Raw genomic sequence first — 57,954 nt, forward strand, 5'->3', positions numbered from 1 at the left:
TTTCTATTTTGGTGTAGTTGATCACTTTCACCCGTTAATATTGTTTGTTTATTTTACACATTGAAAATTTAAACTACTCTAATTTAGATAGAAAGGGATCAAAATTTTTAAGTGTAAAAAGATGATCACATTGCTCTAACCAATTGACGTAACCCACATTGCATTGCTTTTTTTTTTTTTTGGGTTGGATGTGTTCATTTCGTTATGAATGAGAGGGGTATTGATGTCTTGAAAGGGATTTAACAAAAAATTTGAAAAGTCGTTTTTATTTGACTTGATTCCTTTTAGCAATTTCTATCAGCTACCTACTTCTTCGGTCCTCGCCTAATCGGAGCTTTCCTTTTTTTAACAACGATGTGACATCATTTTATCATGTGAACGTCTTAGTCTTAATTTTTTTTTTATCATTTAAAGATTATCTTTAGAAAATTCATTTGATTTTGAGATTATTTTTTCATCCATATGAATCAAACAAATTGACGATACACAGTTGCGGAGCCAGATATTTTTCAATGGGGGGTCAATTTTACATGAGTATAAGATCCATTTTTTTATACAACAATATTTTATTTTACACAACGAGATGAGGAATTTGACTAAGTCACACAATGAGAGTCTCACTTTCAACTAAAAATGATCAATGCTAAAACAATTGAACTAAAAAAAAGTACACATCCACAAACACTATATATCTTAAATACTAATATATAATCTCTGATTCATTCTAATTGTAAAATATCTCAATTTTTTTAGTGTTGCACTATTTCTCATAACTGTTTATAATAAATTCAATATATATGTGTAGTAGGATAATTATCATTCCAAAAGTTATTATATATAGACTTTTCTTGACCTACTTTAACTAAAAGCCAAAACAGTATTAGTAAGGAATTCAATAATTATCAGCACCAGAAGGGTCAAAGCTGAACAAACTTAGCAAAATGTTAGAAGAATAACTACATTACTACAGTGATGCAAAAATGCAGAAGGGTCAGCTACACTTAATTGGTTCTGCTTCTTACGGTACATCATGAAGATGTTACTTGTTATCATAACAGTCGATTTGTTCGACATATATTGATGACTAAAATGTCTCAAAATTAAATAAATTTTTGTAAAGATGATTAAATAATGATACAAAGAATGAATGATTTCAATTATAACATTTATACGAAGAAATTATGTGAAGAAAGAATAACTCTTTACATATAAACATCAAAGTTTGTCATATTTTTCATAAGCAAAGAAGTAGGCCACATATCCAAGTAAGTCTCACCTTTCATGAAAGGATTTTCCATTTTATACTCTTGGCCACTTATGTTGTATCTTTAAAATTGGACTTTTAAATAGGATAATGTTATGAAGACTAAAATTCTAAACTAAATGATGTGTCATTAATAAGAAATAAGCATGTTAATTAACACTGAAGTAATAATTTAATCATCAACAACAACATCATTTAATTTGCAAAATTTAATTTAAAAATTTAATTGCATTACCCTTTTAAGGGTAAAAATATTCAATGCAAGATTATCATAATGGACACCCATGTTTGATTTCTATTACTGCAAAAACCAAATGTAGGATGCATGTCATAGCGCGTCCCGAAACATTTAGTTTCGACGGTGTGAAATGATGATTTTACCCTTAGATGTCAAGATTGTGATGTGTGTGACATGCAATTGGGATGTAGACTATTATGTTGAGTTCCTAAGTTTTGGGCTCAAGTAAAAATTTAACTTTTGGGTTGTTTTGGTGGATGACCAAGTGATGACACACACACACACACACACACACAAAAGCACCTCGTGCTCTCTCTCTCTCTCTCTCTTTCTCTCTCTCTCTCCTTCTCTCGGCCTTCCTACCATTTCCGTACAAAACGTACAGACGAACACCAAACTCACCTTACACACATAGATCGAGGGTTCAAAGGGCACCATTGTGTTCCTGAGGTTCATACGAGTTGAATGGTACCATTTTTAGGTAAGAACTTATTCGAAAACTCGTGAAAACCCTAACCCGATTTTTGTCACTATTCATGCAAACGTAAAATCGTGTGTTTTTAGGGATTTCAAGCTCACATGAAGCTTTAGGAGGTTTTCACGAAGCTCGGAGTGGTTTGTTGGAAGAAATTGGACGTCAAATCATCGAGAACGGCAGGTTTTAAGATTTTCCAAAATATCAAGGCTTTTTTTTACGGGTTTCTGGTGGTTTCAGGGCTCAACTCAGGTATGGTTTTGTTCGTCTTGGTGAGATCTTCAAAATGGTTCAAGTTTCATGAAGTTTGGTGTTAAAATGAGAGAGAAATTAGGGTTAAAAGCTTTTCCAAAAACCGACGAACAGTCGCCGGCGTTCGGTGACTCGTCAAGGAAGAAGAAACATATTTTGTCAGTTTTGATGGAATATGCTAACGGCGTAAGGTAACACCGTTATTTTTAGATGGAATATCCTAGATTTTAATGAAATATTCCTGACGGCATTAACTACCGCCGTCAGTGTGCCAGGCACGTGCCTGTGCGTGGGCAGCGCGTTTGGCCGTGCCTTGGCAGGAGCGTGAGGGGTCGAAAAAAATTTCTAAAAATATGGAGATGTTCGTGAGGTTGTGTAGATCACGTTGGTATATTCAAACATCCCATTTGAGCAATGTACGAGAAATTATTAGCTAGTTTTGGTTATGTGCTTTAAATTAATGTTTTTATAGTTGTTTCATATATAGGGGAGACTTATCCTGAGGATGAGCGCAATCAACGGCAACTCGGGGGCTATGACCCTTCAACATACCAGTGAGTGGGCTTTTGGTTTTCAGTATATACTTATATACTTGATATTTTCCTAGAAAATGCGTTTAAATGAAATTATGCCTTGAAATGCCATGCATATAAATTTATGTTCAGTATATGAATTAGTATATGATGCATAATATATCATTGTGGTGATGTGGACGCTCAGTAAGCCCAGGTGAGTTCATAAATTGTGAATGTGAATAACGGTTGTGATTAATTAAGAAGCATATAGCTCATAAACATGCACCCTGGTGTTAGTGATTTAGCCAAAGATATGGCACATGCCTGTTTTATAATGTCACCTCATGCACCATATGCTCACATTGGATCCAATTTAGGTGCACAGTCTTGTCGTACAGACCATCATAGATGGTTCCAACTCGTAGGTGACTAGCGATTTATCGCCCAGCTATCATGAGAGCGTACTATTGAGCATAATTATATTACACCCAATCTTGTCGTACAGACCCTTTTAGTGGTTCCGACTTGTGTGTAGTGTAGTGTCATATAGGTAATTGTAGTGACTCCGGCTAGATTGACTAATAAGCTATGAATTCAGCCGTACAGATTTCTACAGGGGTTCCGGCTAATATGTTATTTTCCATGAATTTATTCTTACCTGAGTTACTTATTCTATTTTATGTTTTGGCATGGCATATTTATGATTATAGTGATGTGAAACATGATTCGAATATATATAGATATATAGATGTATATATTTATATTCTATTTCAGGGAAAAATTATACATGTTTTACGGCAAGAGGTTATAGCATTTGAAAGTTAAATGTGTTTTCAAAACCTTTGTTTTTGCCCATTCACGTTTTCTGTTTTGCGCTCCTCCAGGTTTTAGGTAGACTTGCTGTTGGTGGCATTCGAGGATCTCGGCGGTTCTGACAAATTATATATTTAGTAGGACATCTTCTGGTACTATATAACTAGTACTTGTCATACTGGACTGCACCTAGACTTCCTATGCTCTGATTAGGAATATTTACTCTTATATTTTACTCCTAACACTTTCTGTTTATTAGTGCACATTATTTAGCTTTCGGTTTTTATTAATTCGTATATTTCTTATCCTTATCGCTTCCGCACTATGCACATGGCTACGTCACTCTCATATGACGGCCAGCACGCCTTGATCTTTGGTTGGGTGTGTCAATGCATCTCCTTGTTTACATGTCCCATCATTGTCAAATACTACATTGAATGTTTTCCATTCACATGCCCTATCCATGTGTTGAGAGTGAATGTTCTAAAGAGCTTATTCAACGAACCAAAATGGACCATTGTTGGCCACTATTTCCTTTCCTTTGTCCCATTTTCCTTTTAATGTACTATGTTTTCATTTTCTATATAGTTTCTCTTTTGCTGTGGTTGACCATTGTCGCATGTTAATATTGTTCGGTTATTTTACATTTCGAAATTTTTGTTTTGAACAAATGATATTTACACTAAGGGGAGTGAACTTAGCTTCACAATGGGCTAGCAATAATGTGGTTCAAATTCATCTTTAACGAAAATCGAACCTACGACCTCTCACTTACAAGTGAAAAAGAATATTATTAGACCGTAATACTAAGGTCATCTCTAACCGAGGGCTGGCCAGAGGGCTCGTTTTAGCCCTCTGGCCCTCCAAGATTCCCCAAGATATTAATATTTTAATGAACAGTACATGGACATATTTGCCTCCGTCTCCAACTGAGGGCCAGATGGCTTGTTTTAGTCATGTCACAAAAAACCGTCTCCAACCAAGAGCTAAAGGGCTATAGGGCCAAACATAATTTATTATGCAAAAGTACAAATTTTGTGAAATAGAAGTTATAGGAAAAAAAATGGAATTTAAAAAAAATATGAAACAAATTTTGAAAAATATGAAATAAATTTTGTGAAATAGAAGTTATAGGAAAAAATCGAAGTTATATGAAAATTTTTGTAAATAAAAAAAAATAATAATAATGTAAAAAAAAAATCAAATAAAATGCAACGGCTAGTAGCCGTTTCATTTGAATTTTTAACCGACAAGAATAACAAAACTATAAAAAAAAATAGCCAGCCCTTTGGCCCTTTGAAATTCCGTGGGGCCCTCCCAGATTCCCGAGTCCTTTGGCCTAGCTTTCGGTTGGAGACGGTTTTAGAGCTATTTTCGACCCTCTGGCCCTCTGGACCATTCGGTTGGAGATGGCCTAAGTATCCACATTTCAAAACTTTAAACTACTCTAATTTAAACAAAAAGAAATCAAAACTTCACAGTAAAAGGGTGGGCACATTCCTCTCACTAATTGGGCAGGCCACGGCATTGCTTTTTGTAGTTAGATACATGATGTGTTCATTTCGTTACGAAAGAGAGGGGTATTGATGTCTTTAACAAACAAATTTAAAATTTTAAAATGACTTTATTGCTTTTAGCAATTTCTATCAACTATTGGGCATACTTCGTGGGTCGTTGCCTAATTGGAGCTTTCCTTAATAACGATGTGACATATAAACATCGTAATCGAATATTTATTATTTTTATTATTTGAAGATCATTTTTACAAAATTCACAAAATATGGTGACTATTTATTCATTTATATAGATCAAACAAATTAACAGTACGTCATGTTATTTGTTAACATGATCATTGATTTGTTAGACAAATATGAATGACTAAAACGTATCACAATTAAATGAGTTTTTTAAAATAATTAGATAATGATAAATAATGAATTATTTTGATTATAACATTTGTACGAAGAAATGATGTGAAAAAAGAACAACTCTTTACTTGTAAACAACAAAGTATAGTCATATTTTTCATAAGCAGAGTAGGCTACCATACATTTGCAGTGTACGTGACAACCATGCAGTTCGGCAGAATAGGCCACATCCCTATAGGGTTCGGCAGCATAAAAATTCCATGTCAACGTCGTGCTAAGAAACCAGAGCTCTGCGGGTCTTAGTGAAAGAAAGCTCTGCCATTGTCCCAATTCCAATTATCCTCCCTTTTTCTTTTCTTTTTTCTTCGTTTTTTTAACACCAGCACTTTGTAGTTTCTACCACGACAAGCAACTTCTTTGTGTCTATGACCGGTTCATCTATTCGGCCTCTTCACCCTCTATGTCGATATTGGTCAATGGGCCAAGTTACATCCTTCTCTTGTTTGGTCTTTTGATTCGGGAACCTTCTTGGACTGATTGAGTCGCCTACGTTCTTAGACGATGGTTTACACACGTTATTTTACGAAGAATATGTTAAAAAGGGTATCAAATACTTTATCATTCATGTCACATGAACGCACACTTAATGTCATCATGTCTACACCAAAAAAATTAAGTGTTTAAATCTTAGGATTGTGATTCATGTTACACAGAAGGTCAGTGGAAAGATATATTCAAAGTAAAAGTGTAGAAGTGTTGAACGAAGCATATACTCCTCAGGAACTAGTACCGGTTGGAAATTTTGAGCAAAATTTCATTGTCCAACATTGCTTACCACCAAAAGGTCATCTCATTTTATAAGGCTTTATCCCTTATAGAAAGTAATTGGAGTGATAGACCATGAAGAATAAAATTAGGCTCACCCTTTGGGTTGGGCTGTTATAATTATCAAAATATGGACCTTGGGGCTCGGGCTCTAATAATTAAATTATTTAATTAATTATTTTTGGATTTAATTAATTATTGTTTACCAACAAACTCATCATTTCAGACGAAGTCTGAAGTGTGGTGAAAGAACGCAGAAAGCAAACACCCATCTAAGAAGATGTCTCCCAATAGATGCATCCCTTCTCCATACTTGTTGCGAACAGGCATAATCATATTATATATACATCAATCTGCATGGCATTTAGAATACAGAAAAACATAATTCTTCTTCTACAATCCACAGCATTCTTCCTGAAAGAACACAAAGAAATTCGCCAGAAGTTAAATTTTCCGGTGCTGGAATTTTAACTTGATCGTTGAATCCTAGTGAAGCAGACATCCGTAGAACTACAAGTACTGAGTAGGGGCGAAATATCTGTTTCAAGAACATTGCGGTACACAAGCCTCGATCTTTAGTTTTTTCTATTTAATATTATTTCGTGTTCATACTCTGTTACGTTAGTTGTTCGCATTCATCATTTATTAGCATATATGAAATTATCATTGATTGTTGATATCTATCCAACAGTACCCATATGGAAAACCAGTTTACAGCAATTCTTGCCGTTATTGCAATATGACTTTAACTTGTTCTCACGAAAGTCCATGACTTCATTGGTCCATCTAGGGATGGGCAAAATACCCGTAGGTTTGGGTAACTGCGGTTATTCTCTCATTTAAAGTTCACGGTTACGGTTATGGGTAGCTGTTTAGACGAACAAACGGTTATGGGTATAACCGTTTATCTGTGAAATTTAAATGGGCGTTTATGGGTATTACCCATAGTTATAAACGGGTATTCATCAGTTATGAGTATTACCCGTGGTTATAACGAGTATCCATTTACCCATTTAATTTAATATATGTAAAATTACCCATTATTTTTCAAAATCTTATTATTATTATTTTTAATGAAAAGAATTGTTGGAGGGATCGATTTTTGACAATGATAAAGTGTCTATTTATACGTTTAGGGTTGATGAATTCATATGTTTTTTAAATGTTAAACAGTTTCGTGGTCATAACTGATTAACTATATGTTAAATTAATTTATTCAATCAGTTATGGGTATTACCCGCGGTTATAATGGGTATCCATGTACCCATTTAATTTAATATAACTATTATATCGGTTATGGGTATTACTATGTGATCACTTACCTCTGTTGAATTCATGCTAATTGGTGTCAATGTTCCTAAATAGGATACTAATTCAATTTATACATTTCTTTTGTAGGCCTCTTTTGGTGACAACGAGTCGATGAGACTTTGTGATTGAATGTGTTAAAGCATAAGTGTTCGAAAGTGTTTAGTTTCAGAATGTTTTGAAGCTTTGAATCATTTAGTATTCAAGATAATAACTACTTTGTATTTTTAGAAGCTTTACTTTGTAATCATATGGATTATAATTAAAGACATGCTTGTGTGTGGCAAAAAAATATTGTTCGTAAATTATTATTTCAATTATTAGAATTGTATGAGGATTTAAATGATTAAAATAGGGAAATACATGCTAAAATGTAACTATAACGGTGTTTAATTGTCAGAAAATGAAAATTATGACAAATTTTTCTTTTGTAATTTTCAAGTTGTTAAAAAACACGTAGATGAGTGAAAAAAAGGTAAATGGGTAAAAAAAAGGATAAACAGGTTCAAAAATGGGTAAACGAGTAAACGGTTATGATTAAATGGGTAAACGGTTATGGTTAAATGGTTACACGATTATGGGTATAGTTAATCGTTTATAAACGGTTATAGGTATGGGTATAACCGTTTATAAACAGTTATGCGGGTATGAACATAAATGGTTATTGGTAAATAACTGCAGTTACTCGTCCACCATAACCATTGCCCATCCCTAAGTCAATCACTCAAATTCGGTAGGCATCAAAAAACCATATTTCAAGATGCCTTCTAAGATATGGACGTTGCTACAAAATTTGGCTTATAATTTTGATGCCCTTTTGGAATTCAATTGCCCTTAAATACACATTTGTTTATTAGCAGCATCTTCAAGAGATGTTGTAAAATAACTAAAACTCTCTTCCAAAGAGCCAGATCTAAAAAATTCATCTTCAAGAGATGCGGTAAAAGAATCTCTGTTATAGCAAAATAAACAATCACTTTTTAAAGTGCAACTATTCATTTGCTAAATATTAAAAAAAAAATTGCTGAGAAAGGAGAAAAGGAAGAGATAAGAATGTTGTTTTAGAAAAGAGTTAGTTGAATTTGAATTGTTACTAATAAAATACTTTAAGTTTGTTAAAATAGAGAGCATTATTGAAGATAAAAAGTTTCACTGAGTAGCTAAAACAGTTTTTCAGTACTGTTTACTTGATAATTTAACAAAATTTAGAGTTCCTCTCAAAGATGCTTTAAAATTTTAAGAAATCATATTCACTTTACCAATGGAGAAATGTTAAAGAGTCTTTTAAAGTGAGATTCTCTATAAACTTTTTGATACTTCATAATTTAACGTTAATTTTCATACCAACATTATATAAGATAGTACTAAAAATATGAGGGGGCATATATTCCATGGAATATCTTGCAATGATCGTGATAATGGAATATCTGCCACGCAGTCATACTTGTCGTCAATTAATCATGTTATTAAATGAAAAAAAAGTTTCACAAAATATAAAAGGCGTGATAAGTGGCCAATTGAATGTCTTGCGATGATCGTGATTAATGGGTTCCATTGAAGTTTGGAACCTGAATCTAGGCAAAGCTAAATTTTAAGGTGGGGTTTTAAACGAAAGAATACTTTCACTTTTTCAAAAGATATCCTTGCTGCTTCACACTTCTTTATGAAATTATGAGAGACCATGCAGAGAAAGGAGATCGCTACGCCAAATCATCTTACGATTTCAAAGCACCATTAAACAGTAGATCTAACATACCAAACCATCTCGCCCTCTAGTGAACCACTCACTATTAAAAGTCTCGATTAGCCAAGTCACCTTACGATTTCAAAGTACCATTAATGATACCTCCCAAGCTGCTTTTGTTCTTAGAAATGAAGAGGGGCAACCTGTTGGTGCTGGGGCGTTGAACCTTAATGGCGCCAACATTTCGGTTGCAGAGGCTGTTGCTTAAAAGGAAGGGTTTTTGTTTGCCAGGCACGAAGGTGTGGAGAAGCTGATGGTGGAAGGTGAAGGAAAATTTGTGAAAAACATGTTCATTTGAGCAACATCTATAGCATGCAATTAACAAATTAAAGGCGGAATCATGCTTGCATGCACTCAAAACAAAACATTACCCATGAAATTCAAAGCCTAGTAGTTAGGTGAACCAAGACTCAACTAAAAACAAAGTGAGTTGAGAAATTTATACCTTTGTTGATTCCTCTTTGCATAAGCAAAGGATAATCACCCAAGAGATAGGGCCTTCATTCCTTGCTTCTTAGCTCCATAGATTTGGATGGAAGAATTGGTTTCTCCAAGTTCTCAAAGTTGAGAACTTCTAAGTCTCCACACTAAGAAAAGATTGATGAAGAAATGAGTGACCTAGAGGAAGTAAGATTGCTAGCTATTTTCCTCTAGGGTGGCCGGCCTCTTTAGAGAGAAAAGAGAGTTTGTGTTCTCATATTTTCTCCAAAAGAAACCCTAAATGAATTTTGGCTATAAAGTCATATTTATACCTTCCTTCATTGAAATGGCAAACTTGTAATTAAAGCAAGTTCACTACCCTCCTCTAAATGGCCGGCCTTAAGGGTTTATTGGGCTTTCAAGCCCTTTGTTTATTCAAGTTGTCATACAACTTGAGTTAATGGGCTTGACATTCAAATCCCATTGGGCCTTGCGGCCCAAAACTAACCCTAGGTCTATAACGAACTTATTCGTTTGATTAATTAACATATTAATTAATTCTAGCCATAAATAAATAATTAAACCATTTAATTATCCTTACTCATCTCCGTTGTTTCTTCAATCTCTATCTTACACGGTGTACGATCCATTAGGTTCCTTTTAGCGAGGCATTGAGCGATTAGAACTCTTTCAAATCGATTGTGAATTGAAACTTACTTTCAATTCTCCCTTTAGTGATTATACACGTTTAGGGCTTCCACAAACGATGAGTGACACCTAACAGTATGTCATGGTTACCCAAGCTAATCAGAAGAGGTGGAGAACCTATTCAGTTTAGGATTACAATGCAATACGGTCTTTCTCTAATACAATACTCTTGACCACATTGTTTGGATTGATAGTTTATTCATGTATACTATCCAATGTGATTCATTTACTTATATGATTACCTTGAATGTGATTTGGAATGACTTCCTAAATCTCATTCATACTCTGGCCAGAGATTCTTAATCATATCATAGAGTATTCTCCCTCAAACGGTTTGAAGGTTATAGATCCCTTGTTGCGCATTCACTTACCTCCATGGCTAAGTGGCTTAACCCCAACTATGCCGTGGACACCCGCGAATGGAGTGACTTTGACATAATCAAAGATCAAGGACCTAACCACAAGACAACTATGATGCCTCAGGTCAAATGACTACTTTGCATTATCCCAACCATGAGTTCTCATGTGACATGAGTATGAGAACTCTTCGTTGATCGTGTTCAGTGAACTCATTCCTTATTGAGCACCTACGTACTTGTCTTGGTGTCAGTCACACCAATGACTCGAGACCAGTCACTCTCCCTGAGAGAAGACACAGCACGTACTGATCTTAACGGACTGTCAATGCCCAATTGGCAATCCTATGATCAGGAACGTTTAGGATATGTATACGAAAGAGAATGGTCTCATAAATCTAACTTGTTTAAATTACATTCTCCTAATTATATATTCCTTGGACTTATCGTTTAAGCATATAACATTTATATGAGACGGCTTAAAACAATAATATTTGCCCTTGATATTAAACTAGATTAGTTTAACATGTGAAATGTCCGTAAAGTATCATCATATGATTGGTTTTAGGGCACATTTCCAACAATTTCCCACTTGCACTAGAGCTAATCAGCTTGGTCATCAGTGATGATACCTCTTCTGTAGTCATTTCAAAAATGGCTGAGTAGTAGGCCTCAACAATGGATATCTATATGTTATCCATAGAAGCAACCTTGAGAATAACGACGTCACCATTATACATGATTCTCAATCATGTGGTTCAGTCTCTCATTTGAGTTCGGATCGTGATGAGACCGTGATTCCCTGGCTTGAGCTATCGCCCCATTAGTGTCGTAGTGTCGGTACACTAGAGACACTTTCTGGTTGGAACCGAATAGAGAGTTCATGAATGAACTTTCTCATCCAAACAACATTGTTGTAAGCTTCTATATGTCAATATATTTTGCATTCACAAATGGAACACACTAAAGTCATTACTTTTAATGTTTCCATCCAAATATCTCTTTAGTCATAATAAAGAGATATCTGATTATCTCTTCATTCATAATGAAGAAACATCCAATGATGGATTAGATTCATAATCTAATAAATTTACGCTTCCATTTCGTTACTCTAATTCTTCCTCATTCTTTGAGGAATCTATCCTTTAGTATTTCTTAAATACTCAAGGACTCACTTGACAGTTGCCATGGTTCTGATCCTGGGCTTGCACTGATATCGTCTTGTACCTTTCTAGGTACAACTCATATCAATGTTTTCATACAATATGAAATACATAAATCACCTTTCTACGTATGCATAAAGGATTCTATTTACGCATTATTTCTTTAGGAGTCAAAGGGTACGTTCCCTTTGAGAAGGGCAACTTGCTAGTCTCACTAGAGTCGTCCTTCTAATTGAAGTTTATCATCTTATGAGAAACTTCCTAGCATCTTTTGTCTATTATTAGGGATTGATATAATCCAATTATATCTTGAAATATATCATTATAGATTTATATCCCATGTATTTAGACTATATCTCCCATATACATTCTATCGTTATAGAATGTTTAAAGTCATAACTTTAATGAAGAAGTATTCTTTTCATTTCCAAAATTAATATATCATATATTTGTATATATATATATATTCAAATTTAGGAACATGATTAACTCTCACTAATCTTTTGTAAACCTAGTAAACAAAAGATTCATTTACATCTTTATGAGAAATCAAACGATTCGATCTTTCTCTCATAAGACGCTTATAACTCCCACTAGCTTGCTAAGATCCATGATGGTTGGATCTCTACAACTTACATGTCTTGTGATTCATAGTTTAGACATATATTATCAAGACTATCTTAATAATGGTTTCGGAAACCCATATTATGTCCAAACATTGAATCACCATTTAGTTGTAGCTAGCAATCTTCGAATTAATTGAAACCAAGACTACGTCAAAGATGGTTTCTTCCAAGTCAACCAATCTCTTTAATTGTAGTCACCTTAACCTACCAATTAGCTATGGAGGTTTCATTATTTCGGGTCAAATGGTACTTTACCATTTCCTTGAGTATATATCGTATATACACTCAATGTAGTCATAAGGATTTTCATTCTTATTTCTTTCGAATTAAGAGGTGTAACTCTATGACATAGTCATAAAGTTCAAACCATTCAACTGAGACAGTTTATAAATCCTTCTCGACTACCTTGGAGCTTGTTGTGTAGGAACTAGGTTGTTATATTTGTTGATTATCATCTTGTCTCTCAAAGAAACCATTCTTTGAGTTCTATCTCTCGTTCATTTGCGCTATCTTAGGCAAATCCTAGTGTAGGATTACAATGAACTACCCAACAAAACAACATTTGTTAGTTGGTTTATAGAAGTGATATCCAAAGGTTAATTTAAGGATATCCACAAGATAATTCTCAAACAAATATTGCTTATTAGCACACAACTCCAAATCTTAACATGATTAAGATTTGTCTTTCTTTCCAACTACATCTTATGGAGTCATGAAAATTTTGGAAGATCTTCTAATTGACAATCATATTGTCTTAGAAGTATATATCCTATATATGGGCAATTGATAACATCCAACGAACTAAACCTTATTTCGAGTTCGTTCTTCTCTTAATGGAGAAATCCATTATCATATTATGCTTCTTTCCTTGATATCTTTCAAGGAAACTGTTCTAAAGTGTTACCTTTCCTTGGATCAAATCTAAGGAGGTAAATACTTTAGACATCTTACTCATCAACTTACATTTATTGAATTCTTTGAAACCTTTTGCAAAGTATTCGGACTTGTGTTTATTCAAAATAAATGATAGTCCAACCGAGAGCGATCTTCGGTGAATGTCATAAACATGAGTAGTATTATGTTGTGGACAAGTGCCACTAACATCTAAGTGAATTAACCTCAACAACTTTGTGATTCTTTCTTCCTTTCCAAAAGAATAAAGATTCGAACATTTCGCCTCTATACAATTTTAATAAGAAGGTATTGGATCCGGATCTAACGATCCAAAGCATCCATCTATGACCAACTCGTAATTTATGTTTTAGAGGTATCACAACTCAGTTGGGATTAGTCACTACCTTACAACCTTTTTGGGTTTTAAGCATCGTTATATTCTAAACAGGTAACACTACCATATCATCCCTACTATAGAGACAATCAATTAGATTACAATAATCTAATCATTCATTAATAAAGAACAATGTTTTGTCAAACAAAACATTCATCCATCTCTTATAGTGACGGAATTAAGTTCCTTAAAATTGGAATGTAAAGACAATCTTTAGTTTTTCCAATTTCTTTGGTAGTTCATATGAGGAAGTAAGTACCATCTGCTTTCGCAAAGATCTACATTTGATTCACGTTCCGAATGTGAAGTACTTTCTCTTCTCTCATTAATCTTCTACTTTTTATTAGCCACACTTTTACAACGATTGTAAAACATAGTTACTAATACGGAATCAAGTATTCAAGTGGAAGAACCAACTGTTTTGAACTTTTCAAGAACAATTTACAACACCTCCGAAAGGTGTGTTCTTGACACTTGCAAGACATTTCTTGCAAATACCCCTTCCAATGTCCATCCTTTCATAAAGAAAGTTTGTTCCCTTGGAGTTTATTTCGCTTTCTTCATTTGACTTCTCCTTTGACTACAATAGTCATGGTCCCTAAACTCCCACTATCTCTCTTGAAACTTATTTCAATTGTGTTATACACATCAAACGATTTGGAGAGTTTATGGTTATTGTTCACTATATAGTTTACAATAAACTTAGTGAACCATTTGGATAGGGACACAAAGGTGAAGTCCTTGCCTAGTTTCCTTTTCTAGAAGTGGCTTAACACTTCAACACTCTATGATTCAAAATCATCATAAGTCCATGTTGATGGACTATTTTTGTCAACCAACCATTATGTTCTAAACATAATTACAAACTTTCAAGAGTTGTTCAAGGCAACTCTCATTTCTTCATACAACAATTTGTAAGTGAAGAATCATGGCACACAAAGTGTCCATGCCCTTGTGCTTTCTTCTCAAGTTCTTTGTTCATTTAACAAAGAAACAAGCACTAGTGTTTGCATTAGCTAAGGGTTGTTCAAAGCAACTCTTATTTCTTCATACAACGATTTGTAAGTGAAGAACTATGACATTAAAAGTGTTGTCCTCTTTATGATAGACTTATCTAACATGTTCTTCCAATGATGCATTATCAATAGGAAGATTGTGAGGATTAGACTACTTAGGTACATATACAATCCATTTAAGACAATCTTTGGGATTGTGGTACCAAGTCCAGAAACTAAAGCATTCGGCTTTTCTTTGTCAAGTTTTGGATAGCGTTTGCAAATATATTGGTAAACAAATACATAACAAATATAAATTGATTGATTTTAAGCCATTTGATTCGGGTCTTTAAATCAAATAGCACCACCCACTATTTTTCGCAAATTCCATATCCCTCATCGGAATTCGAGAGTTTTGGAGGAAACTCTTAGTAGGGTATGGGAGACTCATCATTACCAAGCCCACCTCACAATGATATGATGTTGGCTAGCATCAATAATAATGAGAGAGTACGCTCACTCATTTGCATCTCTTGCAAGTACCCATCTTATTTGGCCTCTAGAGAATGAAGCCTCACAATGATATGATGTTGGCTCCATTGCACTTAGTTAAGTCATTCCCACCATGCAAGTTCGGGTAGGGGTTCAAGAACAACCTTACAATGATATGATGTTGATCATTCTCGTTGCCTACCTTCACAACATCATGTATGCGTATAGGATTCATCCTGAGTGTAAGCACGCACTTTGTACTCCCCCATGATAGGGTGAAGTCGGTGTACGAGTCACAAACGATCGGAGCCTATCACGGTGGAAGGCCACGAAAAAGTGTTCAAAGCACTCTCACGCTTATCAACTTAATAATGTTTTGGTTGAGGGTTTTAGGTCTCATCACATATAAACATACATTTTAATCTTATTAAAACAATTTGGTCCTATTACAACTATTGGTCCATGTGATTGATTTAGTTGTACATGATACTCCCACTATGCTTGTAAAACGGTTTTTAAAGCAAGAGGATATGGTACTACTAACATAAGGTTTGCATTCATTGATGGACTATATAGTTGCCTTAGGGCCTTAGGATGATTATGAACCTTTGATTAGATCCAACACGAGCCTAGTGTTGAATCTCGGTCTAGGAATGATGATTGATTTTAGTTACGCGTTTAATCACATTAAGGCGTGTTGTCTTATTGGGCGTTGGACCCGCTACTCCATTTTCATGCATATCAAATAAAACAAGAAAGGAGTACTTCAAAGTAAAGATGAGTTTATACTCTTTACAACATTTGAATAATACAAATTACTTTAAAGTAAAGAAGAGCTTATGCTTTTTTAAAACATTTGATCAAATCAAATTACAGCCAAAATCTAATCTACACATTCCTATGGTTCAAACAAATTTGAAACGGCCTTTCACATAGCTCAATTATCGTAGGTTTAGGTTCATAATCACCCTTTAATTAATTAACGCTTTAACTAATTAAACTTGAATGCAACATTTTTTCATTTGGTTTTTGTATCCATAGAATTGATTTAAATGGAGTTAAATGAAATGAAAATCCAATTCTCATTTAAAGAGACAAAACCATTTTGTTCTCAACCTAATTTGGGCTAAAATGCAATAACCTCAACTTTTTGGGCTATATTGCAAAACTTAAACTTTTGAGCTCATTTTGTAAAAACACAAAAGTCCATTACTTCATGTAATTACAACTAGAACCCAAAAATTTCAACAAATTCAAAAACTTCATTAAAGGAACAAAACAATTTGTCCTTTAATGATTTTGGGCCTTTACGTAAATACGTAAACTTTTGGGTTAAAGTGCAAATACACAAAAGTATCAAAACTTTATGTAATTGCATAAAAGCCCCAAAACTACCCCACTTGTAGGGTGGCCGATTTTGGAGAGTGTATGGAATGATGTGTGTGTTGATTTGTAGGTTTGACATAAAGTCATGCAAGTGGTGCAAGTGGTGCAAGTCATAAAGTCATGCAAGTGGTGTGTGTGAAAGAGAAGTACTTCTTACACACCCATTACCATTTCTATCACCTTTCAAAATATCAATCACATTAAAACATTTGATAAAGCACAAAACAAAGATTTTATGAAATAAATCAAAACTTTGAATCAAAACACCAAACTTTTTGTTCTTGGCTAAATCATCAAGAACAATGAAGAACATTCATAAAAAACCCATAAAAGCTCCATGAACATTTTTCACCCAAAGACATCCCAAAAACACTCAAACTTAAGGGAAATAACATATAACCATACTAGGGTACATAGGGGTTCCAAAAGTCACTTGAAAACACTTTTAACAAGACAAACAAGAACCCAAAAATCTACCATTTGGATTTGGCCGAATTTCCCAAAACCATGGCACCAAATTTTTAGCTCTAAAATTCATGCTCATATGAACTACATCTATAACATTTGAGATGGCAAATTTTCTAACAAAATTTACATTCAAAGAAGCAAGAATAAAGCTTGTAACAATTACAACATTCAAATCAAAGACTATGAACTACAAAACCCAAAATGATTCACCAACTACTAGACCTAGGCTCTGATACCACTTGAAGGAAAATTTGTGAAAAACATGTTCATTTGAGCAACATCTATAACATGCAATTAAAAAATTAAAGGCGGAATCATGCTTGCATGCACTCAAAACAAAACATTACCCATGAAATTCAAAGCCTAGTAGTTAGGTGAACCAAGACCCAACTCAAAACAAAGTGAGTTGAGAAATTTATACCTTTGTTGATTCCTCTTTGCATAAGCAAAGGATAATCACCCAAGAGATAGGGCATTCATTCCTTGCTTCTTAGCTCCATGGATTTGGATGGAAGAATTGGTTTCTACAAGTTCTCAAAGTTGAGAACCTCTAAGTCTCCACACCAAGGAAAGATTGATGAAGAAATGAGTGACCTAGAGGAAGTAAGATTGCTAGCTATTTTCCTCTAGGGTGGCCAGCCTCTTTAGAGAGAAGAGAGTTTGTGTTCTCATCTTTTCTCCAAAAGAAACCCTAAATGAATTTTGGCTATAAAGTCATATTTATACCTTCCTTCATTGGAATGGCAAACTTGTAATTAAAGCAAGTTCACTACCCTCCTCTAAATGGCCGGCCTTAAGGGTTTATTGGGCTTTCAAGCCCTTTGTTTATTCAAGTTGTCACACAACTTGAGTTAATGGGCTTGACATTCAAATCCCATTGGGCCTTGCGGCCCAAAACTAACCATAGGTCTATAATGAACTTATTCGTTTGATTAATTAACATATTAATTAATTCTAGCCATAAATAAATAATTAAACCATTTAATTATCCTTACTCATCTCCGTTGTTTCTTCAATCTCTACCTTACACGGTGTACGATCCATTAGGTTCATTTTAGCGAGGCAGTGGGCGATTAGAACTCTTTCAAATCGATTGTGAATTGAAACTTACTTTCAATTCTCCCTTTAGTGATTATACACGTTTAGAGCTTCCACAAATCATGAGTGACACCTAGCAGTATGTCATGGTTACCCAAGCTAATCAGAAGAGGTGGAGAACCTATTCAGTTTAGGATTACAATGCAATACGGTCTTTCTCTAATACAATACTCTTGACCACATTGTTTGGATTGATAGTTTATTCATGTCTACTATCCAATGTGATTCATTTACTTATATGATTACCTTGAATGTGATTTGGAATGACTTCCTAAATCTCATTCATACTCTGGCCAGAGATTCTTAATCATATCATAGAGTATTCTCTCTCAAACGGTTTAAAGGTTATAGATCCCTTGTTGCGCATTCACTTGCCTCTATGGCTAAGTGGCTTAACCCCAACTATGCCGTGGACACCCGTGAATGGAGTGACTTTGACATAATCAAAGATCAAGGACCTAACCACAAGACAACTATGATGCCTCAGGTCAAATGACTACTTTGCATTATCCCAACCATGAGTTCTCATGTGACATGAGTATGAGAACTCTTCGTTGATCGTGTTCAGTGAATTCATTCCTTATTGAGCACCTACGTACTTGTCTTGGTGTCAGTCACACCAATGACTCGAGACCAGTCACTCTTCCTGAGAGAAGACACAGCACGTACTGATCTTAACGGACTGTCAATGCCCAATTGGCAATCCTATGATCAGGAACGTTTAGGATATGTATACGAAGGAGAATGGTCTCATAAATCTAACTTGTTTAAATTACATTCTCCTAATTACATATTCCTTGGACTTATCGTTTAAGCATATAACATTTATATGAGACGGCTTAAAACAATAATCTTTGCCTTTGATATTAAACTAGATTAGTTTAACATGTGAAATGTCCGTAAAGTATCATCATATGATTGGTTTTAGGGCACATTTCCAACAGAAGGAGATACCAAGCTAGTCATCCAGATGGTGCAAGATATTTGGATGCCCCCTTGGCATCTTAAACCTATCATAGAGGATATCAAATGGTTGGCTTCTGGGTTTCAACATATCAGTTTGAAACATATTTATAAAGAGGCAAATTTCGAGGTGGACGCATTAGCCCATATGGACCTCCAACCCTCATTTTGGGATTATTGTCTTCTGTTTTCGGCTATGGAGGACTTTAGTTTTGATTGTATTGGAAACAGTTGTATTAGAGGTTTCAAGCTTTAATAAATTTCTTCTTCATAAAAAAAAATAATAAAATAAAAAAAACTTCAATTTGCGTTGCCAAGGCTTCGTCTAGGTAGTAGGCTAATCACCGTTACGATTAATCATTAGGCAATTGAAAATTAAAAAAAGGTGCTTAGACCTACTTAGGCACCACCTAACCCGCTTATGTCACGATTTTCACTTATACAGAATATAGATAACTTTCATTTTTTGCATTTTATTTATTTTTTCACCAAATTGTAAGAGACTTGTTGAATACTTGGATGATCACTCATTATATGTTTGTTCTCAATGTTTTCAATATGTTCTAGTACTTTATAATTTATATGTTATTCTACTTTGCAATTCATGTATCTCCATACAATTATGTATTTTTTAAGTATAAACAAACACTTATTTATACAATATAAATAAACATTACGGTGTTACCTGACTAGTGCCTTACGTCTTTTAGAATCTTGGAACCACCAGATCGACCTCCATTTGATTCTTTAATTATCATGACTTGCATCCCATAGTAGAATATTCGAGATCCTGTTGTTGTCTAAAGTTTATAAATAAGTTTGTTAGCCTAGTTGTCATTCTAAACTTCTCAAGGTCCGATTCTCCTTTTTCCACCCTTTTAATTATATGCAAGGATTAACAACTTTGATATTTAGTGTAACATACAACAAGAAATTTGGTAGAAGAATCAATGGTGTGTTTGCTAATTCATAACATAGTTAATATAAGGAGTTAAATCCCGATTTCTGATTTTGAAAGTATTCATTTACGTACTAACCATGAATGAAGCCTGCACGAAATAAGAAATCCAACTACTCATGTTGGAGGAGTTGGATTCTTTGTGAAGCAAATTGTTCATTGCAATTGATATTGTCTCAACTTAATCACATATAACTAGGTACTAAGTTTTATTACAAAAAGGCATTGGTGATATTAGGGATGGAAACTCTCATATATTAATTGTGTATTATATTGTCATATGCTTGATGTGGGCCTCTATTCTCCAACGCATCGCCTCATTGGTCAAGTCACTATATTGGTGCCAATGCCAATCTTTTCAAAGGCCTAATCTTCTCAGTCGATATTCAATAACTGGAGCCAACACCAATTTTTTTGAAGGCCCAATCGTTCATTTAATACCCTTAAGTTGGAGCTAGGACAACTTTTCGAAATTCCAACTTAAGGAAGCAGATTGCTAACCAGTAATTCGGCCATGCAAAGTGTTGAGAGAATAGCTTGCTCTGATACTACGAAGAAAGTTGAGGTTCCATCATAAAATCAATTGACAATATGAGAAGAACCCAATTTACTTATAGGCCTATGTAAGATCTCTTATCCCATCAACATAAGATTCATTTTCAACACTTTGCAAGATATGATATTTCAAATGCTAGAGAAAAAAAAAAATTAGGATTGTAAAATCGTTTTCCCACTATGCACCCACATAAGTATAAAAAGGAAAACTAATGAAAAATGTTTGAAAACTTTGAGTTTTAATGATAAGGACAAAATAAAGAGTAAAATAAATAGTACCATGTTTGACTTTTAGTGTAAAAATATGATTTTTCATTAAAGTAAACAGTACCGTGGATTTTCGTTAAAACTTCCTTATAAAAATTCCAAATCACCGTTGATTAACATATATAAAGTTATTCGTTAAAAGGAGGACACAAAAAACAGCGGAATCAAAGAGATCGAATGGAAGTAGAACACAACAAGGCGCGCATGTGGCGCTGGAACTTTTGAATTCCAAGATGCACCCGCCAAAGTTTGCAGTAAAAGCTTCCCTTCTTGACCACCGTGCCACCACTCACGAGTCACGACCGTGTTTTTTTCTTTCTATCCTTTTTTGTTGTTTTCTTCCTCTGTTTTTGCCTTTTATTATTTATATATTTCACTCTTTAATTTCATAACATATCTTCTACGAAAAATAAAATAAAAAAAATTTGGTATTCCGCGGCGTCTGCACGTTTCGTCAAAGCCCTTTTTTTTTTTTTTTTTTTTTTTTGCCTGTTTAGTATAAAATTGTAATCATATATTTTTTACAAATTTAATAGAGTTTAAATAGAAACCGGATCTCCTCTTGAGCATAAGGTGGCGATCCTCTTTACCGGATCATCTGAACCATTGAAATTTGATAAAACGACTATAAATATGAGGATCCTCTAAAAATTATAATTATTATAACCGTTGGATCAAATTTCAATTACTCAAATAATCTGATTAGAAGGATCCCTACCCTATACTCATGAGAGAATCCGGTTCCGTTTAAATAATACGCACCTATAACAAAATTTTGATTTGTCAAATGTTACTTGAGTTAAGTTGGTTGGCAGTTTGGCACGTTTACCGGTTTTGGTCTAATCATTTTCTTTTTTTATTGTTTAGGAGTTTGAAGTGGTCTTATGATATGACTATTATTAAGATAACGGTTTAAGATTTTCTAATTTATTGGGTTAAGATTCTTTGACAGTCCACTGACAGGAAACGTAAATATTATTACTATGTTAATTCCCTTATTAGACGTGTTCTTTTGCTTTTTTTTTTTTTTGAGCTTGTCTCGTTCTCAAATTCATTGATACAGTGACAATTTGTGTGATTAAGTTGATATTTTATATTTTCTTAAAATTTTCTTGGATGGAAAACCTCTTAAATATTATCTCAAATGTTTTTTTTGGTATATATTGATTTCTTAGTATTACAATAAAACAGCTATGGTTTTGCTTCAATTCCTTTTCTATGAGGTAATCTTCCTTGCTTAACCCTATAAAGTGCTCCATTCAAAAAAAAAAAAAAAACCCCTATAAAGTGTTTGAAGATCATAAAATGACTTGTAATTTTCCAGTCAAAGTATCACAGTTTGACAAAGAGAAACGCTAATCAAACTCTTTTAAAGTGAGATTTTTTATAAACTTTCTACAATTTCATAATTTAACGTTAATTCTTATATTTACATTATAAAATATTATACTAAAATATGAAATGACATAAAATCCATAAAAATGAACTTTTGAAAAAATCTCCTTCACATTTCTCGTTTGACAAGTAAAAGCTGCCTCTTCTAAAATAATCAAGAATTATTTTGACCAACTAGCAATTGGTCTGATATTTTACTCCACTTTCATGCCCGATGTTTTTGTGGGCTTCAACTTTGTTACTTTTTCTTTTCAAAAACTTCACAAATGGTAATTTGAGATAAGTTTGCAGACCAATGACTATTTTCCTTTCTTTTTTGGTAAACAAGTTCAATTACGTTTAACTGCACGTTTTCGGTTGCGTTGCTTTCACTGGTGGATTAACAGTTTTGACAAGGTTTTTTGAAAAAAAAAAAAAACTAGAAGAAATATTATCAGTTTAGAAAGTTGGGAAATTAAAATTAGAAACCAAAATTAATTTTAAACGGATCATTTGATAACCATTGTAGTTTTAATTTTTTTTTCAGTTTTAAAATTTTATTTTTAGTTTTTAGCTTTCAGTTTTCGATCGAAAACTAAGCGCAGTTACTAAACGAATTTTTCAAAAAACTTAAAATTAGAAAGAAAAAAAAATAATTTCAATTCTCTCTCTTTCTACTACTACTAAAAGAAAAAAATAACACAAACCGAAAAAAAGAATTCAAAATTAAAAAATTTGTGTGAAGTCCTTTTCCAATTTTGTCCTTGTGGACCATGTCCTCCACCCCAATAACACCCTCGTCTCCGCAAATCACCCCACCATTCCCCAAATAAACCCTTTTCACACCTGCTCGAGACCTCCGCTCCCGGGCCCACGCTCCCACCCTATAAATGTCGACGCGAAGAACTAGAAATTCTCGCAACGACCGGAGCCCAGTATCGTCATTCCACCTCGCAAAGTGGTGAGTGGTGGTGAGTGGTGAGTGGTGAGTGGTGAGTGGTGAGTGGTGAGTGGAGAGTCGACAGACAAAGGTTTTGGAGTTTTTAGAGAGAGAAAGTGTGCGTCCTTGAGAGACACAGTAAAACGCCGAGATCGCGCTCTTGAAAATGGCGCATCGTCATCCCAAACCCTCATCACACTGGTAACACAGCTCTCGTCGTCTTCCTCCTCGTTCTTCCAAATCACCGGCTTCCAGGTCCCCCCCGCGCTCTCTCTCTCCCCTCACATTGCCTTCGGTTCTCTCTCTTTCTCCCTTCACATTGCCTTCAATTCTCTCTCTCATCGGCATTGCATCCAGTTTTCTCTGTACACATCCCTTTCATGTTTTGCACGTGCTCGCAACTTCACATCGTCACGGGTTCATCATTGCCGTGTCAAATTTTGAATTTTGATATAAGCATTTCGATTTTGGTGATTTTGTTTTCGGTAATTTGAAATTAATTTTTTTATTTTTTGAGTTTTTGCAGAGATGGCTGAGGCGGCGAAGGTTCTGTACATAGTGGTGGTGGACGATGGGGACAAGAGAGAGAAAGGGAAGGAGTCCTTTCGGTATACTCGTCCTGTTTTGCAAAGCTGTCTGCAACTCATGGGCTGCAAGCCCCGCCACGCCTTCAAGGTATCGAAAAAGTTTTTGAATTTCGAATTTCTGTGAAATTTTAGAACTTTTAGGCTTTTGGGTTGTGTTTTTGTTGTGGATTTGTTATTGAATTTATTGGTTTTGGGGGCTGATCTGGGTTTGCATGTAATGTGCTCTGAAATTTTGATGAATTTTGCAATTTTTGAAGTCTTGAATGTTACATGGTGGTGTTGCGTGTTCTAGGTGAAAGAATTATTTAAGTTTCGAGTCAACGAAGGCTTATCGGAAGACGTTTGGTCTGTGAATTTGTCTTGGTTGTACAATTGGCGTTCTATAAAGTCATCCTTATGAGTCATAGTTTGGGGTAGAATGTCATTATCTCAGATTAATTTGCTCTTAAAAAGGTGGGCTGTGACCGTTATGTTGTTCTTGCATCGCCTTCAACTTGACCTGTGAAAAATTATTCTTCTGGCCTCATTTGATTACTGTTGTTTCTGAACCATCTTAACTTATGATCTTCTCATCCTGTTCTCTATTTACTTTTTATTTTTTCCTTCAGTTTTGGTTCTTTGGGCAGTTACATTTTAACAGTCGACTTTGTTAGTTGATGGATCTCTCTGTTTTGACCAATAATCTCTGTTGAGGTTTATAAGGGTGTTTAATGTCAATTCTAGATGAATTTAAATTTCGAAATTTCCTGGTTTAGAACGACCCCTCATTTGTCATATGTATTTCCTGGTTTATTCAATCTGGATGTAAAAGTGGGCAGGGTTTGTTTTTTGCGAGAAATCCCTTGAACTTTGGTTATGTACCAAGTGGTGTGGAATAAGCGAGCGGAAACCATTTTAACTGAATAGGAGTTCCATTTAGGTTTGTTGTGTGTGAGAACTCCCTTGAACTTTGTGCGTACGTGCTGAGTGTTGTGCAAACAGTGGAATAGGCGAGAGGGTAAATGGTTTGATTGAAAAATGTTCTATTTTGGTTTGAAATATAATCCATGCTGTTTTATCATTTGTTTCTTCTTGCTGTGGGTATCTCATGGATCATGCTTTTTAAAGCGTTGAAATGTGCAGAGCAGATCCTTTTGGGTGTGTTTGTCTTAATATATTAGTATATTCACTTTCCATTAATCTTGTATATGGTTTATTTGTTCGGCTATGGAGCTTTATGTTTTGACATCATTCAAGAACGCATTGTTTTAGCGATGTCTACATTAACGGATTGGATCATTAAATTTTTATCCCTAATCAGCTTTTTGTTCCAGTAGTTAGTTTGTAAACAGTATTGTACAATAGCTTTGGTGCTGTAGTTTTTTTGTTTTGAACAAACGATGTTATCTACACTAAGAGGGAGAGAGGCGGGGGGAGGGGGGGGGGGTGTTGTTTAGCCTCACAATGGGCTAGCAATAATGTGGTTCAAAGTTGCCTTTGGCGAGAATTGAACGTAAGACCTCTCACTTACAAGTGAAGAGGAATACCACTAAACAAGTGGCGCTTTAGTTTAGTTCTTTACAAAGTGATTTCCTTATTATGTTATGAACTTATGATGTAGGTATGGTCTTTATTTTTATATAACTAGGGTTCATGTGGGTCATTTGGTTCATTATTAGAATAGTCTTCTGATGATGGTGTATTGAAAGGTTTTTTTCTTACTTGACTGATTCCCATGTTTTATTTTACTTTAGAAATTTAACCACTAATGGCAGACATATTTTTCTTTGATCAGATTAGCCAACGGGTTTTTGAATCGATAAGAAATGAGAGTTCATCTAATGTCTTGCTTCTGGAAGGAACAGAAAATGTTCCCCCCGGTAAAGCTGAGGCTTGCAACCATTTGGGTTCAGGGAAAGATGACAGAAGCAAGAGTATACCATTTGAATTGTACAAAGCACGCACGACTGTTGTGGTTAGGAGAAAAACCTTCTTAAATGTTGTTTGTGATGCCCAGGCTGAGTACAAGTATGTTGGTCCTAACCAGCAGGCAGACTTAGCTTTGGCATGCGGGTACGGAAGAGTCTTTCATCTTTACTGGAAATAAATGGAACTTACATACATGCAGCAATATACAAACTGCTTTCTGTGAATAGTTTACCTTTTCCCGGCAATCTCTGCTTATGTTGTGACTATTTATTCACATGCCGTGTCAACATTATGCATTTGAATAAAATATGGAAACACATGTTTTTAAAAGTCGTAACAGTGGAAATTTCTATGGTAACACTACTGTAAGATTTGTCGGAAATCTTTTGGAACCTGTATAGTAACAATGATATTTTTGAACTCTTTTTTTTTTGTGGACCAGTGGCATAATAATTGGTTAGTTTTGTGGTGCACCAATCATTCGAGTTCTAGATTATTTATGGAGGGGTTTTAGTAATGCAGCTGGAATAGGAAGATGAACATCATTGTAAATATTGGGATTTTGAAAGGAAATATTCTGTCTTGCTGTATGGCCTTGTGATGTGGAGTCATTATCAGTTTTGTTTGCAATCATTTGAGTTAGAATTTCTGTTTGTTTCCTAATTTTTATTTGGATAATTATCTACTTGCAGAATCAGGGAAAGGAAGGAATCCGTGATTGTATTGTTGTGTGGCACTAGTGGCTGTGGAAAATCTACTTTGTCCTCATTGCTGGTATTTGAATTCACTAGTTATTTGTTTTCATTATTTCCTTTTGGGTTTTCTGTAGTCTTTAAGTGTTATAATGATGTGCTTTTACTACGTCTTTTTATTGTCTGTAGCATTTAAGTGTTGTATGATGGAAGTTTTATTTTCTGTTATGGGTATATATTCGTTTTGAGTGTAATCCATAAAGTCTTGCAGGGTAGCAGGTTGGGAATTACAACTGTGATATCTACCGACTCAATTCGGCACATGATGAGGAGCTTTGTAGATGAAAAAGAAAACCCTCTGCTATGGGCTTCAACTTATCATGCAGGGGAGTGTCTGGATCCAGTGGCTGTTGCAGAATCCAAAACTAAAAAGAAAGCCAAAAAATTGGCTGGAACTCCATGCTCACTTCCCAAAGATGGAATGCATGATGGCTCTTCCTCTGGGAAATCTGATACGCGATTGTCAGACATCAGTTCGAGTACTGCTGAATTAATCAGTGCAAAGCAGTTGGCTGTTGAAGGATTTAAGGCTCAAAGTGAGATGGTGATTGACAGTCTTGATCGACTTATCACTGCGTGGGAGGAACGAAGAGAATCAGTTATTGTGGAAGGTGTTCACTTGAGCCTTAATTTTGTGGTATGTATCTATAATGATATTTCCCTTTGTTGTTTCGATGTTATATTTAGTTGCCTCTCCCTCTCAAAATAATTATTTTTAATCCAGATGGGGCTTATGAAGAAACACCCTTCTATCATTCCATTCATGATATACATCACAAATGAGGACAAACACATGGAACGGTTTGCTGTCCGTGCAAAGTATATGACACTGGACCCAACAAAGAACAAGTATGTGAAGTATATTCGTAACATCAGGACAATCCAAGAATATCTCTGTAAGCGAGCTGACAAGCATCTTGTCCCCAAAATTAACAATACAAATGTTGACAAGAGTGTGGCAGCTATCCATGCAACGGTCTTTAGCTGCCTCCGTAGGCGTGAAGCAGGGGAGCAACTTTATGATCCCACAAGAAACACAGTTACTGTAGTGGATGAGGAGTACAGGAACCAGTGTGCAGCCAATTCTTTGAGTTCTAAGGGGATGTTTCAGTTGATCCAGAGAAAAGGTTCGTCTAGGCATCTGATGGCTCTTGTAAATACCGATGGATCTGTGGCAAAGGCCTGGCCTGTTGATTCAGTTGATAGTAATGGGAAGCCTCTATATTGCCATGGGACTGAGATGGAGATTGGAACTGCAGAGCAAGTGAATCTTCAGTTTGGTCTCTATGGGATCAGTGCTTGGCCCAGTGATGGTGGTCCAAGTTGTGCTGGAAGTGTAGATGAGTCGAGGGGTGAGGGAACTGAGATTGGAAGAAGTATTCCCTCTTCCTGCTGCAGCTCGCCACGGATGTCTGAGGGACCCGCCAAACAGGTACTTATAGCACCAATTTGAATTTTCCAAGTCTCTCCTACATCACTTTTCTTCAGTTAGGTATTTTACACTGTGCAAGTTGAGATTTGCTTAACAAGTTATTTAAATCAGCGGATGAGTCATCGTAGAAATTAGTGACATAGGTCAACAGTTTAACTGTAATGACAAGTAAGATTCAAATGATCAGTTCCGTTTAGTCTTTTCTTCTTGGATTTCTCATTGTTTTCCTACCCTTCAGCTGAAAGTGGACAATTCAGTGCATGGAAGTGACGAAGAGGTTGATGAAGAGGCTGAAGCAGGCAGTGATGAAGAACTAAGTGATGATGGAGACAGACAGTTGTATGAAGAGGTATGAGTTGGTTTGTTAGAAATTCTTATTAGGTTATATTCGAACCCTAAGAGGTCTGGACAATAATTGAAAATTCATCAACTCACATCAAATATATTATGATCGTTGCTATATTCACGTCATAATAAAGGTCCTTACATGTATAAATGTATATGTATATGTTTATATGATACAAAACTTCTGATCTTAAATGAGGATATTTATATGGGAAACTTGGGATATTTAAACTTATTTAATCCTGGTTAGATCAGATGAGAGTTTGGATTTTACTTTTTCATGAATTAATTGTTTAAACTTTTTACTATTGTGCAGATAGGGTCGGTGGACGAGGAGTCTACAAAAACGGATGATGAGTACGATGACCTAGCAATGCAGGATGTGCAGGAGAATGGATACTGGTTGGGAAATGATGATCGGGGAGCCAATCATAAAATTTTCCCTGTTCTGGAGGATCAATCAGCCGATAAAGAAGGGGATAAGTATCGCCAGAACCTGGATCTCTTCCGTAGAACTAGATCCGAGTCATTTTCTGAACCATTATGCTCATACTCTTCTTTGTTTATTGAGAAGAATGAGCTTCCAATACCGTGCTCTGGCAACATGAAATTTAGAAAACGCCGCTCCCTTAGCATTCCCGCCTTGGGAAGGCATGGGTCATTAGTTGGGGGTCCCATACTTTCGGGAGCCCCTCAGTGCTAACACAAGAATTTTGATGGAGCTTAGTGCTTCATCACTGTTCTTTTCTTCCTCTCTCTGTGTAGCCCGCCTTTTTAGCGTATTTAGTTAACTTAATCCTTCCCTATCTGTACAGTAATCTATTTAGGCTGTTGGAATGGAATGCTATGAATCTATGGTAGAATGAGAACATGATTTACGACTAGTTTCAGTATGGGATGCATAGAATGAGCTCGAGATTTTTGAGTTGTATGCTACCGCTATCTATGGTTGAATTCCGACTTGCTTTTCGTGATTCTTTCTAGCAGGGATCAAACCGGCTGTTTGTTCAATCTCTGTTCAAGTAGCTGAGGCCAGAAAGGGGAGGAATTGCGTCTTCTAGTCTGCTAATGGGTGACAAGTTCCCGAGCCTGGTCTCAGGCGTCGGGCACCAAGACAGTTCTAGGTGTCTGATGCTTGGGTTCGACCTAAGGATTCGGATACCTGGGCACGGTCAAGGGCATCAATCCCTAGCTCTTGTACCATGCGTCGGATTCTTGGGGCAACTCGTACTCACCGTTGTCTCGGGTATCATCTCCTTGTGTCACCAGGTTCGGTATTGAGTGACGAATCTCCATGTACCAAGTCTACTATTGGGCCTCAGGTCATTAGTCCGATCTCAGATGTTGAGTCTTCAGGTCTAGGTATGGTCCTGGACATCCGATTGCAAGCTCGGTCTTGAGCGTGGTGACACATGTGCAACTGTCACGAGCTCTGCTGTCCCGAGCTTGCGTTAGAGGTTCCAGAGACGTGGGATCATGATATCAGTTTCGTCTTAGTTAGTTGTGTTTTGACGTCCCTTAGGCGTTGGGGTATGTGTGGCTAGGTCCCAATTCTGACCATGCAAGCATCAAGCAACAAGTATGATGCAGAAGAATTAGAAAATAACTCACAAATCGAGAAAAGAAAGTAAAAAACGTAGCTTTAGCAACTCACTTGGCATATTTGTTTACCAATTCCTTTTTGCACACCACTTCTTCAAGTTTCAACTGAGGCTGAGTGTAATCCAAAATTTCAAAGAAATAAGATTTGAGAGATGGACTTGAAGCAAAGATGCAGACTTGTTTGTGAGGAAATCAAGACATTAGAAATACATAAAATAAAAGAGACATTCCTTGGAATATTCCACTCCATGCATCTCTCTATCTACTTGTCCTTCCTTTGGCATCTTTTACAGTGTTACTTGAAAGGCGGAGTAAAATTTGGCTTATTTTTATTTCGTTACCTGGAACTCAATTTTATTTTCACTTTACTCTATGTAACTCAAAAGTTACTACTATTTATTAAACTCACTTTGCCATGTTTCTGTTTCTTTTGTCAAATAGTCACTAAATTGTTGATATGGATGTGTAAAAATGTAATACCATAGGATTATTTTAGTTACACTCCTTGGAACTTGATTTTGATTTCACTTTATCCTACGAAACTCAATTTTGATCCTACTTTGCCTCCTAAAACTCACACGTCGTCATTTTAAAATCTCCACTATGAATAGTTAAATGTTAACGCATAATGAAGATGAAATTGATTATAAATTTCAACTATGCATTAACATTCGATAGTTATAAAATATTAAGTTTAAAAGAAGAAATCAAGAATTGGTTCTGCTTAAGTTTTCCAAAGCTTTCATCCGTTTCTCAATATCCATGAAGTTTGCATGGTTCTCTGCCTGAGATGTTGTATAGGTTCTTTGTAATTCATCAACAAAGGCGTTGATCTTAGCAAAGCCTCCCAAATCTGTTCCATGGTGTGGGGAGGTCCAGTCGCAGGAGCTTCGTCGTTCTCTGTGATGATTGTAGCATTATGGGTTTGGTTACTCAGACCAGGAGTTGCGAATACGTCGGGAATCAAATTATTCCCAGCGAGAGTGATGAAGGCTCTAGGGATTGGATTGTCTCCTGTCACCGTGTCAACGTTTGGGTTAATAGAGCTTTCTTCTGTAGGCATACTTGTGGTATAGTGATTTGATCGAGAGAAATATGAGCCAATTCTCAACGAAAGCACCAATTATTGGAGCCAAATTCGCGTACCGTCGTGAAGGGTAGAGATGCACGAACTCGATAACCTAAAAAAATAAAAATAAACAACCATAAGCAGCCCAGGACTAGGGTGTGCCGACCAAAGGCTCTTCAATGATCAAGTTAGTAAGCAAATATATGAAACTCAAGCAGTAGGCAAGAAAGTATGCGATAATTGTGTTACCAGAGATGACTCCTAGAAGGGGGTATTTATACCAGTCAAAATAGAGTCCTTTTAGGATATGGAATCTATTAAATCGGGAGAATCCCAAGGATATCTAGGAGTAGATATTGAATCCTCTTAGGATATGATTACTTGCAGAGCACCAATCTTTAGATTGTAAGGATTCCAAGAATATAGGAAGCCTGGCTGATTGCTTATTGGATCATGTTTTCGTATCTTATGAAACAAGCATGATTAATCTTAACAAAGTCGTCGGACTTCGCCCACTGCTCCAGAATTAGATGGTGGTGGCATTGTTGCAGAATTTGTTGAGTCCATGACTGGACCACTGAGGTGCTAGTATTTCGATTCGCCTGACTTCGACCCTGAAAAATCATGGTCCCACAAATACCATACTCCTAGGGTTTGCATGATTGTCAAAGGTTTTCACAAAACGTAATGAATTTCTACTTGTTCATATTTGTACTAAGGATAATGCTAGGGAGACCAAATTTTTTAAACCAAATTTGCAAACCAAATGATATGGTTAATTGTTGATGATTGTATTATTATTTAAACGTTGATTAACGTGCTTATTTCCTATTTGTGACACATTATTTGATTTAAAATTTTGATTTCCTAACATTACCCTTGTATTAACTACCATAAACAAGTTACATGTAGAGATATATGAAGAGTAAAATCAAACACATTTTCATATTGGAATATTCTAAAAAATATGTCACCGGAGGGTAAAAGGTCAATTTGCATCTTTGCACTGGAGTTGCCCTAATGGGGTCACCTTCTAAGATGTTAAAAAATATATAATTTCATATTTTTATTTGTATTCTCTAGCGAAAGTGGATGTTTTACATTCTTCCATTGGAATCACTACTAGAAATTATAATTTTACTGACAAATGATAAGCCGACATAGCAAAAAATTTTCGGCACAAGAGTCCTTGCTCGACGAAAATTTTAATTTGTCGGCTAAATACTCGCGCTAGAACCAATTTACAATGCCAATTTTGGCCGAGAAAATTAGAATGTTAGCCGACGATTATTTTGTAGGCGTAAATTCGATGCCCTAACGAATTTTGTTTTGACGGGTAAACTCTGGCGGGAGCTTTTCCCGCTGTATTGAAATATTAGCCGACAATGTGAGGCAACAAAGTATTTCATTGGCACACTGATAAAAGAGGCAACAAAGTGTGTCATTGGCAAAGTGATAATAACTCTACGTGATAAGAACAAACTTATCAAATTTCCAAGGCAATCCTAACCTATTTTGTCGGTTCAAATCCCCCAATTGCTCATGATCTCCTTCCCATATTCTTCCTAATCCTATTTTGTCGGTTCACATCCCACAATTGCTCATGATCTCCCTTCCATATTATTTCTATTCCTATTTTGTTGGTTCACATCCCACAATTGCTCATGATCTCCCTCCTATATTCATCGCTGTCAGCGCGCCATCCGATTTCATTTTCATAAGAATTCCTATTTATCTTGTAACAACTCGACAGGGTCTTTCCTGCTCAGAAACAATTTTGATGATCCTAAATCCTTAGGTTTATTTATTAGGGTTCTTGCACTCTTAATTGACTCTCATCCACGTCTCTGCCTCTATCATCTTTCTCGCTTCTCTCGCTCTCACGATGATCTCCATAATTTTGCAGAAATAACAACCACAAGCAACCAAGCTTAACGGTGAGGATATAACCAAACTATTTAATATATTGCATAATTATAGTTTGGTTCAAGACCTTTAGGCTACCATTACTTTTTGTTCTGATTTTTTCTTGATCAGGGCATGTTATTGTTCGGCTCTTGTAACATAGGGTGCACTACAAATTGAAGTAAAGTTTTTGATTTGGATGTTTTATGCATCAATGTCTTTGATTTTTATTCTTACCAATGAATTCCAATGCACTGCATATATGTATTTACATTTAACTTAAACTTGGTTTTTTTTTTCTGTAGATGCTAATGATTAGCCAAAAAAAGAAACGACCTCTTGTGTCAACAAGAATCCCACTTCTGCCATCCTAGTCACGGTCTACATCTGCCATCGGAGCTGCTCCTCATACTTTTCATCAAAAGAGGAATAGACCTGATATTTTAAGGCAAACTTACCTTTCTCGCACATAATCTCATTCTATGGGTGGTGCGACCAGGAGTGATGCTCCTCAGTTAGAACCAAGAAACATTGATCCTCCAAGACCTTGGCGGGATAACACCATACCTTCTTCGCCTTGTATTTGTTCCCAGACCATAAGTGTGCGAGCATGACCTCTCTTCATCACACAATCTCAACCCGTAATTGGTACTAGGGAAACTTCTTATCACCATCGAGACGTAGTAGGATCCCAGCTTGATGATACTTATAATGATTTACCTACTGAAGCACCTACTAGAAAGAGGAGTGCAGTTCGTCGTTGACACGGGAGTAAGAAATTAAAAAAACTAATGTGATATACCATGATGACCAATGTCATTACGTTACACCAATTATCATTGCATATTAATGCCCTTTTGCTTTTCCATTGTAGGTGTTAATGGTTCTGTACCAAACTTACCAGATGAAAGACCAATGCGCGGGGCATGTTGGTTGGTTAAAACTAATCATATTGTTCGTATTATGCAAGCAAAGATCATGGTTGTTATTGACCTAGTGCATAGGTGAGCAATTGATAAAGTTGTTCATAGCTTGTTGGCACATGATATGGGGGCTATTATTTACCAACATTGCCCAATGAACACGACATATTGGAAAAGAATGTCTGACGAGTCGAAGTCAGACCTTGTCTTGGAGATCACTTAGAGGAGAACCGTTAATGTTTCTTTTGGGCTCGATTTTTTTTGTTAGCCTTTGATTGTTTCTATATTTCACAACGCAATAACAGTTTCTTAGCTAGTGTCATATACTTAACAAAAAATTAAGACTAAATGCATGCATGAATCAACTAAAACAATACCAGAAACTTCTCTGACTGAAAATGTTTGCATAAAAACTCCCATTGTCTAGGTTCCCCACATCTTGAGTTAATTTCTATTTGAGGATTGGCCAATGCCTCCTCAGTTGATGCCCACTCTAAAAATTATGCATGTAACTCATACTTGAACTCCTTGTATCGTCTAGACATGAGTCTATCAACATAATCATAATGTTCTTTAATATTGGTGTCCAAGTCAAAGTTCACCTGAGATAGTTAAAAATGAGTTGTGATTTTAATCCAATAAAATTCAAACCAAAACTAAAAGAAAATACATTATGTTTATAAAGTAAAATTCAAGTCATTATAGATATTATTACAAAGTATATGTCTTAAATTAATGGTTCTACTCACAGTGATGTCCGAGATGAGGTTTGACTTTGACCTGTCAAACATTCTTTTCCAATAGATCGTGTTCATTGGGCAGTCCCATATCATGTGCCAACAAGCTATGAACAACTTTACCAGTTGCTCGCCTATGCACTGGATCAATAACGACCTTGATCTTTTCTTGCGAAATACGAACAATATGATTGGTTTTAACCAACCGACATGCCCCACACATTGGTATTTCATCTGGTCAGTTTGGTATAGAACCATTAACACCTACAATGGAAAAGTAAAAATGCATTAATATGCAATGATAATCGGTGTAACGTAATGACATTGTTCATCATGGTATATAACATTAGTTTTTTTAATTTCTTACTTCGGTGTCGACGACGAACTGCACTCCTCTTTCTAGTAGGTGCTTCAGTAGGTAAATCATTATGAGTATCATCAAGCTGGGATCCTGCTACGTCTCGATGTTGATAAGAAGAGGTCCCGCTCGCACCACTTATGGTCTGGGAACGAGTACAGGGCGAAGAAGGTATGGTGTTTTCCAGCCAAGGTCGTGGAGGATCAATGTTTCTTGGCTTTAACTGAGGAGCATATCACTCCTGGTTGCACCACCCATAGAATGCGATTGTGTGTGAGAAAGATAAGTCTGCCTCAAAATATCAGACCTATTCCTCTCTTGACGAAAAGTAGGAGGAACATCTCTGATAGCAGATGTAGACCGTGACTGGGATGGTAGAGGCAGGATTCTTGTTGACACAAGAGGTCGTTTCCTTTTTTGGCTAATCATTGTCATCTACAAAAAAAAAAAAAAAAAAAGAAAAAAAGAACCATGTTTAAGTTAAATGTAAATACATATATGCAGTGCATTGGAATTCATTAGTAAGAATAAAAATCAAAGACATTGACGCATAAAAAATCCAAATAAAAAACTTTACTTCAATTTGTAGTGCACCCTTAGTTACAAGAGCTGAACAATAACATGCCCTGACCAAGAAAAAATTAGAACAAAAAGTAATGGTAGCCTAAAGGTCTTGAACCAAACTATAATTAAGCAATATATTAAATCGTTTGGTTATATTCTCACCGTTAAGCTTGGTTGCTTGTGGTTGCTGCTTCTGCAAAATGATGGAGATGATCGTGAGAGCGAGAAAAGCGAGAGAGATGATAGAGGCAGAGACGTGGATGAGAATCAATTAAGAGTACGAGAACCCTAATATATAAATTTAGAGATTTAGGATCGTCAAAATTGTTTCTGAGTTGGAAAAACCCCGCCAAGTTGTTACAAGATAAATAGGAATTCTTATGAAATTGAAATTGGATGGCGCGTTGAGAGTGAAGAATATGGGAGGGAGATCATAGCTATTGGGGGATGTGAACCAATAAAATAGGAATAGAAATAATATGGGAGGGAGATCATGAGCAAATAGGATTAGGAAGAATATGGGAAGGAGATCATGAGCAATTGGGGGATGTGAACCGACAAAATAGGTTAGGATTGCCTTGGGAATTTGATAAGTTTGTTCTTATCACGTAGAGTTATTATCACTTTGCTGATGACACACTTTGTTGTCTCTCTTATCAGTTTGCCGATGAAATACTTTGTTGCCTCACATTGTCGGCTAATATTTCAATACAGCGGGAAAAGTTCTCGCCAAAGTTTACTTGTCAAAATAAAATTCGTCAAGGCATTGAATTTACGACTACAAAATGATTGTTGGCTAACGTTCTAATTTTCTCGGTTAAGATTGGCGTTGTAAATTGGGTCTGGCGTGAGTATTTGGCCGATAAATTAAAATTTTCGTCAAGAAAGGACTCTTGTGCCGACAAAATTTTGCTTTGTCGGCTTATAACTTGTATTTCTAGTAGTGAATAGTCTCGTAGGAGCTATTTTAAGTAACAAATCACAATTTATATCACAAATGTTCTATTTTTATTTAGAAAACTTCATTTTAATCCTTAAAAAATATGAGTTTTAGATTTTAACCTTGTGTAAGATTAAAATCCAATTTTAGTCCCTAGTACATTTAATCATATCATTTATTAGTTATATTTTGATGTTTTATTTATTTATTTATTTATTTTTATTTTAATGTATCAATTACATTTAAATTTAATGTTTATTTCATTCATCATAATATATTTTAATGTCTACATTTAGGTAACTAATTTTTTTATAATATATATTCCGATAACAATTTTGTATGTTATTCATTTAGGTACATTAATATATTTGAATATTTCGGTATATCCATTGGTAGAAACATATAGTTACATTGATTCAATATAATGCATTTCGTTACGTACATTTTGGTACACATATTTGAGTATTGACTTTTAGGTACATTAATTCAATATATTATATTTCGGTAAATACATTTAGGTACGTACATTTTGGTACATACATTTCGGTATTGACATTTAGGTACATACATTTCGGTATTGACATTTAGGTACATACATTTCGGTATTGACATTTAGGTACGTACATTTTGGTACATACATTTCTATATTGACATTTAGGTACATTAATTCAATAATACATTTCGGTACATACATTTAGGTTCATTATAATATATTTCGGTACAATCATGTAGGTACAAATATTTCGGTACAAAAAAAGTCAATTTTATATATTTCGGCATAGTTATTTCTGTACACTTATGTATTTATATATTTTTGTATCACAAATGTCTTTTAATATTTTCTCATTTACGTTCATTTAGAATTAAAAAACTAAATATGTGCATATTAATAAAATTAAAATTTAATATGGAGAGATTAAATAAAAATGAGAAAATTAGAATTAGATGCCTCATTTTAGACTTTTGTAGACTAAACATTTATGCTTTTTAAGTTTTTGATTAAGCTTTTGAAACATTTGATTAAGATACTCAGACTTGAACTACTTCAGATTAATTGAAATTAATTTACATTTAAATATCTGCTATATATTTTAAATAATTTCAACTATATTTAAGTCTAAAAATTTAAACTTTTCAAATCTAAATGTACATCCACGCCAAATGGAAACATACCAATATTAAATGAAAATGTACCAACATCAAACGAAAACGTACCAACCCCGAATTAAAATGTACCTAATTATAAACTATCTTAAAATGAATATTCATCTTTTTGGAATGTTTGAAAATATGTTTGATTCATACACAATGCTCTAGATAGTCTTGTTTTTTGGTAGATAAGTTTCTGGAACAACTTTTAGTTGATTAGAGATAAATCCTTATTATTGTAGATAATGCTAAATAATAACGATAAATCATATAATTTTGAATTAACAAAAAGGTTATTATCCGTTGATTAATGACTCTTTCTAGAAAAAAAATTAATTAAAGTAATTTAAACTTTTACATTGTTAACGACTATTTCTATAAAAAAATAATTAATTAGAGTAATTCCTCATTATTAGGACAAAAAGTAATAAAACTTATGTTTTGAAAACAAACATACCAAAAATTCAAATGTACCAAAAACTAAATGTACCAAAAATTTAAATGTACCAAGAAGCCAAATGGACCAAAAATTCAAATGTACCAAGTAACTAAATGTACCATTATAATCAAACATACCAATATAATCAAACGTACCTAACAACAAGTTTTGTTACATTCTATTTAATTTACTAAAATAATATTTTTAATAAAAAATAAATCTTAAATCATCATAATAAGATATGCATAAAAATAGGAGGAAAAAAGGGAATGCTAACGTGAATAGACTTCTAATGAAATAAAATTAAAGTACCAAAATTGTAGGGAAAATGTTTAATCAAATTTGCAAAAGGAATAGATGTTTAGTCTATGACATTTAAAAATGAGGCGTCTAATTCAAAACATCCCAATAAAAATACACATTAAATAACAAAAATTGAATGTAAATTTTGATAAAAGCACTATTCAAGGGATTAAATTGAATATTTAATCTAGCACCAGGTTTTTTTTTAAAATTTTAATCTTTTGTAAGGACTAATGTTCAAAAACCCCAATTTTATTTTATTGAGACATTTTGCATAAAAATCTCGTATCTATTGACTCCACAGATGATTAAGTAGAGATAATAATATGATTATAAGTGAATTGTGGCCCTGAAACTTTAACACCTACCCCCTTTTCCAACTAGTTAACATGTGCAGCTCATATATAGTTCGAGAGTCTGCATGGAGACGATCCACGAACTTTAAGTTAGAGTTACCAGGTTGCCACATACAAATTCATCTTCCAGATTACTAGAAAGGCGACTTGTTGGCAAGGGTTTCTTTCTCCCGAATTTGAATTTGTATGTGTCCTCTCAATTGACTAGAAAGAGAAAAAAAAAAAAAAATGAAGTGATTAGTGGTTATAAGAAGCACCGTCGTCTATGGACTATCAGAAAAATCTTCCATGGCTAAAATATAGAGAAATGTCAAAAAAAAAAAAAAAAGTGTACGTCATGGATAGGTCTGCCCATCTTTAGCATTGTTAGTGAAGGAAAACCATGCTCATGAACTCATCATGTATATAGATATGGCCAACTGGTGATGAGAGGAGGTTCCCCCTCTATTGACAACATTAGGCCTCTAGTCAGAGGCGTTGGCGCACTTGACAGCACTATCTCTGGCGCTTCTTTTACATAAACATCGACATCTACGACGTCTATAAACAAGGAAGTGGAAAAGGAGAATAGAGAAAGAATAAGAGTGAGAGTCCAATGTGCGAGTGAAGATTATTTCGCCTACTCACCCGTTGCTTGCTACTCTTGATGTTCTAGAATTTCCATGGAGGTATTTTTTTAGTAGAACTATCACGGGGTAAGCTGTTTGACAAAAAATCTAAGAAGAACAAGTAATTGGTGGGTAAGAAGGGGAAAATGGTGTGTGCTTGTGTTACATCTTGGATCCACCACTACGGTACTTGTTGTTTGATAAGTTTTTGTTTTGCTGCCTTTTTAGTTTGTTGAGGTTAAATTAGGATTAAGATGCAGGCGTTCTTTCATTTATATTTAGATGTTTTGTTGTTCACTATAGTTTTTGTTGTCTCCTAAATCCTAACGCATATTTTCTTTATTTTTTTTTCTGGGTAAAAAGGAAGCTGAACATTTGGAACACCAATTTCCTGTCTTGGCAAAAATATTGGATTTTGTTGTCCAAGGAGATCTCATGCATGCGACCCAAAGATATGGTCCTTCACTTGCATGTCTGCCACATGTACACCCAGTGGCTGGCATCAGTTGGACCACTTTGTACGACCATGGAGACCACCACTGCCTGCTTTGGAACTGGATCATCTCCTGAGCTCAGGATGGAAATCCTCATGAGCAGTTCATCTGGACCACTTAAACTTAATTCAACGATTGAAAGTATTATAACTTATAGATGGATTCCCTGTTTGAAGCCGTTGAATCAAATTTCAACGACCCGAATAGGCTGCTCAGGAGGATTCTCATCCTAAGCTCAGGAGAGGATCTAGTTCCGCCTGCCCTTGGGACATTTCCTCTATGAAGTACGTACTGTAATTTTATTTTAACCTCATTACAGAAAAAAACACATATATAAAGACAGATAATATGTACTATATCCTGTTAACCTAAGAGCCAATGTACATCTCTTAGAGATAAGAGTTTTTGTGATCTCATGCACATATCTTTTAGAGAGGTTATTTGTGATCTCATGCATATATCTTTGAGAGATGTTACTTTCGGACTCCATAATAAATCTTTTACAACTGATTATATATATTTTTGTGTCTACAAAACTCATCACGTGATGAGTGCTGTAAACACAAATAAATGTTATAGAAGGCGACACAACATATTTTTCCATACAACATATATATAACTTAATTTGAGACCATGTATACATTTGAGAGTTTTTGTTTTTACCCAAGCATCTACATATATAACTTAATTGTTTAGTCAAGCAAAAGAACAATGCACGAACGTATATGGGATATAAGTGCATGCATGATTCATAGCTGAAGTATAAATAAGAAATGGCAGAGGCTTTGGCTATCTTGTACGGTTGTAAGGCCTGGTTTGGTACCGAGGTGATTTTGAAAAAAGCTGGTATAAAAAAAAGCTCCCAAACACTATAATACTACTTTGGGTGAAACATTCAGCTTTAGCTTTTTTTCACAGTTTTGGGTGAAAAAAAGCCAAAAACAAGAAGCTGCAAAACCCAGCTTTGAAAAACCGGTTTTTTTTCACATCTGTTTTACATAAAAGTTTACCAAACACTATAATACTACTTTTTTTTTTTCAAAAGCATTTTTACAAAAAAGTTTACCAAACGCTCTACAGCTTTATTTCACAGCCGCTTATTCTCACAGCACAACAGAAACAACTTTTTTTCAAAGCACAGTAATACCAAACTAGCCCTAAGCCCTGGTTTGGTATTGAGGTGATTCTGAAAAAAATGGCTATAAAAAAAAGTTAGGAGCTTTTTTATGTTTGGTAAACATTCAGCTTCAGTTTTTTTTCACAATTTTGGGTGAAAAAAAGCCAAAAACACAAAGCTGCAAAACCCAGCTTTGAAAAACCAACTTTTTTTCACATCTGTTTTACATAAAAGTTTATCAAACACTATAATATTGCTTTTTTTTTTCAAAAGCACTTTTACAAAAAAGTTTACCAAACACTCTGCTGCTTTATTTTACAACTGCTTATTCTCACAGCGCAGCAGAAACAATTTTTTTTCAAAGCACAACAATACCAAACCAGCCATAAGTTAGGGATTAATAGGGGCTGGAATTAAGTAATTATTGAATTTGACTCCTCTGAATCTATCTCTTACTTTCGAGATAGGGCAAAGTTGGGCAGTTGGGAAGCTTTTCCCATACTTGTGAATTGCTACAGGATGGGGAGGTCTTTTCAACATTGTTGCTGGTCTTGGGTTCCAAGATTGGCCAACTCGGTTGCAGACCTTTTGGCGTAGCGGCGTTGTAGGGATGTATGTGATGTTATTTGGGTTGATAGACTGACATCTTTCTTGGTGCATGTTTTGTGTAATGATGGCCTTCCTTGTCCCCCTTAGATGATCTGGTAGTGTGAGGAGGGATGCTTTTAGCATTAGATGCGGCGTCGCTCTTCCTTATTACCTTCTCACACTACTCTTTCCCAGTAGCTTATGTTGTTTGTTTGCCTCGGGGTAGGCCTTCTGTAATACTTTGACATCTTTGCCCGGTCTATGTTATATTCCGTTCTAAAAAAAATAAAATAAAAAATATAGAGGTCAGTAGTCACACTCAAAGGAGTAATAGGACAATAGGGAACATGAGAGGTCAGTAGTCACACTCAGAGGAGTAATAGGACTATAGGGAACATAATAGTAATCTATAAAAGTCCCAAGATAAGAGCAACTCCAGTGTAGGAGCCCTCCCCCCAGGCAATTCACTATTTAATCCACCTAGTGAACAGTAACTGCCCTTAATGAATAGTGCATTCCCCTGGCAATTGCCTTTTGCATATCCACCCCTGCACTGAATAGCCCTGGCAATTGGCAATAAAATATTAGTATTTTTTTATTTATAAAATAATACATAATAATTTTATTTGTAATTTCGGATAAGATTTTTAATCGTTCTCGTTGCGCCACGTGTCATTATCCGAAAAACCAATAGCAATAAAATTTTTGAATTTTTGTATTTATAAAATAATTCAAAATAATTATATTTGTTATTTCGGATAAGATTTTTAATCGTTCTCGTTGCGCCACGTGTCATTATCCGCAAAGAAAATTATTGGTGATGGATTTCCGATAAGATTTTTAATCGTTGTGTCAAGGCACGTGTCATTATCTGAAAAGACAATTATTGGTGATGGATTTCTGATAAGATTTTTAACCAATCACGTCGTGCCACGTGTCACAATCCGATTACAATCTTTGAAGATAGATTTCCACCAGATTTTTAACGAATGACGGCATGCCACGTGGCATTATCTACAACCTAATCCCTTCTGAATCCTCCATATAATCCCCCATCCATCCTCATAAATCTCACACCAATTTTCTCAAGATCTCTATCATTATTCATAGTTTCTGCTTCCTTCTTCGCCAAAATCCCTATCATTATTCATAGTTTTTGCTTCCTTCTTCACCAAAATCCCTATCATTATTCATAGTTTCTGCTTCCTTTTTACAATGTCTTCTTCTTCTTCTTCAAAGATGATGTGGGAAATCGAGCAAGAAGAGGAAGAATTGTTTAACCAATCACAAGGAATGTTCAATGTTAGGGATTGGGCCCAAAATGAGATGGAAGAGGATGACGAGCGTAGACGGAGAGATGACGAATCAAGAATGGCAGGAGCCTCACAATCCCGTCGAGTCGTCCAAGCTGTGGCTCATATCTGCAGGCCCAACCGTGCTGTAAACATTGATAGAAACAGGCAACGACGAGGTCAGGAGCTCTTGGACGATTATTTTGTCCGTAACAGTGCATTCCCTGAAACATACTTCCGACGTCGTTTTAGAATGGAACGACATTTGTTCAACAAAATCATGGGCGCTGTTTGCAACCATGATTCTTACTTTGTGCAAAAGCCGGATGCTTTTGGTGCTATGGGTCTCCTGCCTCAGCAAAAAATTACTGCTGCCTTGCGGATGCTTGCATATGGAGCAGCTGCAGACCAAGTGGACGAGATAACGAGGATGGGACAATCAACCATTCTTGAGTCCCTCATGAGGTTTTGTTCGGCAATCGAATCTATCTACACCGCAGAGTACCTCCGGAGACCTACTCATATGGACTTGCAAAGGCTTCTGAAGAAAGGCGAGATGCGAGGTTTTCCAGGGATGATTGGAAGCATTGATTGTATGCACTGGACTTGGAAAAACTGTCCAAGTGCATGGCAAGGCGCTTATGGGGACATAAAAGGATCAAAAAGTATCATTTTGGAGGCGGTGGCATCTTTTGATACATGGATTTGGCACGTCTTTTTCGGGGTTCCGGGAGCTCAAAATGACCTCAACGTCCTTGCCCAATCCCCAGTGTTCAACGATGTCCTGCAAGGAAAGGCACCAAAAGTCACGTATGAGGTCAATGGACGTATGTACGACGGGCCATACTACCTAGCTGATGGCATTTACCCAAGGTGGTCAACATTTGTCAAAACAGTGCCACGTCCGCGCAGTGCAAAGGAAAAACACTTTGCAAGATGTCAAGAAGGGTACAGGAAGGATGTGGAGCGTTGTTTCGGTATCCTCCAAGCTCGCTGGGCGATCATCAGGGGTGCTGCCAGATTGTTTGATGTAGAGTCGCTTCGATCCATCATGATGACGTGCATCATTCTTCACAACATGATTGTGGAAGATGAGTACGATTATGAAGCCGTTGATGAATATGAGCCAGACACGATGAACAATTCAAGAACACGTATATATTGTGCTCATGACGCCACCGATGAGCCCGTGCAACATGAGCCATTAGAAAGGGATGGACGTTACAATGAAAGGATCATCCAACGATATACTGCACTTCAAAGGTCAAATATGCACAATGCCCGCCAACTTGACTTGATAGAGCACCAGTGGGAATTGAGGGGTGCTGACGATACTTAAGTTCATTAGTGTTTGTTTTTATTTGGTGTGTTTATTTTATTTTATGTGGTGTGTTTTTTTAGTTCATTTAGTGAGTTGAAATGTAATTTTATTTTATTTGGTGTTTGTTTTTATTTGGTGTGTTTATTTTATTTTATGTGGTGTGTTTTTTTAGTTCATTTAGTGAGTTGAAATGTAATTTTATTTTATTTGGTGTTTGTTTTTATTTGGTGTGTTTATTTGGTGTGTTGATGTTATTTTATTTGGTGTGTTTAAATGTGTTTTGAATAAAGTACTAAGTTCAATAAATTGGAAACAACATAAAGTACTCTATTCAATGAATAAGAAATTACATCCCGAATAAGAAATTACAACCCGAATTGATTGGAAAATTATGGGTTCGTGAATGGATGATAACCATCACCTAACCAATTTGTGGTGCTAGGATGATCTTCTCTTGTCATGCTAGGATAATCTTCTCTTGTGGTGCTAGGACCATCTCCTCTTGCTCTCGCTTCTCTTGCACGCCTCCTTCGCAACACATCCGCTTTCTCTGACTTCCAAAAATATTTAGAGTTTGGAGACTTCCCTTCTAAAGGCTCCTTCATAATGTCACGATCTCGTTCAGCCATTCTTTCTTCTCTTCTATGTTCCCTTTCTTGCCGAAGTAGTTCTCTTTCTCTCTCATCAGCTTCAAATTTTCTCTCAAAAGCTGCAGCTTTTGCATCCTCTCTAGCCTTATCAGCCTCAAATTTAGCCATTTCCCGGGCCAAATTCAATTCACCTTGGCGGGCAAGATCTTCCATATACTTTGCATAATCATTCTTGGAAGCATTACCTTTTCTCTTTGAAGCCTTCTTACCTTGAGGCCTAATTGGATAACGGGTCGACCCCGACGCTTGTTCAACGGGGGGCGTTTCAGGCACTTCTTCATCATCTTCATCATGATCATGCGAGGCATGCTCAGGTGTAGAGTGTAGAGGGGTGCTGTTCATGAAAACTTCTGGACCGACATGCACAACTCTAAATTTAGGACAATCTTTGACAATATTCCAACATTCAAACCGGGTGAATGTTTTGTTTTTGCTTTTGGTTTTGGCACCATACCAAGCTTGTGCTTGAAGTTCCTACACAAACAAATAATTATAATGAGAATAGGTAACAAATAAATAATTATAATGAAAGTATGTAACAAATAAATAATACAAACAAATAATTATAAATGAAAGTAGCTAACAAATAATTATAATGAAAGTAGGTAACAAATAAATAATACAAACAAATAAATATAATGAAAGTAGCTAACAAATAATTATAATGAAAGTAGGTAACAAATAAATAATACAAACAAATAAATATAATGAAAGTAGCTAACAAATAATTATAATGAAAGTAGGTAACAAATAAATAATACAACCAAATAATTATAATGAAAATAGGTAACAAATAAATAATACAAACAAATAATTATAATGAAAGTAGCTAACAAATAATTATAATGAAAGTAGGTAACAAATAATACAAACAAATAAATATAATGAAAGTAGCTAACAAATAATTATAATGAAAGAAGATAACAAATAAATAATACAAACAAATAAATATAATGAAAGTAGCTAACAAATAAATAATATATTGTTACCTGATCCGTTAAATTTTCCCCACTTCGAAGATTACCACTAGCTTGTGCCAAGGCGTCTCTCCACGTACTAAACGATTGACTAAGTAATTTCCAACGACTGGACATCGATTCCTTAGTTCTTTGCCCACCCATTTTCTCAAGATAATTGGTATGAATAAGACTCCACATTTCTCGCAACTGCATCTCATTACCCGTAATCGAATCATGAGTAACTTGAACCCAACTAGTACACAACGCAACATCTTCAAGAAGCGTCCAATTCGTACCTGGTTGAGTAGTCACTTTGTTGGAAAAAAATTGGATTGAAACTTTGAAAGAAAGATAGGAATGTGGTTGAAAGTAGTTGAGAAAATATGAAATTGTGGTGTAGGGTAGAAGATAATGAGAAGGTATTTATAGGTGAAGTGAAATCAAAATTTTTTATAATTTTCCATAATTTTTTTTCGGATTTTTTTACATTTTTTTAAAATTTTTATTCACCTAATTAATCTCTGCCGTTGGATTTAAAAAAATTTAAATTCCAACACTCCAGATTGTGCCACGTGTCACAACGGTAACATTTTAGATTTTTAAACTGTTTTTTCTTTTTTTTTTAATTTACAAAGCCTAATAACGTGGACCGTTGATCTTAGATCAAACGGATGAAATTAAATTAGATTTTTAAATGTTTTTTACCGTTGGAAATCCAACGGTCCATAAAATAGGACCGTTTCAATCGAACGGACATGGGGAAGCCACGTGGCTTCCCCAACGGTAACTTTTGATAACTGAAATCGCGGGCCCTTGCCCTGTTTTTTTGTCGGACGACTCGCGCCCACGCGCGCGTGAAACGCACGCGCCTGACGCAGCCCTCGGGCTCTCGGGCTGGCAATCCTCGACGGGCCTGCTCCTCGGGCCTCGCCTGTCGCTCGGGCTTCCATACGCTGGAGGTTATCCCCCCAGCAATTTGCTACTGTTTGACCCACTGGCCCCCGAGCAACCTCTCCCGCTGGAGGTGCTCTAAAGGGTAAGAAGTGTGAATGAAATGATCACAAAGGATAAACCATAAACTATCACTAATGTACGACGGTATTATAAAACCCGTTGTTCTTTAAAACACTAAGACCGTTTTTAATCTGTCGTGTAAAACATGTCGTCTATTAACATTATTCTACTAGTGGATGCTAAAGTATATAGCAGCCCCATACATGCATTTTAAAACCTCTCCAAATCACAATTAAAATAAGTTGTGTAATTAATGGATGGTTTAAATCACAATTAAGAGAGCAGTGACCAGAGTTCTGTGAACAATCGGAATGTTAACTTGTGTATGATTATTAATTACTTAAGACTCATTATCTTGAGCAAAAACTAACACCAACTACTAGATTCAAGTCTTAAACATCGAAGTTAACATATATATATGTAAATGTAACAAAGAATGTGTTTGTGAAATCTTGTAAAGTGTGTTTTGTACGAAATGGAAGAAAGAGAGAAAATGGTTGAAACAAAATGCATTAACATTAGTTTTATATGCAAGTTCTCTAAATAAGCCAGAGTGAGGTAGTTATACTTCATATATACTTTTTATCTAACTCATACACAAATATATTTAGCTATAAGATTGGTTTGGTTTAAGTACATTTTTATTCCGAATTCTTACGGTTTGGTGATCTGTCTAAAATAGTTTAAAGATCTCGGCATTAAGGGAAGATCAACTCCTACCTCAACAGTGAGAATTGGACATCAGTGGTCCTAGCATTATAGTTCACTGCTTTATAAACAAGTTGTCATATCATTGCAACTGGAAATCTTAAGTTCGGATTACTCGAATTTATTCGATACATGTATGAATATTGATATCGACATGTATGCATAATTAACCCTAAATGTTGTACCTGATGATAGAGGTGATTCATAAGCTTTTCTTCATTATCAGAAAATAAAAAATTCCTACAAATAGGTATTGCCGTCGAAGAGAAGATACTTGCATATGACTAAAGATATATCTTCATGTTCTTATAGTACTTATTGCATAGCCTAATTGAGATCCAATAATATGTGAATCAAAGGTGAAGCACCGGATGTTACTGTTATTGAAGAAGTGAGAAAATAGTTGGAGTACTGAATATTATTTCCTTGAGAGGAGTGATGAATGAGAGGGGAGTGAGGTTAATTATACATAAAAAATAAGGAAAACTAATGAAAAGGGCTTGAAAATTTTGAGTTTTAATGATAAGGACAAAATAAAGGGTAAAGTGAATAGTACCAGGATTGACTTTTTAGTGTAAAAATGTGGTTTTTCGTTAAAGTGAACAGTACCGGATGCTTTTCGTTAAAGTTCCCTAAAAAATACTACTCTTACTACCTATTTATATCATTTTTCTAATGAGACACATATGTGTTAGCGGGTTCTTCCTTTATTAGAAAGATGATATAAATAATGATACAAATAGGTGATAAGTGTAGTATTATTCTAATTACATCTCAAAGGTTCAAGTTGGAGGACGACTCACTTTTTGGTTGGTCCACAAATAAGTGTAAAGGCAAAGACAAGAATGGCAGTGAGAATGTGACAAAGTGAGACAAGTTCCCACCAAGATTTTGAATACCGAAGCAATCCGATTCCAATTTTCAATGATATACTCAACAGCAAGAGATCGAAACCACTTGAAATATTGTTCAAAAAGCAATTAACAAATCTTTGAATCAAATTGCATCAACCCACCACCCAAAACAGGTGGGCAAAAAAAAACAACACACATATAGACAATCTAAAACTTCTTTCACACATTTCTATTTCTCAGCAATAGAAAGGAAAAAAACCAAGCTTGTTATTTGGTTAACGATTCAAAAGTAATAAGAGGATACAATTTGAAGATTTTAATTGCATTCAGAACTTTTAAAGTTTTAAAATTTGTTTAGTAACAAATTTGAGAAACTATTTTCATGTTTGAAAACAAACATCTTTATATTGAAGAGATCTTAACCCAACTTTGAAATCTAACAATATTTGCTTCGTATTTCCAAAGGGGGAGTGATTTATACTCCTCTCTGTTTTCTAAACGACTGAATTGAATAAATTAAAAGACAGTTAAGAGACAATTAAGCAAAGGAGTGTAAAATTAATGATAATCATGATCAAAACAAAGTTTGATAATCAATTCCCTTTAAAAATATTGATTGTGAGTTCTAATGATGGACTCCTTTTAGCATTTTTAAGATTGTTGTTTTTAGTAACCATTCTACCAAACAACTTTGTTATTGGAATGTATTCCCTATTTTTGGAAAAGATTAGAAATCAGTTTTTTGGATTACAGTCCATGGCTGGATCTGAAAACCAACCAAACAAATTAGGAAAATTAAAAATATATAAATGGTTTGAAAATATTTACCTTTTTCAAAATGCTTTAAAGCTTTGCAGCATCGTCAAGGTTGATCAACACTCATCTTTCTCATCCCAGTACCATAGACAATGTCTCATCTCTCTCTCTCTATGCATAAACAGACTTGCTCAGGTAACCCTTGTACCCCAGTCAAGCTTTTCTCAGAAGAATAATCACAGATCTACCAACAGTCAGCAGTGCCAAGTCAATGAGGCCATAAATATAACACCTGAAAACACTACTGATGGATATATATGGGCTCCATCTGTTAACAAAAATAAAAAAAATTCTAAAACTAAGAAGAAGAATAATTTAAAAAAAAAAAAATACCCTTACCTGAAACAGTAGATAGAAAGCATACCAATTAAATCATTGAAGTGAAAAAGGTAAAACTGTGGACTGTGGAGTCTCCTCTCTGTTGTATATAGTGGTTTATTGCAGATGCAGCATCATCAAGATTCTCACTTTCAAAGAACTTTAGCAGTTACTTGCATGTGTGAATCTTGATGATGCCACGCCCACAAACAACGACTGTCAATCTATTCATTTCCTCCATGCATTTGAGTCAAATACTGTAAATTCTAACAAGAAAATGATACGCAGAATACATATACTTAGAAAGAAAAATTTGAGGACATTCAGAAAGGAAAATAATGGAGGAATAAAACCAATCCTCGAGCAATATGCTAACGTGAAGAGTGGTACCCGAGAAGAATCTAACCCAAGCACAAAACAAAACCCTATTCTTCTTTTAAGGTACTATTTAATAATAACAATGAGTACTGATACAATATTTTGTATATAATTCACAGATTTGATATGCAGCTCAGGTTTTTACAAAGGATCGATCCATTCCCACAAAAACACAATTTTATTAATTAATTTTTTTATATAAAAAGAAAAATCCATTTCAGATGCCACAGACATAGTCATATTCAGAAGAAAATCCAGTTGGTATCCAGTGTGTAAAGTAGAAAATAAGGTTGAAAAGGAGGAGAAAATTAGAACTAATACCTTGAGATTAGAGAGAAAAGGAATAGAATACGAAATTCGTGATAAAGCAGAGAATAAAAACAGAAAAAGAGCTCATATATGCTTGAGATCTAACACTATAGAGAAGACCCATGCGTTTGGCCCCCTGTGTGTGCGCGTGAGATTTATCAGAGTTAGGAAGCTCATGAACCACGGATTGTAAAACGAAAGTATGGTTTGTTGGAGTTACATATAAGGAACATTGGTGAGCCTAGACTTTTCTCCAAGTTTTTACAATTTTTGCATTTTGCTTGGTAGATGCTGAGTGTACAGTACTGAGCCAATGGGGCCGCAGTTACACATCGCCATCTTCACTAAAAACCCTAACTTTATTTTGGGTGTTGGGAGATGAGGGTATCGTCTAATGCACCACTCATTATCAGTCTTTTTATATCATTGTCAATTTCTTTGGTTGATTACATTAATTGAAGGGTCTCAAAGTACTTACGCTAAACGAAATCATGTTAACTGAAAGAAGTTGAGGTTGCTTCCAAAGAATCAAGCTTGAAATCGTTTTGATTTTTGAGTTCTTTTGTGTTTATTAAAAAAGGAGAAACTTGATATGAATCTAATTTTGTGACCCACTTTCAAACCCAATTTACCTCTATAATTACTTATAAGTAAGCCCTATTATCCCTTTATTTTTTTTCGAACCATATTGTCTATATACTAAGGGGTGAAAGAGTGGGCTAAGTCTCATAATGTGTTAGTAATAATGTGGTTCAAATTTTGCTTTGGCAAGAATCGAACCTAAGACCTCTCACTTACTAGTAAAGAGGAATACTACCAGTCCGTACGTAGTACTAAGTGACTATTATTCCTTGATTTTAAGATTAAGATTTGTGATGAGTTTTGACTATTTGAGGTTTAAAGAATAAAATTGCTACCACTTAATACTACGGTCTAATGATATTCATCTTCACTTGTAAGTGAGAGGTTTTAGGTTCGATTCTCACTAAAGACGAATTTGAACCACATTATTGCTAGTCCATTGTGAGGCTAATCCCACCCTTAAAAAAATTGCCTTAACTAGCAGGATAATTGTTGGAATCAAATTATTTCCTATGTATCTCCAAGTTAGGTTATGCGTCTTCCTTTATTCTTCATTTTCTTCATAAACCTTTTTCTTAGTTAGGATTTAATATTTGCCTTGCGGAATCTTCTTCTTTGTGCCTCACTATATCATCTTCTTTTTCCAGTTTCTTCTTCTCCTTCTAGGTTTTTAGTATATATGAAATCTTTGATCAAATACCTCAAATCATGGACCAAATAAACTAGTGGGGGGAGGGGAGTGTTTAGTTGATCTGATTCCTTTTCCTTACTTCCCATTTATGCTAAGTAAATATGCCCTTAAGTTTATGGAAATTTTTTTAATAGTCTAATGTGACGTTAGACATTTTTTTTTTCATCCTCGCACACCCACTTATATGTCACAACCTTTAGAGCCTAACCTATGTGGATAGTTTAAACTTAACTGCGTAAAGCACATGGCCGGTTGAGACTCGTACATAACCTGCTTTAAAACCAATGAAATTGAGATTTCGTATAAAAAACAGAAGAGTGTGAAGCTTAAAGTCTCATGTATGGTAAGAGTACTGTATAGTTCTAGCTTGTACAGGGTTTAGGTTTTAGACGGCTTCCATCATGTGGCCTTTCTACTGCGTACATTATATATATACTTCTAGTAATATGAATGAGATCATTTGTTTGTCAATAAAGATTAGTTGAGTTAGTAAGTATTGTACTCTTCGTTAGATTAAGACTTAGATTTGAGTTTCGGTAACTGCAATCCATCTTAGTAGGCAATTTGTAAAACCAAAAAGGGGTTAAGCTCTTTAAGTCCTCAAAGAGGTTTCTATTATATTCTAGCCCAGGGGTAGTCTCCTCTCTCCCCAAACCTTTTTATTTACTGAAAAAAAATTGAGAGTATCTGTTTTTTTTATTTTTTTCAAACGATAAATTATGTTAGATTAGCTACCAACAAGATTCGAATCCACGTCTTTATGTAAAAGCTCAACATTTTTTATCACTGTAGTAAAAGATCACTTACAGAGCATCTGTTTGATTTTACTACTTTGATTAGAAAAATAAAAGAAAAGTGTGCAACAAAACTGAAAACAAAACTGAATCATCGTTTTAATGCCTGAACAAGAAAATACGAAAACAATTAAGTCCCGTGTAAAGTGACACGGTTGAATATTCCCTCCTCCCATCAGGTCTCCCCCCTGAAGTCCTCGTGGCCGTGTCCGTACATGCTGATGTGGCGCTACAGATTTTGCTTTTCTTTTATTCTTTATTCATCATCAAACTTAAAAAAAAAATATATGTTTGCAAAAAGTAGCCATCATGGGTGCAATCCACTGTTCATATTTCATTCCTTCTTTTGGGCAATGACCATCCAAACTGATAGTTTTGGGTAGTCATGTACACCAAACAGATAATTTAAACGGAGCTTGGGTAAAATGATTCAAGTTGATGTTAAGAACTTATTGCTAATACAATAACTAAAGTTCTTCCGAATCCGATTTGTTCCAAAATGTACCCAACATCAATATCATTAAGATTTTTATTAAACGGTCACGTACGACTAATGTGAAAACTATGATTCACGATAAATGGAAATCAATGATTTTACTTTATGCTTTTTAAACGAAAGTTTGAGATTCATCCCATCATGAGATTTGAGTTTATAGGATAAAATTTCTTCTTCATATCATTGCTCTCACAGCCTAAAGAAAAAGTGTGCGCTGCAATGATACAATCAGATATTATATTTCCATCCCAAGGGCCACAAGCAGGCTGCATTTTCACTGGTTCTGAATTTTCTATCGGGTTGAATTTTGGTACTTGGTTGGCTGCATGCCAGAAAGAGATGATAGACATTTAAAGGATCTCAATTGGCCACATCTATACTTTAGATATCGCCATTCTTCTACTGCTGCAATTGGGTCATGCAATCATGTACTCGTACAATCTTTCTCTACATACAGCTTACTTTATATATGTTCATATTATTTTAATTAAATTATCAATATTTTTTTAAAACTTAAATTTGTTATCGAAACTTTCTTTACAAAATCAATCTAATATGTAAATTTGTTTTTACACCCAGTTAAAAAATAAAAAACCAAAATCTAACGCAAAGCAAAAATAAACGTGGTTAGACAATGAAAAATGTTCTGAAAGTTACAAAGTCGTTGAAGTAGAGAGAGAACGTGAATACAGCAAACCCAACTCTCATCCCTATAAAACAAAAACACGTGAGAATCAGTTTTGAAGCCTGTACTCCATGGAAAACAGCAATTAAACAACTCGCATGGCTGCAGTCTTAGTTGCTAAAACTGAGAAACTATATTGGCTTTCATTTGCAATATCTTTCAGCAATTAGAATGTACATGATTCCCAAAATATTTATGGTTTATATTTGAATGCATAATTTTTTATTTTTGTTATTTTTTTATTTTTTGGAAAACTGGAGAATATCATAACCAGGGCCAAAGCCAACAGAGGAGCAGAAGGCCACCACAGACCAACACCAACAGACTAAACAAGACAAATGTAGAGGCTGAGACACGGAGGCTTCCCCATGTCACCTTAGTCCCATCGAAACAAAAAACTAAGTTGGAGGGCAAAGTAGGCCATCCTTGTTTAGAATTTGAACAAACGAAGATGGGGGTTGTTGAACCTAGATTAAGTCGCACATCTCCGCCCCCACATGCGACGTCACAAAATCCGCTGCTCCATTTGTTGTTCTCTGCAACCAAGACCAATCATAGGACCTGAACTTCGCACCAGCTCTTCGAATCTCAAACAGGGTCAGAAAGACCTCCCAGTTTCCTTGATCAATGCTTCTGTTCAACCAAGAAATGAGTTCCTTCAAGTTTGACTCCACCACGATATTCTCGAAACCCCTTAGTTTTGCCGTTACACAGCCCTCCAAAATCCCATTCGCCTCTGTTACCAACACACTGGGGGGCCTAATTTTCTCTTCTTCTCACAGCTAAGCAATGGTAGGCGGAGTCTTTAATAACAACGCCGATATGGCAGCCCTGGTTTAATCCCTTTCAGCTGGCATCCGCATTCACTTTAACCACATCATTCTCTGACAGAGACCATCTAGGAGAAGCAGTGTGCCCATCAGTCACTGTTCTTCATGTATTTCCATGACCCGTGCAAGCCTCAAGGAAGGATGAGGTAGCCATTGAAGCAACAAGTATAGTTTTCACCGAGGATGGTTGTTTAGAGTTGAAGACCGCCACGCACCGAGCCTTCCAAATGAACCAACACGTAAACACCATATAGGTTAATGTTTTCCTCCTATCATCCTTCTGCCCCGGATGATTGCTCCATACACCTTCGAGCCATGTAGATATATTAGTGATTGAGGGTTTCACAATTCTCAAGTCTAGAGCGCCCGCAAACCAAACTCAATCCACCCAAGGGCATAAGAGTAAGACATGCTCAATGGACTCCTCCTGCTAAGAGCAAATGAGGCAGATTGGGGAAAGAGCGCACCTGTGTTGGAAGAGATTCACCTTTATAGCTAGGCCCCCTTAGGCATAGACCATAGTCTTTTCCAGACACCCAAGTCAATAACCATAGATGAAAAAGGTGAAGAGCTCGCATCCGACGGTTAAGGTCGTGGGTCCAATGATACCCCGATTTAACCGTATAACGACCCCTTATATCATACCGCCAAATCAATTGATGCCTTTGCTCGAGGGCGCCAATCGGAGTATCCATAATTGCCGGTCTATCACCCTGAGCCACCTGCCCTTCAACTGCTTCCAACTGCCATGTCCGAGATTGAGTGTCAATTAAGGAGGATACTTGCATTGTGAGGTCCATCACAATACCCGGGGTCGGACTAGGGTGTCCCGTCCACAAGGTCAGAACCCAACGATCCGCCCAAACACGAACATGATCACCACCCATAATCTACCAGTGTGAGCCATTTGCAATAATTTCTCTCCCTGCAAGGAGGCTAGTCCATGCCCAAAAGGCCCTCCCTTTCTTACAAGCATCAAAGAATGAGCAATTAGGGAAATATCTGTCTTTAATAACTCGGGCCCACAAAGACTTAGGCTCATGTAATTGACGCCAGCATTGTTTTGCCAATAAAGAAAGATTAAAATCCTTCAGGTTCCGAAATCCCATACCCCCTCCTGCTTCGGTAAACCCAAAGCCTGCCAACTTACCCATTGGATCTTCCGTTCGCCCTTTTTTTGTCCCCACCAGAAATTAGCAATCATAACATCATTATCATTGCATATATTTTCGAGGAAGCAGAAAACATTCATAGGATAAGCAGGGATTGCTTGGGTAACCGCTTTGATTAACACTTCTTTATCGGCTTGAAAGAGGCAGCCATGTTTCCACCCTTGGATTTTTGCCATCACCCGATCCTTAACGTACGTTAGGGCCTCCCTTTTCAATTTTCCCCAAACCGTTGGAATGCCCATATAATTCCCCGGGTTATCCACCTACGGCATACCCATAATATTGTAGACTTCATCACGGAGGCCAGTTAGGGTATTAGCCCTAAAGAAAATAGAGGATTTCTGCATACTTACTTCATGACCCGATACCTGACAATAGGCATTCAAAAGCTGCCCCATGTTTTGACAGTTCACTAGAAACGCCCGGAGGAAGATGAGAGTGTCGTAGGTGAACAATAAGTGGGATAAGGGTGGTCCGTTATGGCTAATCATGATTCGTTCAATAAATCCATCCTTAACTACCCTATGGATTAATTTCGATAGTACATCTGTGACAATAAGGAACATGTACGAAGATAAATGATCTCCCTGTCGGAGGCCCCAAGATGGCTTGAAACGTTTCCCAGGTTGACCATTTATGAGGATCGAGAAATTGACCGTGGACACACACCCCATCACCATATCAATCCACCAATGGTGGAACCCCATCCGAACCATGACAACTTCTAGGAAGTCCTACTCAATACAATCATAGGCCTTGTTTATATCAATCTTCAATGCGAGCTTGAGTTTAGTTTTAACCTTCCTGAGTTTTAGAAAATAGAATACCTCATGTGCCACAAGAATATTGTCTTGGATTTGTCTTCCTTCCACAAAGGCATTTTGGTAAGGAGAGATAATCCTGGGCAGCCATGGTATCAACGTGTTTGCCAACATCTTTGAACATATTTTGTAAGAGTAATTACATAGGCTAATAGGGTGGAACTAACTCATCGATGTAGGGTTGGCCGACTTCGGGATGAGAACGATGTGAGTGGAATTAAGATTTTTGGGGCTCCCCATTCCACTTGCAAAGTCGTGAATTAGCCCAATACCGTCTTCCATAATTATATCCCAATATGAATGGTAGAAAACCCCCTGGAAACCATTCGACCCAGCGCCTTCATCCCACCCATCTGAAACACAACTTCCTTTATCTCTTCCAAAGTTACCAGTCTTGTGAGGTGAGAGTTCATCTCATCCGAGACAGTTGGGTGGACGCATTCAATCACCGATTCCCACTCCCGCCGACCCCCAGTAGTAAATAGATTAGTGAAGTGTTCATTGACAATCCGATTAATACTAGCATCATCTTCGCACCATACCCCAAGTCAATCTTGAAGCTTCTCAATCTTGTTGAAGCATAGGCATTGGATGGTAGTTTGATGGAAAAATTAGGAGTTGTAGTCACCCTCCCTTAATCATTTCACACAGGACCTTTGGCGCCAAAATAGCACAATCTTCTGTTCTAGTTTATCAATGGCCGCTGTGAAGGTTTTGATCTCTTCCACATAATCTTCCCAGTTGTTTTGCAACTGTTCCAACCGAGAATTATGGGACTTAATCACCTCCATATCCCCACGGAATCTCTGTTTGCTCCAATTTCTCAAATTCCCCTTACATGAGTTTAGACGACCTACCTACCTATCCACCTGACTCCTCCCACCCCTGACCCTCCAGCTTTTCTCGATCACCTTCATGCATCCCTCATCCGAGGGCCAAAAAGCCTCAAATTTAAATAGCTTTCTCCTTTTCGCCTGAGTCGAATTCATATTGACAATAATTGGGCAATGATCAGAGCCTCAAACAATACGTGAGTGATTGACGTCAGCGGCCAACGAGTTTGTTAGCTGACGTTGACGAGGCCATGGTCAAGCCTTTCTTGGACTAGGCTATTGTTTCTGGTTCCTCTCTAGGTATATTACGGTCCACAGAAACCCAAGTCGAGGAGTTTCATTTTTGACATGAACTCGTGTAAGAGGCAGGGACGGGTATAGAAGTCATCTTGTCCACCGCTTTTTTCATGATCCTACAAAAATTCATTCATATCCCATCCGCAAAAACAGAGGTTCTCTGTGGGCTGCAAAACCTTATAAAGCCGGTCCTATAACTCTCTCTTTTCCGCCTAATATGGGTTGCCATACACCCATGACGCTTTGATCCATTCATCATTCCCCGATTCTCTCATGGTAGTATGTATGATGTTCTTTGTTGAGAAAGCCACCTGAATCTCCCTTGGCTCGTGCCACCATAAGCTCAACCGGCCTACCACACCAATTGGCGAGACATTGAATCCCTGGCTATACCCCATTCTCCTTCTTATACCTTCTAGTCTGTGGCATTTCATTTTTGTCTCTGATAGAAATACCATAGAGGGTCTAAGTTTCCTGATTAGCCCATGAAGGGCTTGAATTACCGTGTCTGACCCAAGACCATAACAGTTCCATAATAGGTAGATCATGGTGATTTTGCAGCTATTTGAGGCTAGCCGCCACCACCCTAGGTTTGTTTC

The 57,954-nt window shown here is 35.9% G+C and overlaps 2 protein-coding genes and 2 long non-coding RNA genes across 6 annotated transcripts; 1 reads left to right on the forward strand and 3 right to left on the reverse strand.

Moving 5' to 3' along the window:
- Positions 1-23,236: 23,236 nt before the first annotated feature.
- On the forward strand, positions 23,237-29,267 carry LOC103423554 (P-loop NTPase domain-containing protein LPA1 homolog 1). 2 transcript variants are annotated; one of them, XM_070807361.1, is made up of 8 exons: positions 23,237-23,654; positions 23,886-24,034; positions 25,721-25,998; positions 26,547-26,628; positions 26,818-27,243; positions 27,331-28,038; positions 28,277-28,387; positions 28,700-29,267. In XM_070807361.1, the coding sequence occupies exons 2-8, from the start codon at positions 23,888-23,890 to the stop codon at positions 29,084-29,086; spliced, it is 2,139 nt and encodes a 712-aa protein (XP_070663462.1). In that variant the 5' UTR covers positions 23,237-23,654; positions 23,886-23,887; the 3' UTR covers positions 29,087-29,267. The 2 variants fall into 2 exon arrangements, with proteins under 2 accessions (XP_070663462.1, XP_028944401.2); XM_029088568.2 differs by having other exon boundaries at positions 23,237-23,614.
- A 5,235-nt stretch (positions 29,268-34,502) lies between these two features.
- LOC139189092 (uncharacterized) lies at positions 34,503-35,282 on the reverse strand. Its single transcript, XR_011572594.1, has 2 exons — positions 34,987-35,282; positions 34,503-34,883 (listed from the first exon to the last, which is right to left on the reverse strand). It is a non-coding gene; the product is annotated as an uncharacterized lncRNA (long non-coding RNA).
- A 3,339-nt stretch (positions 35,283-38,621) lies between these two features.
- LOC139189091 (uncharacterized) lies at positions 38,622-49,559 on the reverse strand. Of its 2 annotated transcripts, XR_011572593.1 has the most exons (4): positions 49,489-49,559; positions 49,162-49,333; positions 41,404-41,811; positions 38,622-38,932 (listed from the first exon to the last, which is right to left on the reverse strand). It is a non-coding gene; the product is annotated as an uncharacterized lncRNA (long non-coding RNA). The 2 variants fall into 2 exon arrangements; XR_011572592.1 differs by lacking the exons at positions 38,622-38,932; positions 49,489-49,559 and having other exon boundaries at positions 40,426-41,811; positions 49,162-49,345.
- On the reverse strand, positions 44,455-46,141 carry LOC139189090 (uncharacterized). Its single transcript, XM_070807362.1, has 2 exons — positions 45,788-46,141; positions 44,455-45,272 (listed from the first exon to the last, which is right to left on the reverse strand). The coding sequence occupies exons 1-2, from the start codon at positions 45,968-45,970 to the stop codon at positions 44,538-44,540; spliced, it is 918 nt and encodes a 305-aa protein (XP_070663463.1). The 5' UTR covers positions 45,971-46,141; the 3' UTR covers positions 44,455-44,537.
- Positions 49,560-57,954: the final 8,395 nt, after the last annotated feature.

This window comes from Malus domestica, chromosome 11 (assembly GCF_042453785.1).
Source record: "Malus domestica chromosome 11, GDT2T_hap1".
Taxonomy (NCBI): domain Eukaryota; kingdom Viridiplantae; phylum Streptophyta; class Magnoliopsida; order Rosales; family Rosaceae; genus Malus; species Malus domestica.

Excerpts from the sequence above, each read along its gene's own strand:
- LOC103423554 (XM_070807361.1), top strand. The coding sequence starts at position 23,888 with ATGGCTGAGGCGGCGAAGGTTCTGTACATAGTGGTGGTGGACGATGGG. Across the intron at positions 25,999-26,546 it reads GACTTAGCTTTGGCATGCGG|AATCAGGGAAAGGAAGGAAT; the intron begins GTACGGAAGAGT and ends ATCTACTTGCAG. Across the intron at positions 26,629-26,817 it reads CTACTTTGTCCTCATTGCTG|GGTAGCAGGTTGGGAATTAC; the intron begins GTATTTGAATTC and ends AAAGTCTTGCAG.
- LOC139189090 (XM_070807362.1), bottom strand. The coding sequence starts at position 45,970 with ATGCAGTTGCGAGAAATGTGGAGTCTTATTCATACCAATTATCTTGAG. Across the intron at positions 45,273-45,787 it reads GGGAAAATTTAACGGATCAG|GAACTTCAAGCACAAGCTTG; the intron begins GTAACAATATAT and ends TTGTTTGTGTAG.